This window comes from Lontra canadensis, unplaced genomic scaffold (assembly GCF_010015895.1).
Source record: "Lontra canadensis isolate GAN:19392208 unplaced genomic scaffold, GSC_riverotter_1.0 scaffold3, whole genome shotgun sequence".
Lineage (NCBI taxonomy): Eukaryota > Metazoa > Chordata > Mammalia > Carnivora > Mustelidae > Lontra > Lontra canadensis.
The window spans coordinates 2,352,866-2,424,954 of record NW_022630997.1 but is presented as its reverse complement, the minus strand read 5'-3'; the positions used below and the strand labels follow the sequence as shown (position 1 = coordinate 2,424,954).

At 39.6% G+C, this 72,089-nt stretch overlaps 1 protein-coding gene across 2 annotated transcripts; it reads right to left on the bottom strand.

The window, feature by feature from the left end:
- Positions 1 to 15,597: 15,597 nt before the first annotated feature.
- Positions 15,598 to 47,428, bottom strand: FAM204A (family with sequence similarity 204 member A). 2 transcript variants are annotated; one of them, XM_032878819.1, is made up of 8 exons: positions 47,340 to 47,428; positions 41,797 to 42,038; positions 41,181 to 41,268; positions 41,018 to 41,048; positions 40,733 to 40,832; positions 30,180 to 30,269; positions 16,135 to 16,241; positions 15,598 to 15,855 (listed from the first exon to the last, which is right to left on the bottom strand). In XM_032878819.1, the coding sequence occupies exons 1-8, from the start codon at positions 47,410 to 47,412 to the stop codon at positions 15,804 to 15,806; spliced, it is 783 nt and encodes a 260-aa protein (XP_032734710.1). In that variant the 5' UTR covers positions 47,413 to 47,428; the 3' UTR covers positions 15,598 to 15,803. The 2 variants fall into 2 exon arrangements, with proteins under 2 accessions (XP_032734710.1, XP_032734719.1); XM_032878828.1 differs by lacking the exon at positions 47,340 to 47,428 and adding an exon at positions 46,823 to 46,841.
- Between the last annotated feature and the right edge of the window lie 24,661 nt (positions 47,429 to 72,089).

Here is a 72,089-nt window from a genome sequence, read left to right as displayed (position 1 = left end):
TTTTGGATAATTTCCTACATCAGATTGTCTTTTACAAATATTTTCCACCAACTTGTGGCTTGTCTTCTAATTTTCTTGATACTGTCTTTCTCAGAGCAGAGGTTTTTAATTTTAGTAAAGTCCATCTTATCAATTATTTCTTTCATGGTTCATGCCTGGTGTAGTATTTAAAATGGCACCACCTGGAAATTTTATAGTTTTGGATTTTACATTTAAATCTATGATCCACTTTGAGTTCATTTTCATGAAGGGTGTAAGGTCTGTGCCCAGATTCACTTTTTTATTTTGGGTGGACATCCAGTTCTTCTAGCACCACTTGTTGAAGAGACAACCCTTGCTCCATTGTATTGCTTTTTGCTCCTTTTGTCAATATCAGTTGACTCTATTTCTATGGGTCTGTTTCTGGGCTCTCCATTCTGTTCCACTGATCTATCTGTTCTCTCACCAGTACCACACTTTCCTGATAGCTGTAGCTTTATCGTTAAGTCTTGAAGTCGGGTAGTGTCAGTCCTTCAACTTTGTTCTTCTCCTTCAATGTTGTGTTGCTTATTCTGGATCTTTTGTCTCTCCATATGAACTTGAGAGTCTGTGTGTCCATATCCGTAAATAACTTGCTAGGATTATTACAGTGCTTGGCATCAACTGGCACATAATAGTAAATACTTATTGAGTAAATAAATGAATTTATTTTCATTTTGCTGAATCTAGACACCAAATTCCTCTGATTCCAGTTTTCCTTTTTCTCCTAGTCACTACTCATTTCTATCCCCAGCCAATTACAGAGCTTAAATGCACATCTCATATAAATATCTCCTGTTTGCTGTTCTTTTTGAGCTAATACCCTGAACAAGGACATGCCTGTTGGCTGTATGGCAATTCAGGTTATATTTATGATTCTGCTGATAGCTGCCATTATTTGCACTGGTTGTGACCTCTGTGGTCCTGTACCTCCTAGAGCCATCAGAAGACAATAGAGAGGCTTAAAAATTCTGTGACGATGTGTGACTTGCACAAGGCCTTCTTTTCTCTTGTTGCCAGATGTCCCACATCGTCAAGACCTTGTCAAGACCCAGCCATTATGTCAATACAGCACTAGCAGGGCTTTGGGCTTTGGCTTTGCCCTTCACCATGGCTTGGTCTTGGCAAGTTCTAGAACTTCTCTGCACTTAAGCTTCCATATGTATAAAATAAGGATAATCGTATCTCTTTCACAGAGTTGCACAATTAAATGATATTGCCTATAAAGTGCTTAGCACCATGTCAAACTATGGTGGCTATATCTCAGCACGGGTGAGCATATACACTGACAGTCAGACCAACACCTGTCAAGCCAGGGCCCCACGGCTTGGCAGTCATCACATTCTGGGGCCACCTTTGCCCAAAGGTGTCAATTACTCCACAGGCCAGGTATCTGAGCAATATCATGTAGATATATTTATGTATTTATACATTCTTGCTATCCAGATGAAGCTGCCTTTGGAACACCAAAGGCAGCCTGGAGGAAGAGAAGATGTCTGAAACGGGCAACCTGAAACAGTGTTTCTCTACTCTAGAGTAACAGTACTAGTAGTGGAGGTGGATGGTAATAGCAACAGTAAAGTAATAATTACAATGGTAGCTGCCGTTTACCATCCTCCACATTTAGTTCTCGTAACAGCCCTGATAAATGGTTATACTACCTTCACCCATAGATAAAAAACACAGAGAAGTTGCCCAGGGTCTTCACAACTGGTGAGCAGAATCAGGCTTGGAACCTAGGTGCTCACATATTCCTTTCTCCCTGGCCACACACCCTCTCCCATCTCTTTATCTTGGCTGTCCGTGGGAGTGAGAGAGCTAACTTGATATGTGTGGCTCTAAGGGTTTGAGCCCAGTGCATGGAATCAACGTGTCTTTCTTCCCTGAATCCTTTCCCAGACAGGTCCTCTGAGGCAGACAGTGAACCCAGCAGAATTTAAAAACACGTTTGTGCATGGTGCACGACAGGCTAGCAGTAATTCTTTCCTAATCCTGATTTTACATCCTTTTGCTGGGCACTTCCTCATCCTCTTGGGAGAGTCCTAAATGTAGCTCTAAAACTTGAATGCAAATGGGTTTTGAGTAAAGACTCTTGTTTTCTCCTTCCAGGTACTTTTCATTTTTATGTCCCGGAAAGTGTTCCTTTCATAAACAGTTTGTTATTCCCACGTGTCCATGCTCGAGGACTGTGAATAATAGGATTTTAGCTGTCTGCAAAGCTGATCAGAGCTAGAACTTCATTTCAGCACCTCTGACCACCATTCTTCGCTGATGGACTTGCTTTAGGACAAGAACTAGCTTGGGGCAGGTCATAGCAGAGCACAAAGATCATTCAAACTGGATCGGTACAAACATTTCTGGCCTTAAGTTTCACAATGTTCAGAGATTATCATGATATCTCCAGTGTTATTATTCTTGGCATGAGGAAACATGAGGTCAAAGGGTGAAATTTTGGAGTGGAAGAGGTTTCACTGAACTGTCACTGTCTTTAACATCCTACCCAAGAGTGATCTAACATGTGCAAAGCCTTCACCTCAAATGCATTTTTATTGTTAGGTCGCACTGGTAATTCTCTTTTGCGTTACCTTTCCTGTTCAAAAAAATAAATTAAAACAATCTAAGAAGGCAGATAATGTTTAATGGAAAAGGGCAGCAATGGGCTAATGGTTGCCTAGCAACCACTAGACATTGTTTTGCTGCTTCACTCTAGAGAAGCCAAAATGGCGGCTATAATCCTTCTACAGCCCCCTGGACAGTATATATGTGAGTGACAGTTCCCTCTGGGCCCAAATCATTTTCTTCTTTGTCTTGGGCAGCAGATCATTCCTTTTTTAGCTTCTAAATGGGGAAAACTCACTGCCTAATTCTTGAATACACTAATGCCTACACTTTCATCTTCTCAGAAAATCTATGGCTAAACTTTATAGGTTCTTCCTTTGGGCAGTTCTACATAAGTGTTTTCATACATTCCCCATTTCCCCCCTTGAGTTCCCCTGTCAATCAATTACCAACCCTGGTTAAGTATTTTTCTGAGGTCAAGCAAAGCATTTGACATGATTTAGTTTTAGAAAGTCTTCCCTTGCCTTATCCTCTTTTCTACTTCCAGAAGGGTCTTGACTGCTCAGTTCCCTAGGGCCATGAGAAACTTGGTAATTCTCTGGCCATTGGGTTTTCTCACAACTAGGGAATGGAGGGGGAAGAGAAATATGGTTATAGAAAGTATGTTCAGAATTTTCAGGGTTATAAGCATGATCAGTAAGACTGAATTACTTATTTTTACAAATAACATTTCCATTAGCTTATCTCAAAAACCACAAGTCTATTGTAAGGAACCCAAAATATACCCGAATTGCTTTAACGCTTTGCTACCCCTAAATCATAAATAGATTGGAAGTAGGTTTTGTGTAGCCTTGAAGAGAGACAAGAAAATGTACTGTGTTGTAGATTTTCTATGACAGCTTGCTGATTTTGATAGATGGACAGGATGTGATTTTGTACCCACCTCAGTGGGCTGGGTTTCCTAGAACAGGAGTGTTTAAGCAGGGTTCTCAAGAGGGCTGGGGACAACTGGAATCACGTCAAAATGCAGTGTGTATGTTTACACGTGTCTCCTTTCATAGGCAGGGTCTGTCTGTAGCCTCCAGGAGGTTAAAAACCAGTGGCAGAGAAGATGAGGAAATGAGGCTTTGTCAAGATTTTTGTGTGTGTGTGTTCAGACAAATACAGTGATAATGCTTTAAAGCAGAAATGTTCTTAAAAAGAGACAAAAGAAAGTAAGAATTTGTTAACTAGTTAGTAGTTAGTAGGTACTTTTGAATATCATTCTCAACAAATATTTACTGAGCATCTACTCTGTACCTCTCAGTGTGAAATGTCCTACAGATACGGTCATGAAAAGGGGACAGTTCCTTAAATCATCATGTTGAGGCCTAAGGGACTGAAAAACATTAGTTGAATACATACTGTATGCTAAGGGTTTTACAAACACTAACATAATTTTTCACCAACAGCCATATAAACTTCAAATTATTATATTATCGTACTAAACCTCAAATTATGTATGAACTGAGTGCCTTTTGACTCTATGTCCTGTTCCTTATCCACCTCACCTATCAGCTTTGGGGAATTCTCTGGACAGAATCCAGGGATATACTGAGTTGAGGTTTGGGTAGTTCCATGTAAAACAGCTTTGACCTGCATTCTAGCACAGGACTGGGTCTTATTTCCCTAAAGATCCAGGGAGAAAACAGAAAATGCTCTGTTCTAGCCACAAAATTAATGCAGTAAAACCAGCTAATGGTAACTGTTTACTGCATGTCAGGTCTTCTGGTAAATTCTCTGCATGCATGATCTTAATGTTCGCAACTTTACAAGGTAAGCATTAACACCACTTTCCAAATAAGATACTGAGACTTCAGCAGTTCCCATAGCTAGAGTCCAGAGCCTAGATTCAAACCCAAGCTTTACTGTCTTTCATGTCAGCTTTACATAAATATTTAACCTCTTGGATCACTGGGAAACTCTCTGAAGGCTGGAGCTACCAGTTACATTTTTCTGTTTCTTCCAGAAAATCGGCACACCGTGGGGAGTAATAACAGTGATACCGACACACAGAGAAACACTTACACGGTATCACGAAGAACTGAGAACAAGCTGAGACACCCTACTTTGAGTTAGGAAGTGAGCCTGCCACAGTTTCGTGGCTGCTGGCGAAAGACATTAGATTCAGAGACAAAGGGACAGTTTCTATCTCATGAGCAGTAAGCCACTGTCCTGGCATTGTTCACGCCAATTCCTACAGTGTGATATGAAGAGGGCCAGATGCCACCTGCATGCCACATGGCTCTCATTAAAGGAGAGAAAGTCTGAGCTTAGAAAACTGAATCTTTTATAATGGGAGTTAAGCATGGCTGCCTGAGTTCCAGAGGGAGGCACTATATCAATCTTCCAAAGATTCATATACAAACATCCTTGAAAAGATAGGGTAGTTACTGCTTGCTTGCAAGATGTACAGAAACGCAAGAGACCCCGGAGAACTGTCTCCCCACAAGGATATTATTTGCTGTGTGTCAGGATCTCAGCACTCCACAGCCCTATCAGGTGGGTACTATTATGATTGCCCATTTTGCAGAAGGAGATTAAGTAACCTGCTTGAGGTTACGTGATTCATAGTGACAGAGCTGGAATTTGAATCTGGGTTTCTCCAGAGTCTGTGTGTAACCACTTCACTATTTGAACATTTGCAGCAACACCCCTCTGGACCCTCTCCTTTTCTTCATAGCTTCTCAGCATTACAGAGCCCAGCGGTTCTCAAATGTGAGTGTGCATCAGCGTCACCTGGAGGGTTTGTTACAAGAGTTTCTGGTTTGGGTCTGGCCTGGGACTTGAGAACGTGCAATTTCTACATTTCCCAGGTGCTCCTGGTCCAGCACCCCGTGCTGGGGACCACCGTGATGCCATATAATTAACTTATTATCTGTCTTCCCCACCAGAACAGGAGAGCCATGAGGTTCAGAATTTTTCTGCCCCCCGCCACCCCCCCCACCCACCCCATACTGCCATATCCTCAGAGCTTACAGGAGTGCCTGGCACATTCCAGGCCCTCAATACATATTTATTGAAAGAATCAGGAAAGAAAATGGGAGAAATACTCATGTCTTCCAAATTGTTAAGTGCCCTTAACTTTGGAGAATGTTCTAGTGCCACCAACCCTGAGTGGTCCTTATTGCCAGGAGGCTAGAGGTAAAGGAACCAGGACACTGAATCCTGACGGAAGGCAGCTTGTTCCTGATGGAGCCGCCCAATGTACACAGCTTCTGACCTCAAGAATTGTTGGAGCCACTTCTGGTAATTTGTGGATTTCATAAAAATGCCTTCCAAGGTGCAGAGAAACATCTGAGGACTTTAATTAAGCCCTCCACCATGGGGAACGGAACTTTTATGTGCAGGGACTTTTGATTTTCTTTTTCATTTTTGAGCACTTTTGGCAAGGACGCCAAGTACCAAGCAAGGATTCCAATTGAGCTCTTTGACATGGAACCTTTTTTTCCAGTTTTTATTTTTTTGTTTTTTTTAAATGAAAGTGGTTTGCTGAGTAGAGCCGGCCAGTTGGGGGATTTGACCTTTTACATTAATGAATTAGACTCAGAATTTATACTACATGGTACACCTCCCTCCCTACGTCTGTGCTAAGACGTGTGCAAGTTTCAATGGCTTGTTTTTCTTTCCCATTCCAGCTTTCCCGCTGGAGCCAAGAGGTGTTACTCAGGACAATGATTCTTCAATGTTAGTATGAGTTAACCACAGAGAGCTTATTAAAATGCAGAATTCCAGGCCCCACCCTCTGTAATTTACATATTTAACAAGTGATTCTTCTGCTTGTAGGTAGTGCCTGGCTCCCACTTTGAGAATCACTGGAATGGGTGGGGAGAAAGAGGAGAGGCCCCGCCCGGGTCTAATCCTGATGGCTTATGCTACATGGATGGCTTTCGAGTTCTCTCTTAAAGGTCCCAGCAGCTCAGTTTCCTCCTCTATAAAACAGGTGCAATGTGTGTTTGGCTTCCTAGAGCATCATATGGAAACAGTAAATGAGAACATATTAGCTTCTCAACCTGATAGACTTTTCTGTGATCTATGAGGAATTCAGGCATTTCTTTAAGGCAGAAGCACAGACAACACTGAATTCTGAGTTTTAAAAAAATATTCAGTAGAACAGCTCCTTGGAAAAATAGTCCCAAGGTTTCTGTTCTCAATCAGTCATGAGTATTTAGTGAGAACATCAAGACAGGATTTTAAATGGTTTAACAGGAAGGACCAAGTATGTATGTATTTACCCATCTACCCATCTACCCATCCAACCAACCAACCATCCATCCATCCATCCATCCTCTCATCCACATAAAATGATGGCCTGAGATTCTGTGCCCAGCTAGCTGCTGGGCATGAGAATCACCTGAGAGGTTTAAAACAAAAGTTCCAAACCACATAGTCATTCAGTAGGTCTGGGTCAGACTTGGAAACCTACATAATAGAGGAGTACCAAGGATGTGATTTCCATGCCTTGGAGGAAGACGTCAAGGAAAACCTGGGAATATAAGAATTTGAGGTGAGCCGCAAATAAAGGATGGGTTCCGCTTGATGGGGATGGGAGGAGCTCAGCACAAACACAGAGTGGGGAACGCATACAGGCTCTTCCGGAAGCTCCCAGAGCAAGAGAGCTGTTAGTCTAGAATGTTATCATTCCATTGGTATTATACGTTAGATTTGGATTTCTCGGGGTGCTGCAACTAAATATGTGGACTGTTAATAAATGGTTATGTGACAAAACAAAAACATGTTTTTAAACAAAAACTGATAAGCATCGTGATGAATATCAGCAGAGGTGTCCTGAGCTCTCAGAGCCCTTAATGTGCTGATGACATGCCCTGGGACAACAGCATGTGATATTTCCCGTAACTGGCCATAGAAATCTGTTTCCCCTTATGGGACAAGATTCCATGGAACTTATTTCAGAAGTTACTCTCTCTCTGTTTGTATCTGTATTTATGTATGTGTCTGTAGATATCTGTTTATCTACATATATAAGCACATACCCTGTTGTAGTAGGTTTATTTTTTACTCCTTTTCCACTGTCTGAACAGCACCTGCTGTATGCACAGTTATAGGTTAATCATGAGTTTAATTCTTTAAACAGCTCACTAGTTTTCATACTATCTCAAAGATGGTTATTAAAGTTAAAAGGCTTAATTTATTCTTGGAATCAATACTCCCAACACTTCGGATTTCAAGTCCCGCAGGCTTCCATGTAGCACCACAGGTCACATCAATTCACATTTACTCAGGACATTAGGCGAGCTGTGGATTATTTACACGCGCCAGGCTTCTGGTCCACCACCCCATGCTGCTTGGGGAGACCTGGGCCCAAGCCACAACTGGGACTGTCTGTGCACGTACCTGTATGAATTCATGCTCCCAGTATCTCCCCTTTACTGAGTTGGTGTACCCATCCCCCACCCCCAGCTGCTATATAGGCTGCTGGCAGGTCCCCCTTTCCAGAGGATTGCTCACCACAGAGGGAGGCCACCTTGCCCAGGGAAGCCATGACCCTCCGCCCCAGGGGCAGCCCACGGCCCCTAACTGACCCAGATGAGGGCAGGAGAGGCTGACTCTTTTGCTGCAAGGGTTTCGGGGGAGGGGTTTCACAGATCTAAGACTCCACTGGCTCTTTCCTTTCCACATCAGCTTCCCTCCCTCCCTTACAGGTTTTTCCAGAAGCACACACCTTTAAAAATAACTTCCACAAGGTATATGAGACATCCCTTCTAAGAAACTGGAACAAAGTCACCGTCTGTTGTGATCATGCCTCGATCCTGGATTTGGCCCAGATCCCCAGGGCTACCTGATGCTGTCTCTAAGGGCTGTCCCCCACGGTTATCTTGCCTGGCGGCTCAGCAACATTCGCAGGTACCTCAACACACTGGGATTCCGAGTCTACATCACCAAAGACGACTTACTACAAAATGTCGGGCTTGGCATGACTAAATGGGACTCAGCTGCAAAATAGGACCTACATGACCAGCTCTCCAACTGCCTCCCTCACGCCCTATCACCATCTAGAAGCACCCAACCCTCCCTGCACCCCTCCCACCCCGTGCAGTCACTGCGTCTTGTCAGGTCTGCTGCCTGAACACCTCCAGATTCCTGCTCTCGAGGCCCACCGCTCTGGTTTAGGTTCTCTTCACTTCTTCCCCGGGCTCTGGAACAACCTAACCGGCCTCTCTGGTTATGCCTTCCAACCGGCCATTCCTCATACACGAGCTTGCGCATTTCTCACTTAATATGTGTCAGTGTCCCCTTACTCCCTACACTCACTCCAACCTTCCCAGCGTGTCTCACAAGCTGTACAAGTGGGTTCCAGGCACCCTTTGCGGTGTCATCACTCAGTCAGCTGACTGACCTCCAAACTCCCATCCTGCCCCTCTGCCGGCTCCCACTGTGCCACACTGCTCCTGCCTGGGATCCTCAGGCTTCAACTGTGTCTCCGGGCGGAAGTCCCAATTATCCTTTCTGAACTCTACTTAGCATCGCCTCTGCCGTGAGCCTCGATCGACCTTCCGCGGGTCGCAACTACATTCTCCCTGGCGGCCTCGCTGAGCGTACAGTTCTATCTACTTCAGCACTTAACACACCATCCTAGATCCTCGCGACCCCTACCACGCACATTACCTGGAAACTGAGTGGCAATTTTGATCAGCTCTGTCAGCACGTGCAAGTGAGAAGGCCTACATCAAATCACAAAGAGCAGTCGCCACCACTCATCATGCCTCCGCAGAGCTTAGCTACGCCTCCAAGTCAAGGTCCTATGTGACTGAGGCAAGGTGCCAAACACGGCTAGGGATTTGCTAAAATGTATTTCCTCTTCTTCTTGGGGAACAGCCAACCTACACTTTACAGCCTCCGTTGCAGTTAGCTGTGGGGAACTAACGAAGTTCCAGCCAGAGCCAGTGCAGAGGGACAAGCAATGGGTTCCACTTCCAGGCCAGGCCCCAAACTTCCCATGAGTGCCCTCCCATGTTCTTTTCCCTTCCAGTTCCCTGAGATGGTGACACCAGTGTTACTAGGGAAAGAAGATGAGAGTTGCCATCAGCCTGGGTCTCTGTGTGACTATATGGGGCAGAGGCCATACTGACAGAACTTCCTTTGTTCCGTGACCAAGAAGTACACTTCTACTGTGTTGAGTCATCCTATTTTGGGGGCCTATTTGTTGCACTAGTTAACGTCACCCTCACATGGACAGACACTATGACACAGCCATTCTAACACAAGAGGACAGTCTGTGTTAGTCTAAGTCAAAGAAAAACATAAAGCCTAAAATTAGCAAGTATTGTGCAAAAAGAGCTGCATCCATTCCTGAATCCGACTCTGTCAAGACCCTCACCTCAGTAGCAAGTCCGGGAAATAAAGAGAAAATCAGGGTCAACCCCACTCAGTGAGGTGTGTATGTGTGTCAGTCACTAAGCTAGTGAGAGGCTGTGGCTAACTGCCCAGCTAGGAAACTCCATCCTGGAGAGAAGTCCTACCCATCCACGTGACTCAACTTTTTTAAGTTACTTAATTTATTACATGTACATGGTTCCTTTGTATTTGGCAAAGAGAAAAGTCACTGATTTTCTAATATCCCACCTAAAAATCAAGTTGTCCAAAACATGCGTTACCTCCGTCTCCCATCAGACGGTGCTGACTCAACTGTGCAACCACAAGAGTTAGGTGCTCAGTAAATGTTTCTCAGATGTTATGTAGGGAGGAATTCACAGCAATCCGAGGCTGCATTGTTTCACTCCTCCTTGTGACATTCTTAATTACTTCTTCTAGTATCACCACATTACAAATGAAAACTTTTTATTCTGGGCAGTCATAATTATACACTATCCATCACACAATAAAATGTTTATAGCTGAGGCACATTCAGCCTGAAGATGAAGTGATATATTAACTTCTTGATCAAATGCCAGAACGTAGAGATGAATATGAAACAGACACCAGTAATTACAGCTTGTACTGGAGCTGCTGGTTTCTAAACCTTTAAGTTCAATGAACAAGTAATAACTGGACAGACACACCCTTCAGAAATTAGAGGTGGGAAAAGATGACCTCATTCCATACCTATCACATAGCAGGCCCCCTGCAGCAATTCAGCAAGAGACATTCCATGGGCCCCAGAGGAGGTAAGGGCCGAGGCTTCTAGAACAATGCCAGGGACTAGGCACAAATGGAAACCTGGCAGAGGAGTACTCAGGAGCTAAGGCTTCTCTCTTGGGCACTACCCTCTTCTCTCCTTCCATTCCCTTTAATTCTGTGCCTCCTTAAGAAACCTGTTCTGGGCATAAAAGGCAGGTACCCAAATTCAATGTCTTAAAAATGCCATCTCACAGGGCACCACCTGGGTGGCTCAGTTGGCTCGGCCTGGGTCATGGTCCCAGAGTCCAGGGATCTAGCCCTGCATCAGGCTCCTTGCTCAGCAGGGGGCCTGCATCTCCCTCTCCCTCTGCTGCTCTCCCTGCTTGTTCTCTGTCAAATAGATAAATAAAATCTTTTAAAAAAATGCCATCTCACTAGGAATATTTTTATGCCTTTTCTATTTAAATCTAAAATTTGTTACTAATACTAATAAAAAAGAGAAATATCCCTCAGTTACTTGATTTTACAAGCCCATGTAAAAATATAGGACACTGCGTGGCATTTAATGGAGTATCCCCCCAACCCAAAGCCTGTCCTTGTGTTCCCGGGATCCAGATCACAAAAGCCGATGCTGCAGAAGCTACTCCGACGGCACCACTTTATTGAAGAAAGTCTAGCAAAGTGAACGCTTATTTCTAGAATACTCACAAGTGAATAGGAGGAGATACTGTTGAAGAAGCAACACACTTCATTTTAACACTAGAGCACAATGGTTTGGAAGCTCCCTTCTCAGTCTCTTTGTGGCCATCTTGATTGGCTACATACTACCATGTTCTTGACTGGAGTCACAAATCGCTTTCCCACTAAGTCTTGGGGCTGATGACAGCTCCAACACTGAGAGTGTGTAAGTGTGTGTGTGTTTCTTTCAAGGTGAGCAGTGTGGAAGGAGGATAAGATTATAGAGACTAAAAAAGGCAGTTCTGCTCATTTTATAAAAATCTACAGAGAGCATCCCAACCTCAAAATGGAAAATGGGTCCTATTGTCTCAGTATGCTATGGAGGTCATGAATAGATATACACTGATAAAATAATCTCTTGATAGTTCATTAAAATTTACTCTTACATATATTCCACTTCCTAGCAGAAAGTCTCTCACTAATTTAAACCTGAAAACCTAGAAAGATCCTCTGATTACTTCATAATAAAAATTAATTCCTTGAAATTCATTGCCCTGGGTTTCTAAATGCCTTAGACTTGCAAAGTACTTTTAGATCTATTACCATGTTAAAAGGCACTGATGCCACAAATACCAATCTACATTTGGTTTTGGAAAAAGATTCCCATGTACATATTTTGTCCAAATATTACTATTTGTTTCATGAAAGTCAGGACTAAGACTTTAGTAGAGTGTAAATTTTAAGCCAATGAATAAACAGTTGGCTTGAAAAAATATTAAATTGACATGCAAAGCATTTGTTGCTCTGCCAGATACTAAAAATAAAAGGAACTTCTGCCAACATGGAAAAACTTGAATTGTTTCAGTTGGTTCTGAATTTGACTACTGGGTTTCACACCAAGTTAATTTTCCAAAATGAGGTCTGACATAATATTACCTTGTTTCCCCAAAACCTTATCGCATAAAAAAACACATGCAATTGCATCTTATTTAAATATCTACCTCATACAATATGTTTTTAATAGTGTAGCCGGACATAACATTTCTAAAAAAGCAGTATCTTTACCTAGCAAATAAAAATCTGGACATTTTGGAAGTTAACCTTCATAGTTTAAGAATTAAATTCAAACTTGGCTTAGAGTAAACAGTAAGTGAGGTTATTAAAATACCGAAAAGAGAACATCTTCGACCAAAGGTGGCAGGGAAATCAGTAGATTTTAAAGGTGAAGTTCTAGGCTGTTACTCAAAGTTCAGATAACATTTTATTCCCATCCTTGGCCTGCCCCTCCCTTAGTTGTCTCTCTGAAAAAATAAATGGGCTTAAAATACAGAGTCTGAGATTTATGATCAGTTGCAGAAACCTGTTTAACTACTGATTTATAGTTTTGGCCAAGGTATTTAACTCTGTCATCAGAACTAATTATAGCAAACCTGAGATTATACATTCAAACTCTCCTTTCAGTGAAAGAAATAGATTGTTCTGCTGAAAATCAGAAACAACCTGAGGGCTCCCAACAAGAACGCACTACCAACCTTCCTTCTCAGAACCAGCACTATAAAGCTCAAAATTACTGTTCCTTAGTAAGTTGTTTTAGCCTGAAGGACTGAGACAGTAAATCACAGTTACGTTAATGCTACACCAATGGCCTGAAATGTATTAATCTCAGTTAACAGTAACTGACGTTTACATCCCTCGTCCACTTCAGGCATTCAAGCAGTAGTAAATGCACACGCCGAAGCTTCGCGAACTGAAGTTATGACTGATCCAAAAAGAATCCTCATTTTGCTGTGAGCAGATGGAGAAGACAAATGACTACAGTTTTTGGGCAACATGGGTGCTCTAAGAATAATGTTCCCATTTTATTGCTTTACTGAGCAAAATGTCTACTTCAAATTAAAGCTGGTAAAATAAACCCAGTCCCGACGACATGCCAGCCGGGTTCATGGCAGACAACCAGTCCCTTCCTCTCCCTCAATTTCCTCCCTTGCCCCCGCTTTCCTGCTATACCATATTTTGGAGCTTTTCGCAACCCAGGCCCCCCAAAAATGAAAACTTAGGAGATGCGGCCCCCTCATCAAATGAGTCCACAGCTACATTCAATCCCACTGGGATGCCTTCCACGGGCTTCAAACACTCCCATCTGCATGAGGGCCCCGAGGAGGGCAGGACAACTGCCGGCACCGGACAGGCTGTGAAGGGCATCTACGGCTGGACTTCTGCTCATGGGCTGCCAAATCAGCCCCTCAAGAGGCCTCGCTGGCAAGGCGTCAGCACGAGCAGAGAGGCGAAACATGCCTGCGGGGGTCACTAAGTGAAGGAAGTGGATACGGGACAGGCAAAACAGACAGAGCTTGCAGGGAACCGGCGGTGTGCAGGCCCTGGGCGTGCGAGTACCTACCCTGCCCGCCTGTGCCACGGTGACATATTAATGCTTCAGACAAAACCACCAGACTGCACAGTGGAGACTTCCCCAACAATGGGATTTTTAGGGAAAAGGTTTCCATACTGGAAGTTTGTATTCCCTTATGAGGAGTCTGAAATGAAATGTTGTAGGTAAACAAAACAGGGGATATTAAATCATAAAATAAAAGATTTTCTCATATTTGGTCTGGACACCTTTTTTATGATGAATTCTGTAAGTAGATACCTAATCTCCTAAAATCTTGCTTTTTTCTATAATGGTTCTTCTCACCGAAATGGAAGCAAGATATGATTTTTGTTCTCTTAAATAGCAACTAGTTATTTCCTTATTCCAGAACATAGGAAGAACATTAAATATGCTACCATAAATTAGTAGAATTTTGCTAATAATAAAACAATAATCAAACAATAATCATAACTTATTTTCTAATGTTCCCAAATTTACATCATCAACCCAGAGAAAGTTCATACCAGCCAGCAACCGAACCTTTGGGGCGCCCAGGTGGCTCAGTGGGTTAAAGCCTCTGCCTTCGGCTCAGGTCATGATCCCGGAGTCCTGGGATTGAGCCCCACATCAGACTCTCTGCTCAGAAGGGAGCCTGCTTCCTGCCCCCCCTCTCTGTCTGCCTCTCTGCCTGCTTGTGATCTCTCTGTCAAATAAATAAATAAAATGCTTAAAAAAAAATAAAAAAATAAAAAGAAGCTACCAAACCCCTGAGGAAGGCTGAGGAAGGGAGGTAAACGGAGCAAAGCAGCAGTAAGCAGTTCTCTACCTTTGCTGAGCACTTGCTGGGCACGAAGATGTCAAACCAGCAAACATCCAGTCTTATTTGCCTACTTCTTATAAGATTTCTCAAAGCCCCTTCTAGTTAGGTCTACGAAACACACATCTAATGAAAACTACTTCCTGTGGCACCAATCCACTTTATGCTCATTAATTCATTCAATCTTTTAAGAAGTAATGGGACGGGCGCCCAGGTGGCTCAGTCAGTTTAACATCAGACTCCTGATTTAGACTGAGGTCATGATCTCAGGGTCCTGGGATGGAGCCCCAGGTCAGGCTCCACCCTCAGCATGGAGTCTGCTTGCCATCTCTCTCCCTCTCCCTCTGCTCTTCCCCCAGGTCATGCTCTTACTCTCTCTCAAATAAAGTCTTAAAAAAAAAAAAAAGTAATGGGAAAGAGGACAAACAATCAAATCTGTTCTTAGAAGGTTCCAAGTTGTATCGCCTGGAGTTGTAACTGCCTAGTACAATTATACCCTCTTCTCTTCTAAGAACCATCTCATAATTTAAGGAATGATAAGGCTGAAAGAGATATTTAGGAAGGCATTTCCAGGCAGAGCTGAATTTAAATCATCATCCAAATACTACATTCTGACCTTTTAAAAATTATTAATATTTTATCTGAAGGTATATAAAAATTAATCAATTGCTTTCATTATTTGACTATGAAATATTAATTCTGCTTCCAATACAGAACCAGTAATTACTTTTATAACATTAATATAATTAAAGTCATTTATAAAGACAATATAAACTGAGACTCTTGCACTTATGACTAATCCATTATAAACAAATGCCAATCTTAAAAACACGATTCCAGAATAAGTGCAGTTACACTGGATACAGATAAGAAAGAAGAAGGAGCTCACTGGGTACGCTACACCAGATGAATGAAAAGTACAACTGATTTTATACTGGAGGGTTCAGTAAATAAATAAATAAATAAATAAAACAAAGTCCTATCCTTTTTCCTGCTACGTATGCTGAGATTTCTTGTACAAACAACAGAATGCTCCATCTCATTCACTTCAATCGAATCAACTCTTTAGAAAGACTTGAAAAGATTTAATAATCAACTCCCCAATTTTATGCTTATTTTTCCAATTTCTACCAGTTTCCTGACATAGTTAACATAAGCAGGAAAATCTTTTCAGTAAATTGAGCAGTTGAAGACTCAAGCAAAAACCCAAGTCAAGACTCAAATGTCTTGAGGAATTGTGGCAAGCTACATATATCCCATGTTGCTCTTGGTTTCCCATCTCTTCTTTGCTTCAAACCTAAAATAAAGAACATAGAAATCTCAATTTATTTTTGAAATACTTTCTTAAACATGCTTTCTAAGTGCCGCAGTAAAATAAAACATTTCCACGACAAAGTAAATATCAAAAAGGATAAAGAAATGCCTCCATATTTACAGTATGATAAATATGCAGCAAAGACACAAAGAATAAAATGAGTAACAATCACACACAAACTGGATTCATATGATGTATTCCAGGATTTCTGTAATTCCTATGAAGTTATTAGAATTACTACTAAGTCTTAAACAAACTTACCCCCATGCAAGTTTCTTCTTTTTTCGGGCAACCTGTGAATTTTCAGCATCCTTTTTGGCTTTTACAAAGTTGTGGCAGGCAACCGCCTTAGCAATTTTTACGCCAAGCTATGAATTACAAAGGAGAAAAACAAAAAAAGTGAAAAAACAAATTCCAGCTAATACAAGAATGACAGTCAGACAAATACTTGAGAACTTGTGGGTATGAAAGCCGTAGCTACAAATTTGAAATTCTTATGCTCAGGTTCCCTTGAAGAAGCAAAGTAAACGAATGTGCAGAGGAGGCCCGGATTCCCTTACCTCCCACAGACACTATACCCTGGTTATACCAGTTTCCTGGGTGGAAATCCTTCCCAAACCGAGGGCCCTCGAGGGTCCACAAGGATATGATGAAGATCTTCAAGCTATTCCAGCATTTCAGTGGGCCAAACAGGAATTTACCCCTGATAAGGCTGCGCAGGCTGACAGAGACATCAAGTTTCCTTGCTCTGGGCTAGAATTATAGCAACTCAGTATGGTCACATCAGTTATCTCATGCTGATCAGAAGCTCTGATTGGCAGTCATAGATGTGATTAATAAAACATGGGAAAGCTAATTACTGCTTCATAAACGCACTTGGTATGATGGGCGACAGCTTTTAATTCACTGACAGAAAACAGAATCTAGGGGGTGCTAAGAGGCGAGAAGGCCGGGCCCGAGGACCAGAGCACCTAAGGGTTCCCTTTGTGGGCCCCTCTGTTCCTACTCGGCCTGACACCCATCTGCACCAGTCCTGTAAGGTCCCATAAAAACAAAGCCTCCCACCCACCCAACCCCACCCCCCACCCCACCTCTCCGCATTCTTCTCTAAATCAACCTAAAACAGTCTTCCTTTCTGTACTTCTCCAGCCCTTTAGCCTCTATGCCATAACCTACACTTGCATACTCTACTCTACACAGCTCTCTGGCTGCTGAACTTGCTCAGCAAGTACCTCCGGGACAAGCAGGGCCATCTTCTTGTTGTAGTGGCTCTGATTTTCAAAATGCCTGCCTACATGGATAGCTCAAAAATAAAAATATCTGTTAAGCACCCAGGTTGAACAACAAAGGCTGAAGATCTCCCTTTTTGTCCCTGGACTCACTCAAATGCATATGAGTGGACAACAGATGGGAAGACAAGAAAGAAGCCACTGTCAGGCCCATGTGGTAAAGCCCGAGTTTTAGGGACCTGCTGGCCAACAGTGAGGCATCGTGGGTGGGTTAAGAGCACATGTATGAGAAGCCAATTTAGGAAAGTGAGGTTTGACACGCTTGACACTTCTTTCAGCTTATTCTGGAGACAGTTTCCTTTAGGATGAAACGAACAAGTAGGAATCGAGCACTGCTTAGGGTTTATGAAGGACAGCACACATTGATTTCATTTTCCAGTCCAGGTAAGAATATACATGAAGAATGGAAGCAACCCGACAACCAAATCAGAGTGCTGAACTGGTCAACACCCACAGGAAAACCACTGACCAGAGAAGGATCCACTGCGACTCAGGAGAGCACTCGAGAAAGACTAACTTCGGAGTCCCCAAATTCACACCAATATGACCAGCACCACCACCTTCGTCGTCTTTTTTTCACAAGACAACATTCATTCAACAACTATCATGAGGGCCCAAAGGCACTGTTCTGTTTGGCCAGGCATTGTTCTAGACGCTAGAGGTACAGCACTGAACAAAAAAAAGCTGATCTTCACACTGGGGGCTAGGCAGGAGGGGCTGCCAGTGACGTGAACTGTTTGACTCCTTCAGTACTGGTCTCCTTCCCCTGGTTGCCTTTTGTTTCCAGTTCTTCATCATAGAAAAGTTCAGATAAGTCAACTAAGAAAAGGCTACAAATCCAAGGGCTTGAAGCAGCACCACCTGAGGAGAAAATACAGCCAGAAAGACGCTGTGGCTATTTATCATGAAGATGGATTCCACCGGAAAAACTCTCCATTTGTCCCTTCTAGTCAGCCATGGCATGGCTGGCGCTCCTCCACCTTGTGACACCAGCGTCTCAATGTGTGACTTTCCAGTTTGGTGTGGAAGAAGAAGAGAAGGATGTGGAGGGTCTCATGTTGGTTCTTAAATGCTTTAGTCCAGAAGCGACACACATCGTTTCTGCCCACAGTCCTCGGCTCACAACTATTCACACGGTTCCACATAAAGTAAGGCGGCTGGGAACATGGGGACTGCGGGCTCCCAGTGGAGCAGCAGATGCACCTAATAAACTGTCCACCGTGCTAGAACCCAGCTTGCTACCTGTGTGAAGATGCACGCCATGTCTCTCCACATCCCTGCAAAATATTTAGCAACTTCCCTGCCCCTCACCCTCCAAAAGGTAAAATGTAGAACTCTGTGTTTTTCTATTTAGCTATATTCCTATGTATTATGTATCAAATGCAAATTTGATATATGATATAGTTTTGCCAAGTCTACCTCCCAACTAAAGTCCCATTTGGCAAGTTTATCTTCTATTTAAATTGAGAATATACTTAGAGGATAAAGCAAAAATGGTCTGAACCATATCTGCCATGTACCATTAAGCATGTGAAAAAATTATTTTCTAAAACTGTTGTAAATTAACATGTAGCTTATATTTTTGACTTATTGAAATTCCCCAACCCGGGTTTTTTGATTGGTGATCGATAAGCCAAAGAGTGATACCTCAGTGTGTTTGATTTAAATGGGACTCATCATCTCAACATGGTCACACACCCTAAGAAAGTAAAAGCTTTTAGTTTTCTGGCAACATTTAGGGCAGACCAGGACAATCAGCATCACAGTAAGGATTTAGAGCATACATTTCATAAGACATATATAAATTTATTAAAAATAATTCATTAAAATGTGTAAGACACATATTTACACAAGAGGGCTCCATCATTTCTGGGGACTAAGTAGATATAATAAATAGCCAGGACTATAGGTGATACTTTCAAACAGACCTGTCTGTATATAAGGTATATTTTCCAACTATATTTTGCCTTGGGTTAGGTTAAATGAAATGTTCTTCAACTGATAAACATTCAACAAGCCTCGCTTATGTATTTTACAGAAAGAATCTCTTAACTTGTAATGATGATGAAAAGTCCTATCAATTTTGTGTCCTTCACATGCTTAAAATGTGTTTCACTTATTCCTATGGAGAAAGAAAAAAGAACAGAAATATTTGGAAATATGAAAGGATAATAAGATCTTCTATGGAAGAGACAGTTGAGAAGAAACTCATTTTCCCAGGCAAGATGACTAAACCGAGTTCCCAAAGATAAAAGAATATCGCGCTATGTTTCAGTATTACAAATAATATAGGCCAACAAGAATCTCCCTTTCACTTCTATAAAAAGAAAAATGCATCTTCATGCCCAAAGTAAACATCACAAAAGCCTGGTCAATGGTATTCATATTTAAAAAAAAAAAATGTTTTTAGGTCATCAGATAACTACAGCAACCCAGTGTGGAAAGAAAATGTTTAAAATGAATACAAATATATACAGAATTTCTTGTATGTGTAGCCAAAGTATCAGCATTTTCCATATAGAACATCCAATATTTTGCTGCATTTTAATTAAGGTGTCTAAACATTATCACAAAGAACTGCAAATTGGTCAGAGCAAGCGGTAAGGAAAATTAAGCTCTAAAGGCTTTTTATCACCATATTTCAGGAACCAAGGGTGTAAAATGTTCTAATTTGGGATATATTAAAAGCCATAAAAGGTCTTTCAAAAAGATTAATGGTACTTTGCTTGGATTTAAGATAAGGGCTTTAGCTGGTTGGAAAAGCAGGGCCCTGGCTGGACCCTTGGGGCATTCATCTTTACAGCCACTTGGAAGATTTGTAAAAGCGTCTGCATAACCTCAAGCAAATGCACGGCGACATTTTTTTAATTCCTTTCAATTTTACAGGTTTAGCATGTGTAAATCATATTGGGTTGTAAAACAGATATAATGGAGCATCTTGTAACATAGTAGAGATTTTTAAAAGACAAACTTTCAAAATCAAGTTGGTTTTTCCGGCTAAACCTGTGCCATTCCAAAGTTTGCCGATAATCATTTGAGGCATCTGATTCAAACAGCTTCATCTAGCGTAACTGTAAACTTCTTATCCATTTCATAAAATATTTCACTCATCTCAAAATTACTGGCTTGTAACATATTTATGAAGTTTTCTTCCCTTTTGAACACTTTCAAGGCACTTATTTAAAAATACCAATTATCATACTTTAACTTTTTATGGAATAATAGGTCTCTATGAAAAATATTTATGCCATTCTCTTTTGTTCTTTAATTAAATGAAAACAGATGTTTTCTGAAGTAAAGCGGAACCATTACTGGAGTACTTAAAGTGTTAAGGTCTTTAATTTTTATATCAGTTTGGTCGACAATTCCTGATTGTCTTTACTCAAGCTCAACATTAATGTCAAGCAAGTTACCTAGGAGACGAAAGAGATCAAAGAGACAAAAACCCCTCCAATGTCTGATTAATCAAGCCTGCAAACAGCTTATTTCTTTTAGCCTGCATGCAAGTATGAAAATGAGATTCTGGGAGCCGAACATTGTGCAGATTTGTTCATTCTTATCAGAACAAAGCCAGCGGCAGCTTATTTCATGGATCATTGGCACTGTCATCAGTGCTACACAGAACGGGTGACAGCTCCTCATTTTGAGGCTTGAACAAAATTAGCAAAAAGTCGGCACAAATTAGCCTCTCATCTTTTTGGTAATATGACATTATTCATTTACTTTTTATCCAATTTTTAATTTTTTCCTTGTCAGCTATCCCTTTCTAGTGTCTCTTGCATGGCATCATAAAATGCCTTCATAAAAACAAGCACAGAAATAGCCAAAGTTGAAATAACATGGAAAGTTCAAAAAGCAAATAAGAAAAAGCTCTTCCAGTGACTGATGACGCTTCTTGTTTTTTACAACTTTCAAAACTCTGCACTAATATTGATAAATAGGTCAGAATACCACGCAGCTAAGGAGTTTTGGGAAATCAGTGGTAAATTTCAATGAAGAATATGATGTGGCTAATGTGTTTCACTCAAGCTACAAATGTAATGTGGCGATGTGCTGTAGTAAATCTGGGGTGTCTGCACTGGGACTGGGTCCTCTCCGTGATCACACCTGAGATGCCAAAGCTGTGATGTCTGCAAACAGGCCATGCGCTCTCCAGTCACCTTCTACATCAAGTCGTCTTCTGTTACAGAAACAGACTAATTCCGCTGTCATCTTAAAATGTGCACGCACAGGTTTACACGTTTGTGTGCTACACCTATCTGTATGTGTTCAACTGTAGAAACACCTATTACTTATTTTTATACCTCAACTGTCTAGGAGTTAAAGCCAAGTAGTTTTTATACTTCCAAGCATAACCCCACAAATTCTGTTTTTCAAACACATCACAAAGATATTTATATATAGCCATATCATATATACTGTGAGTGCATGTGTACACATATATATACTCATATATGATTCATCTGCAATTTATAGAAATAGTATATGTTTGGTCCACGAGGTGTAAAGAAGATATACTTTGCTTCCTATACTCAACTTTGATTTCACAGTGAAATAGTTTATATAACACCTGTTTTAATGATGACTATTAAGGCTTCAAATTATATGTAGATTACAGTAATCCAAAGGAGGGTGAAAAGACGTTATACTGTTGAAATTACTCCTGGATATAGACATTTATATTCAAGCAACTTATCCCATTCATAAGGGAAAAAAAGCATTAAAAAATTAACCATAAGCTGTTAGATGCTTTACACAGTCCCCATAAGAGAGACAGTTTTTTTTTTAAAGAACTGTAGTACTGTTTTCAGCAATTTCTTTATCTCTGTTCTTCTAAGTAAGAAAGCTTATTAACAAGCTTTGAACTTAAAATCACATTTACAATAATGTGCCATCAACAGTTTTATAAGCTAATTAGAAAAAGATTAATTAATGACTGGCTGCTAATAAAATGGCAATCATGAAGAAAGAAACCAAGGGTGCTAAGCTTCAACTACCACCAATTAAGAGCTAATTACAAACAAATTATATATGTGTTTTGCTGTGGGCTTTAATTTACTAAAATGGTTTTAATTAAAAGAGAAAACATGCTGATTAATTGAACTGCAGAAAAAATCTACAGTATAAACTGTGCTTTGTCTGTCTCTTTAATTAGACTTGTAACATCTGAAATCTTTTCTTAAGGTTTGTTAAAGCACAGATAAACATAATTAAAAGAGAGCATAAGGAACACCATTCTAGGTGATCACCCAATCATACAGAAAAGGTTAAAAGAAGACATCCTCAACGCAAGGAGATCTAAGCAGGCACACCTAAAAACCTGAGAGGAAAACCTATCACTCAGCCCCATTTTTATTTTTCTTATATTAATACGCTCCAACTTCAAGGATATACACAATTTTTTATGGGAATGAATATATCTTTAAACTCAATGTAAAGGAATTCAAACAGCTAGACCTTCCCTTACCAGGATAGGCACAGCTTATTTCCCACACAGTCTGCTAACTGTTCATCTATATGAAATTACTGAAATTACTTCTAAGAACTAAGAAGAACAAGGCTTCAAAGAATTAAAATCACCATTTAAAAAGCCCCCCGGACCATGCTCAGAGTATGCAATGATAGACAGAAGAACACTTAAATTACGAAACCGCTGAGAAATGACCAAAGTTAATGAAAGTAAGTCAGTAAGTCCTTAACAGACACACAGCCCCCCACACAGAAGGCCTAACCTCCCCAGGTGGCTGAGCACACACCACTGCCAGCAGAAGGCTGCTCCGAAAAGGCTTTTCTCTCCCCAGTGTCCTGGATTCCTTTCTGCTGCGTATCAGGGAAACACACCACAAAGAAAATGGTCCTGAACTCTCCTAACTGGAAGTAGGAAACAAACAAACAAAAAGAAACCCAAAGAAAAAGTAAAGGACAGAAGGCAGGGCAGTAACATTTCACACACTTGGCAGACATTAGATGATTTTGTATGAAATAATGTATTCTTCACCTACACCTTCTGGTACTAGCAACAAAAATAATATCCTTCCTAGAAAATGAAATGTTGAAAGGGATATTTTAGTCTCTCTCTCTATATATATATAATATTTAACGCATTATATTTTGTATACCCAATCTTTAGGGGTAAGAGATTGCAATAATTAAGAAAACAGAGTATGTACCATCTTTCTTAGAGTCACATTCCAATGATAAATTCTTACAATAGCTAATTGTAATGTACATTCAGTTTCATATCTGAATGAACTGTTTTACCTTCGGAAACATGGTTGTTAAGATATTTCTACCCCAAAAAAGTATTCATGAAAATGAAAAGAAAATAATTTTGCTCTCTGGATTATAGCCTAAAAGATCTCAGAATGACAAGATTTGCTTCATTGTAATATATTTTTTAATTCAGCTTTTTTTTTTATGTAATGCAAACAATTAGAGCTTTGAAAATAGCACTGACAAAAAGTACCTTAAACTTACCAAGTTTGACAGGATCTTTATTTCTTTATTTAAACAAATACATCAATTCTGAACCCTACGCATGATAATGTTCCAGGTACTCTGACAGGTAAATCTGCCCAAACCGCATTATCTGGGGAGAGTGGGGTGATTCAAGTTCTTATCCCATTAAGACAGCACCACATGTACGTCAACATAAAACTAAAACCCAAGATGAAAAGAGTGAGCTGTAGCCAGAGTCCTCTCAGAGAAACTAAAGCCAAACAATGCAGCGCGCTGGAAAAATTCTGAACGCGACAGCAAGTGCAGGAGCGCTCACGGCATTCCTGAGAAAGGACCCCTTCTTAGACGGGAACCTAAAATGCAGCAACGATCACCTCCAATGTATATCTGCCCCTCTTCGATGAGAATGCCTTCAGATTTTTTAGGAAATTGCTCTAGAAACAGAGCTCAGGCTACAAATTAATAATCTCCCCAAATTAGAGAGCATTCTGTTTATTTAACTAGGAAAGAACACGACTCAATCAATTCAAACATTAGTGTTTTTCTTTTTTTAAAGGCCATTCCCATCTTTGTTATTTAATATTAACAAACTACCCATATTTCAACATTATTAACTTCACCTATGTTTTGGAGTCCAAAAATTTAAGTCGTCTTATTTAATTTCACAAAATTAAAATTTATTTCTCCGTTTAATTCATACTGCCAATGTAATGAATGCTCTTTTCAGGTTACACAAAATAATGACCATGTTACAACGTGAAGTACTGATGTTTTCAAAGAATGAAGTTTAGCTGGTGCTGCCGAAGACTACCCTACTGGAGTCATTTACGGAAAAAGTAATTTTTAAGGACTTTTAGCTATACAAAATTGACAGACAACCTCTCTTTCTCATTCATTTCTACTCTGACAATGTGCAGTTATAAATGAAGTCAACCTGAGCAATAGATCCTGATAATAGAGACGAGATCCATTCCATGGCAGAAACTCACCACTGCCAAACCAAGGGGGTCTCATTTGCCTACAGCGGGCTAATGCCAGTGAAGGTGCCCAGAGAAAATTCTCTTTGCAAAATGTGACATTCAACCTAAGTGTTGCCTACTTAATTAAATCTAGGCTTTAGCACTTAATTTTAAAATATATGTTTCTACTCACTTCTATTAACTGGTATAATTTGGATTATAAAAAAGAAAATATGTCATGAAAGACCAGTACCAAAGGATGGAATTTTTAAGGATCAGTATCAATGAATGCAATGTACTTCCAACCCAGGCCTTAGGTTAACAAGCCACAAATAGAACAGTTTCATCAATATGACACAAACCCAAGTATATTATTCCACTATCTCTCCTTCAAGACTGTTAATGACAAAGAAGTTTTAATCAACAGGAGGGACAGTCCCAAGGCAACTATGTTACTACATGGCAAAAACCAAAGATGTCAGCAGAATCGAGGCTTCAAACATACGAATTTGAGCTGTCCCCTCAAACCAGAAAATATGCATCCTTGATGTGATCATTAATTTAAGGGAATGTGATTCTGGAAAATATGTATTTGCTATGCCACAATGATAGTGCATGGACAAATGGCATACCGTTGTTTTTGTTTTTGTTTTTTGAGGAACAATTTTCAAGGCCCATTCGCAGGCACGGTCCTACTTTTGGCTTCCTTTTTTTCAATACTGATGCTGCCCTATTGGTTTCACAGGCTTAAAAATGTTAAACATCAAAAATTAGCTTCACTTATTATGGTTGGAAAAGGCTTTAAGAACTCTGGGATCTGTGCCTCTGAGCAAGGGCTTTATCAGCAGGTCCCAGTCACTGCTTCTTGAAAAAAGAAAACGGAACTGATTAAAAACCAATATACCTGATTTCCAAAAGGACACCTACCATGCACTTACACAGTTAATTCATAAAGGGTTTCTGCCCCAAACTCACAATTACCTACTTCTCAAAATCCCATCTCTCATATCCACGGTGATTGGCACCAAGGGGATAAATACAAAAAATTAAATCTCAAACTAAACTCTTTATTCAAGAATTCCATCTTGATTACTTTAGTTATTCTTCACGGGTGTTTAATGAACATAGCATCGGTGTCTTTCCAAAGTCTGTGTCTGAACAGCAAACACTTTCCAAATGTTTTGCCATTTACATAAGGAAAAGAATAGAATACATTTTGTTTTTTCTCCTAAACAGAATTCTTTAAGCCCACACTAAATAAGTTTAATTTATTTTACTAGAATCAGGCATTATATTTATATGGAAGTTAAAAAAACAAAACACTTGAGAAAAAGGTTTACTATCCTTGCAAGTGATGGAAATATCCTTTATTTCTGAAGCAACCTCATTTATCACAAAGGTAATAGGAAATAACACTCTTAAAATGGAAAATACCTAGTCAGTGCCATGCAATTCTCATTTCTACAACAGCAATATAACAAAACCAAACACAAAAAAAGAAACCTAATATCCTGAAAGAAAACATGCATCTCTGAGGCTGGTAAGGAGCTACTTCTGTACAGTCTGACATGCAGCTTCCAACGGCAGAGGAAGGAAAGCTCATGAGTGATCTCTGACGAAGCAGCTAAGGAGGGAGTTACATGCAGCTGCTAGTGAGCACAAGGCCACGGTGACCCCATCCCCTCCCAGTGCATCATTTAAAAAAAACTATATCCAGTTCTCAACTGTCCAGGTTTTACTGCAAGATTTAATAAATACGTAAAAGATTATATAATTCAATATCTCATTTAAGACAAATTTTAGGTCTGCTTTGCCAGGTAAAGATGAAAAGTACAATCCAATAATGTTTTAAAAATCTAGTTTGGCAACTACCACCACAATAACTGTCCCAAACAGGAAAAGAATCAGCAGTCGATGCTAAAACTAGTAGGTAAAGTATAATGACAGAAGATTTACATAGTCTCAAATTATCTCCCATCTCTCCATGAGATACTTATTAACTACATATGGGAAAACAGTAACATTATAATGTGGAGAAACCTGGCCTTAATCAAAAGCTCAAAGTAACATCATCAGTAAATGGGGCAAACAGAAATCATGTGCCTCCTGATATCTTGCATTGAGAAGAACACGGCATCATTTCTGTGATATTCCTGCCAAAAATGCATGAGGAAATAGCAGACAAACCAAAACTGAAGGGCATTCTACAAAATAATTAGCCTCTATTGCTCAAAAATGCTACCGTGCTGAGAAATAAAGACAGACTGAAGAACTTCCCAGATTAAAGAATAAAGAGACGTGACAACAAAATGAAATGTCCTAGACCTGGAAAAAGAAACTATCCTTTCCTCTATAAAGGAAATCAGTGAGACATTTGGCAAATCTAAATGAGGTATATAAGTCAGAACGAATGACAAAGTAAATATTAAATGTTAACATCTTGGGTACCTAGGTGAAGGTAAAAAGAAAATCTTTGCAACTTTCTGAAAATCCAAAATTATTTCAATATAAAACTTTTTTTTAAAAAAGTCAAATGTAAGCAACTCTTAAAATTTCAGCATTACTAACTTTACCTAGAAAACACACAGAGCCTGCAGTAAAGTAAATGCTTCTCTCTGAATTCCCCTTGCCTCAGATGGGGGTGAGAACCAACAGAAAAAGACAAAAAGAAAAACAGCCAGCCATGGATGGGTCATGGGGAGCCCACATTTTAATGCTGCAGACTAGGCCTTGCTTTATTCCTTCTTGTTACTAAGCCAAGATCTGAGAAAACTTAGAGACCTCGAGCCTCTGGCTGAGTCACAGTCAGCCTGTTATTTGGTAGAGATTACAAAATACACAACTCTCAGGTCTTACAAAAGGAAGAATGGACAATGACATGGGGACATCAGTTTGTTGAGTCCTATGATCCATGAGGGAGAGGTAAAGACGAAGAAGTCTACAGTGTTTCTGAAAACAATCAGTAGGCCAAACCCTAAGGCCTTGCTGGTTTCACTCTGCTTCTATCCTTAGCTTTACTGGAACTACACAGTCATCTCAGAGATCAGCTACATGCTAATGGTACAGCATTTGCTGGAGAGCAGTCACAAATACCCACAATTTTTAAAGGAATTCAAGAGACACCTGCTCAAACATGTGGCACAACATGGACCTAAGTGGTGCCTTTAAGGACCGGTTCTCCAGAAAGTTTTGCTTCTCACCCAAATAAGGTGGATATCCAGAGAAAGCTGCCAACAGCTTCCACACCTGCCTATTTAGATGTGACCAAGACTAATGACTGGTGTTGCTGCCCTAGGTGCCTTTCAGATTCTGAAAGCCTACTTATGCCTTCAGCCACTCCCTCCATCATTCATCCCACTGTGCGCACTCCTCCCCATCCCTGCAGCCATATCTACCCTACCCACTGGACTCTCTTCCAAGCTCCAAAGCATGTCCCTCCCCGTCCTTCTCGGACATTTCAGGGTCAACTCCCCAAAATTTGAAGATGAGATCTAATGATACAATTTGCTATACTGTATATACTTGCAGGCTACCCAAGAAACTTAACTACTACCTCTAACAACAGTTCTATGGAAAAATAATTTCCAGGTACCAAAATAGTACCAACAAACATTAAGTGCTCTACTGTTGAACAGAACTTTAAAGATGGTCTTTAACACAAAGCTGATGTTTAGAGGTAAATGCCAGGTATATACCGAGCTAAAGAAGCCACTATAGTAACTGCCAAATGACACTTAAATCCTATGGGGGTTGTGGTACCACTCAACATACTATCAAATTCATTTTATCAAAATGTAACAGGGGTGCATGGATAGCACAGTCATTAAGTGTCCAACTCAGTTAAGGCTCAGGTCATGATCTTAGGGTCTGCTTAAGATTCTCTCTCCCTCTTCCTCTGCCCCCTCCCCCAATCGGTGTTTGCACATTTGAACACGTGCGCTCTTTCTCGCTAAAATAAATAAATCTTTAAAAACATGTAATGCCTAAATCATTCTATTTGAAAACAGAGTGATAAAATGCTATTATATCCAATGAATGTTATAATCAATAAAATCAAAATATGGCTCCTTTAAAAAAGAAAGAGAACAAATATCGAAGCACAAGAAATATCATAAGCTGGAAAAGGAAGAATGACTCTTAAAAGGAAAAAGTAAACATTAATTTTTTTAAATATCACTTTTTGAAAGGTCCCCTAACTGCCATTTATGCTGCTGCTTGCCTAAGTCCTAAACTCAAGCTCCAAGCTTCATAATTTCCTGAAGATTAGCCATTTAATAAGTAAGCCCAAATACACAGACATGTTACAAACAGAAGTATGTACTGTGTCAACTGATCTTAAAGGTTTGTGGGAAAAAAGAGGACTGCAGAATCCTTGAAGCCCCACTTCTGAACTTGTTTATTTCCCTACATAAAAACATATACCTTACAAGATACTTATGGCCAGCACCCAAAAATAGGAAACAAACCAATAAACAGCAATCAACAGTGGTTTTTGTCACCAGCAGATGGAAGAGCAAAACGGTTCTTCCACAGAAGAATTTACTAAAATAGTTAAGTTTGTTATTAGTCTCCGTTTAAAACAAATGCTCACCTGGAGGTGAGTAAGAAAGAACAGGGCACGTGGCCAGCCGTTTGCACAGGTGACTGATGGTGCTCTCCAGGTAATTAAACCCCAAGGAGCGTAGTTTAAGAGTAAGGTGAAGAACATAGGGATACACTAAAAAAGAAAGCTATGGTAGAACTTTTCCCCTAAAAAGGACAAAAAAGAATCACAAAACACAGTAACAACAACACAACATATGCTGATATGAGCTCTTTACTCAATGTGTGACTTTGCCTAGCGACATCCCAGCAGCGAATGTAGAAATAAATATCTCCCATGAAAGGTGCAAGTGAGAACTTTCTGGAAGGTTCTTTGTACTTAGAAAAAGAATATTCAATATATCTATTAGTTTTATAATATATATCTATTAGTTTTATATTCTAGACTATAAGTTTTAAAAAGCTGAAAATTATTTAGGGTTGGGGAAAAGTTTAGAATGTGCAGCAAGAAGGCACTTGGGGAAGTGAGGGCGAGGAAAACTTTGAGATATGACATTAGAACACACAGCTGCCTTCAGGGAGAGTTGAAGTGAATTAAAGATGCAAATGGAAAAAGAAAGCTAGTCTTTTAATCGTAACTGGCAAAAACTCTCTGAACTAGGTGAAATCTAGAGTTGAATATCAATCACGGATTATTTCCACCATAAGTTTTAGACCAGAATAATTTTAAAACATTAAAGACAAAAATAAAAACCCAGCACTTCAAAATAAATGGCAGCATGAGAGGAAAGAAAATGGACAGAAAGGGAAATCTAAAATCAAATATTTGAGGGGCACCTAGGTGGTTCATTTGGTTAAGCGTCCGACTCTTGATCTCAGCTCGGGTATTTTCTCAGAGTCATGAGGTTCAAGCCCGACACTGGGCTCCACACCCACTACTTAAAAAACAAACAAACAAACAAAGCTAAGAGAGTATCTGAATATGAAACTTAATTCATGGTCACAAAAAGAATGTACATTCATTTTAGAAAATTTGGAAATACTACAGTTGACTCACCTCTCGAGTAGCTAGCTGGTTGCTGAGCTCCTCAGCCTTCTCAATGTCCCACTCTTCCACAGCCTGGTCTATGCTCTTTTCAAGGCCCGACTAGAAAGTAAAGAAACCTAAAGCTTAAAAGCAGGAAAAAAGGCAAATATTTGCTGGCAAAAGACTATGTCACAGGGCTACACCGAACACATTACATACTTTGATCATTTAATTTTCATGATGACCCCTGCGGTAGTTGGTACCATTCCCATTTGCTGATGAGAAGGCCACGCAGAGATATCAAATGACTTATTCAAAGCCAGATAACTTCCTGAACTAAGAAAAAGGAGATGCCTAAACAGACTTTTGTGACTTCAAGGACTACGCTTTCCCTTAATAACAATATAACGTTAATGATAACAACAGTTAAAATGACAGCACGCTTATTATGTAATAGACCCTGACTTATAACTATAAGAAAGCTCATTTATCCTCCTAACAACTTCACAAAATACTGTTACCGTATTTTTGAACATGAAGAAACTGAGGCCTCAGACTCACTAACGTGGCCAAGGTCAGAACCTGTAAGCGGTAAGGCCATTGCATGAATATGGGTCTGCCCAGAGCCTGCGCTTTCAACCACCGTTTTCCTCGGACTCTTCTCTCTACTGCCCCTTCCTGTAGCTTGAGGCCTTCCTTCAATAGCCCCTCTAGTCTTTGACGATGGGTATCAAGTTAGATATTAAATAGGGGAATAATGTTACATAAGAGAACAAGTTTTATTTTCCTATGGAAATGTTTTTATTTACTAGATGAAGATGCTTTAGGAAACCATAATTAATATTTTCATGTGATTACCAAACACACCAGGTAGGATTCATCATATATTTATGGAAAGAAGCTTAGACTTAAATAATTGAGGTTAGCCTGTGGAAATAGTTACCATATAAAATAAAAAAATATTTAAAATAGTCTAATTTATGGTTCCGACAAGAAAATTCTGCCCTAACAATGGCTTAGCCAGTGTGTCCTCCATGTTTTTAGTTCCCAATTTCTCTCTCATCTAGTAAAAGGGACCCCAGGAATGCCTCTGCCTGTCAGTGTACTGCTTGATTACACCCACCAACTAAGTGAAATTTTGTTCCTGTGCAGCCTCTGTGTAAACAAGACTTAAAAATGCCAATTTACACACACACACACACACACACACACACACACACACGGAACACTAGTCAGCCATCAAAAAGAATGAAATTTTGCGGTTTGCAATGATGTGGATGGAGCCACAGTGTATTATGCTGAGGGAAATAAGTCAGAGAAAGACAAATACCGTAAGATTTCATTCGTATGTGGAATTTAAGAAACAAAACACAGGAGGAGCACCTGGGTGGTGCAGTCAGTTGAGCATCCAAGTCTGGATTTCCACTCAGGTCATGATCTTGGGGGTCTTGAGATCAAGCCCCATGTCAGGCTCCTCGCTGGGCAGGGAATTTGTTTAGGATTCTCTCCCACCACCCTCTGCTCACTCACACCCTCCCCCTCCCCAAGTAAATAAATCTTTAAAAAAACAAACCAGATGAACATATGGGGCAGGGGGTGGGGAGAAAGAGGGAAACAAACCATAAAAGACTCTTAATGGTAGAGAACCAACTGAGAGTTGATGAGGGGAGGAAGATGGGGGAGGGGATAGATGGGGAATGGGTCTTAAGGAGGGCACTTGTTATGATGAGCACTGGGTGTTATACGTAAGTGATGGATCACTAAATTCTACTTCTGAAATCAATACTACACTCTATGTTAACTAATTAGAATTTAAATGAAAATTTGAAAAGAAAAAAAAAATGCCCACACATAATCTGCTTAAAAAGATGATGGAACACAGACCAGTAAGGTTATCACTAGTTGAATGAAAATCATCCCTTCTCACAATCCCTCACCCCACCTAAGGTCTTGATAGGATGACACACTTATAATCCTTGCTCCCAACTGTAGCTTAAGACCATCACTCAGTAGGCCTTAGTCTCTGATCCTTGGCCATGATCCTAGGCCAGGTGGCTCTCCTGTCCTTTTCCCATTCTGGCCCTATGATCACCAGTGTCCAGAAATTCTTTTTGGGGGGCACCCGCATCGGCCTTCTGGTCAGGTCATGATCCCGGGGTCCTGGGATCGAGCCCCAGGTTAGGCTCCCCACTAAGCAGGGAGTCTGCTTCTCCCTCTCCCACTGCCCCACCCCCAGTTTGTGCTTTCTCTCTTGCTTACTCTCTCTCAAATAAATAAAATCTTAAAAAAAAACAAAACACAGAAATTCTTTTTTGTATTTCTGAAGAACTCTTCTCACCATCCAAAAAACATCCTGGACTCACTTTTCCAACATCCTTCATCCTCAGGGACCTCTAACTAATACCCCACCCCAGAGTCCATACTCCAGGCCAGTGACACTCCAAGTGTGGTCTGTGCACCTCTTCAGGTCTGTGAATGGTGCCAGTCTATGAACTGAGCTTGTGCCAGAATGCAAATCAACTACAAGACTATACTCAGCTTGGACTCTTTTTTTTTTTTTAAGGGAGAAGGACAGCAAGACTTTCTCAAATCAGAAAGTAGTACACTGAACTATATTCAGATACAAGCTCTGTATCTCTTGGAAGACCAATTCTTTGAAAAGGCTTGCTCTGGACCAGGCAATAGACATCACCTGAAAGCTCTAATTCCAAAGCTTTACAATCTGGAGTTCTCTCTGAACTCAAGATTCTGTCCTTTGACTTATCCCAAGTTCCAAAGCCAGAGAACCTGCATTGTCTTCATTTGTAACCCTGTCCTGGGACCACCGTATTCATTCTCAGAGTCCTTCAGTCCCTCCCTGGATTCTCCTAACCTCCTTCTCTGGCCTGCCGCCCATGATTAATCTTTTCTAACTCTAAGCCAGGAGTTCTCCAAGTTGAAGTCTGGACCAGCAGCATCAGCACTACTGGGGCACTTGTCAGAAATACAAATGCTCTGAATCAGAAACTGGGTTTGGGGCCCAGCAACTCACTGACGATAACCAGGCCAAAGTTTGAGAACCACTGACTTAAGCAATACCTTCAACTTCCTCCCACATGTTACCTTGTTTTGGCTACTCCCAGCCACTTGTTTCTACTACTTTAACATCTTCCTCTTCCTTCTTCTCAGTAATGTACGCAGTCCTAGGGCTTCAATTACTTCTTATAAGCTGCTTTACAGATCTCTGACTAGTTCAAAACATCCGACCTCTCAGCTATTCCAAGATCTATATCTCCAGCTACTTGCTAGTTATCTTCATATTGAAGCCTTGCGAAGACAGGGTCTCTAACTTGTTATGCCTAAAACAAGCTCATCACTTACTGCCCCGCTGCTTCCCCTTCAGAGCTGACAACCCACTTAGTCACCCCAGACAGAATCCTTAGTGGTCTTCAATGCCTCCAATACTTTGCTCCTATTTTAACTCTTTTCATAGGGTTTCTCATGTTTCCTTTCTGGGCTTCTTCAAGGTCTCATCATCTCCTGTTGGGAAGATGATAGCCTTCTCCAAATTAGTTTTCTGTCTTTCTAAAGTAGAGATACCATGTCACTAGCCAGCTTGAAAACATGATCACTTCTTTATTCCTTTTGAATTGCACCAGAATGCCTTCACAATAGGTTCCCACAATGCTTTCTCAGTCTCATCTTGGGTAATGCTGTACTTGCCAATCTCTGGTCACATCTACCATTCTCTTACTGTCCCCTATGCACCTGATTTGTTTCTACTGGAAAAATCTTAACCATCTTTGCACGTCCCATGTCAAATGTTACCTTCCTACCTCTGCAGTACACACCCACGGACCCTGCTTTATTCTGCCCCATGCCCAGTACCTAAGTGCCGTGCGCACTGCTCTCCCCATGCTGTGCTGTCACTGCACTCCAAGACTCTCGTTAGCACCCATGGGTCTCTCTCCCCTCCCAGGTTCTAGGCTCACCAAGCACAGACCTGTTCAAGCACCTAACCTGACTGAGAGGCACTCAGTCAGCTTCTGTTACTGAGTTAACGGTCACAGTGCAGTAATCCATGGTTGCATTAATACTGAAAGGATCCCACCCAAATGAGGACCATTCGTGACCTAGCCACTGCTTTGACAAGTTCCCAGGAGAATTCTACAACAGTAATATTGGGGTAATAGTACCCCTATGACTAAACAAGAGCAACATTTTCTTATACTTCTTGATGTATAAATCTTTCCCACTACTGGCATATGCACTTCTTTGAGGGCATGGAGAATATCTTCTTCATCTTGGACTCCCAGAGCCCTAGCACAGTCCCTGTCTCTAGAATTTTATTATTTGTTTTTACAATAGAAATAAAATATCTTATTTAAGAAATGAGAATAAATGGCTCTCCTTCCTGCACAGAATATTAGTTATCTCCTCAAATATATATGAAAACAAAATACTAACAGCAAACTTCAATTTTCCCTGCACCACAAATTCTGGGGGAGCCAGTTAAATCAAACCAGACTTCATCTATCCCAACCTCTCATTTCAGCAACCTGGTCCCTAATGTCATCCATTCTTGGGCCTGTCCAGCCGATTCCACATAATAGCTTTGTATGTTTCCCTCCAATTATGTAAGTTCCCTAAGATTAGTTAGACCTGGGTGCTGTACTCCTTTAGTCTAGGACCTAGAGTAATCAGATGAATGAGTAAAAAGGAACCCACTCTATTTTTACCACCAATACCCTGAATAAACCAGGGGTCTGCTTATCAAGCCATTTTGCTGCATCAACTTGCTAACTTCCCTTTGGTTATCATGGAGCCACTGCTTATAGTTAATGTCACAAAGACAGAAACCAAAAATACTCCCCTCTTCTAGAAACTTATATGAACTGCTGAGCTTGTATAAGTATAAATTTTCACTTAAAAAGAAGTCAGCTAAAATTACACATCTATCTCTTCACCATCAACCAACTCCCATTCCCCCAGCCATTCAGAGCACTGGCACAATATAGCAGAAAGAGCTGGAACAGAAGTGGTGGTCAGGAGCGGTGGTCATGGCTCCCGGCAAATGAGATTTCCTCGAAGGAAGAGCAAAGCCTCAGTTTCCTTCAAGAAAAATGACATGACTGGCATGATAACCAAAATTCTCTCCTAGAAATAAAATTGTACTTACATGTTCAATTTTGGTTTTAGCTCTTTTGAAAGTTTTTTTAAATTCAACAAAATTTCAATAGATAAAACTTTATTTTTTCTCTCCCTTTTCCCCTTTTTCTTTCTTACTTTCTTTTTTTTTCTTTTTTTGGACAATATATTTAAGTAAAATATAATACTTCCTTTTGGCTCTGAAAAATTTCTGATTCCATCTAAAATGATACTAACATTGTAAATACACTCAAAATGCTAACATTAGTAAAAAAAAAATCTTAAGGTAAAACATTTCCATCATCTTAAGACCATAATAACGGTTTACAAAGAATATAGCTGGTAAGGTCAGATCCAGAGGTTCAAAATCCAGCTCCTCTACTTAATGGCCGAGAAACTAGGTGATTCCTAGACCTCTACAGCTTATAGTTACCTCACCTGCGAAGAGAGAGTAATACCACATCCTCTGCAAGTTTATGGTAAGGGTCAAAGGAAATAGATGTAAAATGCTGAGCAAAACTTTAGAATATAGCATCACTCGATAAATAAGCTGTTCATATTATTTTATCTAAATATCAGGATACCATTAAAACCAACAGGCGGTCTAGCTCCATACAGCTACAGATCTCCTCATAACTCATCAAGTCCTGAGCCCCAAGCATAAGACCCAAGAATTCAACTCTGAGTCAGAAAGTAGTCTCATGAAGTAAGGTCCGATTATTAAGTCTTAAAAAATATTAAGTTGAACCCAAGAGTACCTTTACTGGAATTATCTCTGATGTCTCTCATAGCACAGACGTGGGACTGATGATACTCTGCGGGGCCTCGGTATGCTTCTCAGGTTTCTTTTGTCAGGAATCAGAACTTAGCTTAAGATATATGCACTTCAATACAGGCAAACAAATTTAGAGATGGCACTTCGGCCACAGGTGCAAAAACATCCTAGGCCAGTATCTAACAGGTTCCCACAAGGCCATAAATAACCTCTAATTAACAGTTTTGCTGCAGATCTCAAGAAGACAAATATCAAAGAAATGTATGGGTACGAGGTCTAACATGAATGACCGATCACCCATATGTGCATTAGCAGAATCTGTTTTAACATACGATTAGAGCGCCTCCTGGCAAACTGTACAATATATTTCTTTTCTTTTTTTTTAAGATTTTATTTATTTATTTGACAGTGCAAGTAGGCAGAGAGGCAGTCAGAAAAAGAGGAGGAAGCAGGCTCCCCACTGAGCAGAGAGCCCGATGCGGGGCTCGATCCCAGGACCCTGGGATCATGACCTGAGCTGAAGGCAGAGGCTTTAACCCACTGAGCCACCCAGGTGCCCCATGTACTATATATTTCTATAGAAATGTTGCTACTAGATATTTGGATAATACATTCAATGTTTAAAGCTTAATACAAGTGAACTATCCACTGAAGTTTGCTGTATCTAATTAAAACTAATATCTAAGGGAGAAAAAAAATTAGGCAATCTCTCCAAAAAGAAGGAAGGAAAATAAAGAACTAAGAATTAGTGGTGTTACCTTTATGTATAAATCATACCTACTTAAATTATCTGAATCACCACCTGGGGATCAAAAGATAATGCTTTGGGGGCACCTTTTTATCAGCCTTTTATCTCATCTGTGTTTTGGAGTTTCAAGTAAAATTTTTGTTAGAAAAAGCATCCTACTAAAAAAAAAAAAATTTGAAAAAAGCTACACTATACAATTCAAGTTTCTTCTCATAAACAACTAAAAAAATTATCAAAGACATTGTGCAATCACTCTTAAAATTATTAAAATTTAAGTCTGGTTTTTCATGCCAAAAAGTATACATTAAGTATATATAAAACTACTTCAATAGTGACTGCTGATGAATCAAACTGATTCAACTAAAGAATACTTGAGATATTAATGATGAAATTAATGAGTTAAATTTGTTCTAAAGATATTCCTATGTAGATTCATAATAATAATTATTATTATAGAATTATTAATAAGTCCCAGTACTACAGAAACAGTATTAAAGCTGTAATTAATACAAAGAACACTTTAGAACAGCTTTGGATGTTAAGAAAATTACATTAAAAAAAAAAATCCTCTCTGTATTGTGAGGAAAGCAGGTGACAGCGCTGTTGTAAATACACATCCTTGGTTGAGCAACAGTTTTAGCTTGGCAGGGTTCCAAAGAAAGGAAGAAAGGAAGCAAGCAAAGCAAGCAAGAAAGAAAACATGGTGGGGGGAGGACTGCACAATAGACACAAGATTAAGAAGTTTTGTTTTTCCATTCCAGAGGAGTGAGTGAGATACAGAATAAAAGGGCTCTTTCAGATATGGTAAGAGACGAGCCTCTGCTCCTGAGAAATAAAATAATGGGCTAGAAATCCATGTGAGCTTTGTCCAAACTGCACCACAGATTTTCATGATCCTCTCTGTACTTCTTCAGCAGCAGCTATTATCGGCTAGACTTACATTTATTCTTCGCTTTTATCTTGGTGCCTCCAATGTGGACATTCCTTAATGTCTATTTACTCTGTTGGATTCACAGTAGATTTTAGCATGACAGCAAAAGGGGCGCAAGTAAAACAGGGAGACAGTGATCCCAACCCAAAGGAGGGGCACAAACCTGCGGGCGCACACTCACGCTGAACTATCAAGAGAATGGGACATCATTTGGCCCATTAAATCCTTCTCTTCCTTTCATGCTTGCATTTTTTAACAGAATAGTACGTGCTGGCAAAATCTTGGGCAGAGGCAAGCCTGGCCAATGCCAGTTTCCTTGTTTAGAAAAATGCTGTGACTTTCTTAGTCAGCTGTCATTCGTACAGAGGAATGTCTACCGTTCAGAAAATCCAACTCAGGGTGGCTCAGTCATTAAGAAAATCCACACTCATCAAATAGATTAACGAGTGATCACAAAAGGATTTAGAGGGGACTTCCCTGAAACAGAAATCTTGTTTTTTAAAAGGATGTTTGACTTAAATTTCTTTTCCTAGAGTCCATCTAACATATAATGTGAAACAGAACATTAGTTCGTAAAACCAAGTTGCTTAAAAGAATTCACCCAAGTCATTCTAGCCTTTATTAAGATTACTCTAGCAAATCTCAAATTCTAGACAATGAGTAAGAGCCGTATCTAGCCAGGATCAAGAAGGTACAATTTCCTATATGTAGGATAACAATAAAATTCTAATTTGGAGAAATTTTTTAAAAATCATTAACTTTTTACTTTTTGGAATGGTTAACAGCTTCACTAAGAAATAGTTTAGACATTCTGAAGCCAAGAGTTCTGAGAAAATATAACAAATACTATAAATAAGGGAAGATCAAAAACCACCTAATTCATGAGTAAAACGTAAAAAAACTTTCCTATTAGAACCAATACTTAGCATTCCTTCCCTCAGAACAACAACGTAGTTAGCAGTGGGGACTGTAGAGCAGGATGGCTGGACACCAGCCCACTCCCATCAGCCAGGGCCCTCCTCCCTCACGCTTTAGAACAGGCTTATGCAGTCCAGAGTATCCTTCTCACAAGATCCCTCCTCCCCGCCCACCAGACTCACAGGGGTCAAGAGCAGAGTAACTGCATTTTGAAGCGCTGACCAGTTCTTCTGCAGTGAAGCTAGAGAACGGAGCATGGGGTCATAAAGCCCGGGTTTTACTGTCACCTCTACCAGCGATCTTTCTTTGTAAGAATGTAAGCATTTTTGCACCTGCTTGAACATTTGTAAAACAGACATTGCTCAGTCAGTTAAGGGTCTGTCTTGATTTCCAACTCAGGTCATGATCTCAGAGTCCTGGGATCTAACCTGACATCGGGCTCCTGACTCAGTGGGGAGTCAGCTTGAGATTCTCTCCCTCTACCCCTCCCCTCACACGCATGCATGCACTCTCTCTCTTTCTCTCTAATGAATAAAGAAATCTTTAAAAAAAAAAAAGAAAGAAAGAAAAAAGAAAGAAAAGAAAAGAAAAGAAAAGAAAAGAAAAGAAAAGAAAAGAAAAAGAAAGAAAAGGAAGTGGTGTTGGTTCCAATTCCCCAGGGTTCTGGGGACTAAATGACAAAAATTCTTAGCAAAACTGGAATCAAAAGGTTCACATGCAAAATTCTACTGTCAGTTCCTTCATGCACACACCCTCAATGATGCAGTACCACCCGATGATGGGTTTAACATGTGAGGTTTGTTTCACAAGAAATATTGATCAGAATGATCTCTACGTGCTCACAGTAGTCTACAGGTCTACAGAAATGATCCATGAAGAAGGAATCTGTCTACACAGGCAGGATACAATATACTTGGGCTTCAACAAGGCAGGCCCCTGAACCTCTAGCCCTATCATTCAGTGCTCAATTTTCATGCTCCTGGAGTCCACACTCCCTGATGTGAATATGTAAGTCACTCATGCATTTAAGACTCTACTAAGTGTTCACATCGATAGACTGATGACGTCCAAATGTGGATCTCCAGCTCAGATTCTCCTGAGTTCCTGCCTCATTTTTACCAACCATCTCTCTACTCCTGCCCACTGATATCACTCATGCCCCAGTGAACTTTGGGCAGGCCCTATCCACCCCTCTCCACACCCAGCCTTCCTATTTCGTACCTAGCATCACTATTCACAACGCTGCTGAAGGTAAAAACTGGAACGGCTCTCTTCCTCTCCTTACGCCCCACTTCCTCTCCACCACTTCACAAAGCATCAGAGGTAAATATTGTCCATGCTCCTCCCAGAGGAGACCCCAAATCCACCCGCTTTTCTCCATCTTCAGGAGCACCATTCCTGCTCAAGCCACCATCCTCTCGTGCCTAGAAGAGTCTCTTCTCGTCTACTTTTGCTGCTCCTGTTTTTTGGCCCTTTCTCTACACAACAGCAATCTTTACAAACATAACTTCGATCATATCACTCCATTAACTTAAAACCCTCCAATGACTCTCAGCTACATTGTAACTAAAACCCAGTTCCTTATTCTGCCCCTTTAGGGCCTTCACAGTTTGTTCCCTGGCTGCCTGCCTCTCCGAACCCGTGCTGGGCCACTCTCCTTGTTGACCTCATCCAACCAAGTTGATATTCTTACAGTTACTCAAATGTCCCATGATGACTCATTTTCCCCAGGACCTTTACCCAGGTTAGTACCTCTACATGAGCGTTCTGTATATAGATGCTTTCTTCCCATCTTTCAGGTCTCACTGAAGTGGCATCTTCCAAGAAAGGTCCTCCCTGACCACCTAAACTAAAGTGGAACCTCCATTTTAATGTCTTCACAACATCCTGTTTATTTCCTTAACACCATTTTTTTTTAATGATTTGTAACTATATATTTACTTTATTACCTAACATCTTGTTTCATGTACAGTAGGCATTTTAACTTTTTCACTGAATTAATTAATGAGGAAAATACCTTAGGCAAGGCTAACCACAAACATTTTCTACAGGCTAATATAAGATGCGATAAAAAAAGTTCTTACCTTGTCAACTTTTTTCTTTTTAACAGGGGGGTCAAACCTATCATTGATTCCAAAATACTGAGTAAGCTCCTTCCACTGGGTTTCACTTGAGGTCTGTTCACTGCAAGACAGACAATAACTTATTTTTAGTGTTTTTAATTGGTTACTACAATTATAAATCACAAAAACTAGTTCTTATGTTTAAGAGGTAAGAAACTCAATTATTGGTACAAGTTTTACAATATTATCTAGAATAGATAATAATAGAATAAATAGATATTTTACCTATTCATTCATAGAACCTACCTATGAGTCTCTTCCTCATTCTTCAATTTACCTGAAAAGATTTCACAAAGTGTCAATACCTGAATATTCATTTATTTCCAAATTAATGTTATTAAAAACTGTTGAGCTCAATCATTCACAATTTAACATTAGCAATACTGAAAATTAAATTAAAACAAAACACCTTTCCTGGAGCGTTTCCTTTTCTTCCTTCTGAATCCTGAAGGTGAGGTTTTCTGTTCAGCATGTTTTTTATGCAATTCTTGAAATTTCTATATAAAAGTTTAAAAAAAAAGAGAAAAAGTAGTAAATATATTTTGAAGTAAAGCATATATTCAAAAATTACAAACATGTTGTGATAAAAATATATTCTAGCATTTATAAAAATACAAATTTAACAAAAGTAGTTCAGTTCTTCTCGAGATACCCTATTTTCCAAGATTCTTTGACAACCTGATTTTTTATCTTCATTTATTTCGACATAAGTCAATCTGATTGGCTGAGAGTAAATTTCGATGATTCATACAGATGACAAAGAGATCAAAATAAAACAGAAGCTCATGTATTATGTTGAGCAAAGTAGCTAATCCTACTAAATGTTTTACTTCCTCTTTTTATAAAACACACCACCAAGATGAGAGTAAGTATCTGAGTGCCCAGTGAGCTGACCACAAACCCAGAGTATTCTGAGTCAATCTTCCCTACCTCCCAAGTACAGGCCCTCTGACCCTGGCAGAGACAGGAGCGTGCACAAACACACATGCACAGGCTTTAATAAGAACACATCAGAGAAAACCTACATGCCACATATTTAAGGGAATTCCAGAGGGGCACTCTTTGTATGCATTTACATTTGCCTCTGCCCCAGGTTTTGGTCCATCAGTTTGGAAATCTGAGATCTCTGTTTTTGTAATGGCCCCATCTTCTTTATCTTCCTGTAAGTTAAGTCCAGAGTTCTCTAATGGGGCTTCATCTTCAGAATTCAACTCAACATCACTTTCATTTAGGCCAGGAGGTAGTAGCCCACTCCACATCTTTTCTTCTGAAGAGAAAAAAGATGAATTTAGACATACAAAGTGGACATGGAAAGGAATTTAAAACCCCAAGAGTTTAGTAATTATCCCAGTGGTTTGGGAACAATCGATCTAGATTTTTTTCTTTTAATCTAAAATCACATATACCTTCCATATTAAAAGAATTAAAATATTTGCTTGTACAAAATAAGTCAATCAGAGAAAGACAATGATCATATGATCTCTCTGATATGAAGAATTTGGAAGGCAGGGTGGGATGTCTGAGGGATAGGGAAGGAAAAAATGAAACAAGATAGTATCAGGAGGGAGACAAACCATAAGAGACTCTTAATCTCACAAAACAAACTGAGGGTTGCTGGGGGGTGGGGGGGTAGGGAGATGGTGGTAGGGTTATGGACATTGGGGAGGGTATGTGCTATGGTGAGTGCAAAATGTGTAAGCCTGATGATTCACAGACCTGTACCCCTGGGGCCAAACAATACATTATATGTCAATAAAAATAATTAAATAAAAAAATTTGCTTGTATAAGATGTTTTAAAGAGTACAAAGTAGTTAATTTGTTATAAGACAAACTTACAGATGAGTGACTTAAAGAAAATAGGACCTGGATTATCTAATATACATAGATAATTTTGTCTAAAAAAAATAAACTCAGTAAAAGCATTCATTGCTCTAAGAACCTAACAATATATACATCACACAATTTAAGATTTATAATATTATATCTCAAGCTATCATAATTAAAAAAGAAAACAAAGTCAGATGTTTCACTGGTATTGAAATGAACTTTCAGGGGACTTACTGCCAAAGGAGTACGAAAACAGTTATTCAAAGGAAAATTTTTAGGCTGTGCAAGTAGTTTGAGGAAAGCATGGTGGTAAAAAGAATGTCCTAGTTTTAAATTTTACGAGTGACAGCTAAAATACCAAATGGAGAATTAAATGTTAATCCTAACAATTTAACAAAAACATACAGCTTTTTTGAGTAACAATATCGTGTTTAGGAAACTACGGTTCAAGTTCAGGATAATATTTATCATTAGGTATCTGGCCCATTGGTAGACGGAATATTAACTACTGTTAAGCTTATCAAAAATGACCTTTAAAATTGGGAGTTATAATCATTTGCTAAAATAATAACGGAGGACATTTTCAATATTAATCACATGGCATATGTATCGACTCAAAACCACTTCATTCAAAAGATGCGTAAATAAGAGAAGTCAGAGTTATACTGCCTGCTCATGATTTACCTGAAGGAATAAAACGCAAGGATGGAAATTTTTGCCCACTTTTCTGCCCCCTATTGTGGTTAACCTAATGAGAAAACCACCACCATTGTCTCTGAGACAAAGGCATCACTGGATTTTGCATTAATCTGAATAATGGATTCCAGATAACGTTTAAGGATCTCCTCCCAGGTCCAAAGAATCAGATCTTATTTTTGGCAGTATGGATCCCAGCCTCCTGAGTTGTTAGCCCTCTAAAACCACCTTACCAAAATACTCTTTTAGCTTTTTAAGAAGAAGGGCTCTGACATCTAACTGCTTCAGTTGTAATCCTGACCCTATCATATACTAGCAGTATGAGGAAATCATTTTTACCACCTCTGACCCTCAGTTTTTTTCTGCTGTAATAATACAAGGATAATTATATTGCGTACAGGGCTATTCTGAGAATTAAATGAGATAAGCTATGAAAACACTCACCACAATGTTTAGGAGGTTCTAGGGGCTTGATCAATGCCGAGCTCTTTTTGCTATTAGTATTTCTGTGGCCATGTATTACATTTTTATAATTTCTGTTATGGGTGGCAGCATTCACAAGGTAGTTTTGAAGTTTCTAAGGTTGAGGTGCATTCACTTAGCAATTGATCCAAATCATTTACCTCCCTGATTTCCAAAGTCTAACATAAGTTTCTATAAAAAAATATTGGAGTCTGGTTTTCTGAATGGAGCAATAAAACCAGATTCAGGAAGACAATGGAGCCTAAGTGTCAAGGCTCCTCTTTTGCACAGGTCTTTCCAAAGCATTATACCCAATTTCTATTTAGAATTTGTATTCCTTTTCTTAAAGAGGAGACCCAAAATAATATAAGCTCCAAGCCCCATAAAACCTGGATCCATGCCTAAACCTAGACTGAGGATTTTAATAGTTGGAATGGGTAAACTTTAGATACTTTGTTAGCACAAAAGACATCATGTGAAATATGCCAATATTGAAAAACGAATGTTATGCTATCAATAAAAATATTTTTACTGTTCTGAGGAGTAGATGGAGGGGGAATGATAAGCTTCAACATGACTTTGCCACTGACAAATAAACCTTTAGGCTCATTTTCTATTTCAGAACTTAAGGATAGTAACACATTTCAGATTCAGCGTTCTTAGCAAAATTGGGGTTCTATGTTTGAAACCAGTTTCTTTTCCCTGTCCATAGCAGCCTGTGCATGGCCACTGTGTACCAGGCTCTCTTTAAGACATGAAGACAGGCAAAAATATCTAAGGGAACCGGCATTCTACACACATGGCAAGTGTCTGTCCATCAGCAGCCAAGTACCACTCAGCCCAGACTTCAGTTGTGGCTGCTAGTGAAAGGCGTGTGCCTCTCTGATGCGCACAGTTCTACTGGAGCACACTGTTCCAGCATCCCTACAGGGTGTGTCTGTGCTCTGGGCACCCACATGAGCTTCACCCTGAGGAGCACTCTCGGGTGCCTTGGAGTCACCTGTCCCTATCAGCTTTCAAGCATTTTTTATCACATTTTGGACCTTCTCAAAATCATCTATTTTTAGCTCGTTGCTGTGGCATGAAGTAGTGTTTTCAGTATGACACTGGCTAGTATGATAATTTCTTGTGTGTGCCCATGGAAGAAGGAAGAACTAAAATAAATTTTAGAAAGTAGATTCTACATCCAAATCCATAAATTAAGGCAAAATTCAAATAACACGTCTGAACTCAATCCCTGAACATCGTTCAAGTGGCGTGCCATTCTCCTGTGACTGCAAACACACACACACACATATACACACAAGGGCAACCCCATGGTCACTGATAAACACAGATAACTCACCGAGAAGACTGCAAAATGGAGCTGTCCACGTGAGCAGCAGTTCAACTGTAAATCAGCCAATATAAAGTGGCTGCTTTGTGACTTGCTTTGGGCTCACGTTTGAAAACACTTTGAAAATTCACAGTATATTCATGTCACTCATACATTTCCAACTGTACTATGGTACCAACTGGTACCAACTGGTACTAGGTTAGGCCTCGTGTTCACTTGTTTTGGCTGCTCTTAAAGATGACTCTCTAATTCTCTGAAATGTCTCTTACCCTATGCCTTTATTCTAAAGCAAATCATTCCAAATTACCCTTTAAATGTGAAAATTATTCGGCCATTCTCAAGAGATGTGATGTACCAGTCAGATGCAATACTGGTTAAACCCCCAGAGGATAAGGGTTCTCTCCTCAACCCCAATACCACAGCCAAGTTTTCTAGTTTTCAGTAAGACTGCATGTCAGACAAAACACCTGAAAGATGCGGGCGCCTGGGTGGCTCAGTGGGTTAAAGCCTCTGCCTTCGGCTCAGGTTATGATCCCAGGGTCCTGGGATAGAGCCCTACATCGGACTCTGCTCCGCAGGGAGCCTGCTTCCCCCTCTCTCTGCCTGCCTCTCTGCCTACTTGTGATCCCTCTCTCTCTGTCAAATAAATAAAATCTTAAAAAAAAAAAAAAAAAAACACCTGAAAGATGCTCTAGAGAAAGCCAAGGAGACCCCAGCAGTTACACAGAAGCAGAACCAGAAAGAAAAACAAAGCAAGTCAATGATGTATCTGGCATATACACAATGTCATATATAAACAAGATGACAGAAATTCTTTTACCATTAATCCCTACAACCACCCTTCCACTAGAAATTACTATCTAAACCCCTTTTACAGGTGGGGAAACTGACTTGCCTAAGGCATTGTGATCTGCTTATTTTACAAAAACAGAACTCTAGGGCTTCAACTTACTAACTTTTAGAGGATGCAATTTAAGTAGTAATATATTCTTGGAGACAAAGATTTGAGAGTGCGTCTAAAGAATGACTCTAGCCTGTAATTTTGTTAAAATTTTGCTTCAGAAAAAAACTGTCTTACTCTTTAAAAGGAGAAACTTATGTAAGATCCTATACTAAATGTATACATAAAAATGACATTGGGTAATAATGTCACATTTTCTGGAAGATCAGGCGACTGCTTACAACGAAAACCCAATCTGAGCAGTTTAATGGGTAAATGCCTCCTGTCACTACTATTCCAGAATTTCAACTCCATTTTCACCATACGAAGCTGTCTTCCCATATTTTGTATCCAATTAGAATAATCCCAGAAACCTGAATTTTGTCTGATCTGAATTTAATCCCAACCAGTATAATAATCATAAACCACCACCCACCCACCATCATGTTAAATAATTCACACAATAATCAGTTTCCATGACGCGGAATTACCTAACTAAAATACTTTTAAGCAGGTATCAACATTAATGTAAAAGTCCCATTCATGAAATATGCTGTCTTTTCTCAAAAAGATAAACTAAATCAGAGGACTGACTTCGAATTAAGCTCCCAGTCTGATTACCCAAACTATTTACTTGGCAGGAGATTGTATGTACGCATATGTTCCACTAAAAAGTGTTTAGTCAGGGCCTGGAAAACACGTCCCAAGACCCTGCACGGAAAGATTTCCGGTTAACCAATAACATTTCGAGGCTCACTTTAAGGCGGATGCCGCCGCGAGAATACTTACAAGGTTCAAGGCTGCAAGAGGGTGGCTCTAGAAAGGAAGACCGCTTCCCGCTCGGCGGCACGACCCGGAACTCGGCAGGCTCGCCGGCGGCAGGGCCACACTCCGATCCCCCAGCGGGAAGCATCCCGTCCCGGGCACAGAACTAAGCGCCGCAGATTGGGGTGCAGGACGTCTAACCCGCTGACACTCCCCTTAACTGCAGCTCTTCCCCGGGCTACAGCACTTGTAAACCGGAGGCTGCTTCCCCAGTCGAAAGCCTCTTCACCTTCTCACTTTGGCCGGGGTGGGACGGAGAACCCCTCTCCCACCAACAGGCTTCGGGAAGGCGCTACGTCCCTTCCAAGCGAAGCAGAGACCAGCCCTACGAATGCTTCCGTGGGCCTAACCGGGGGCTCTGCCGGCTCGGCCGTAAGGCCGCCCACACCTGCTCACTGGCTCCCCGCACCCGGCCCTCCAGAGCCCGTCAAGTCGGAGGTCGGGGCGGCCGGGAAGCAGCCCGGCTATCAACGGTACTCACCCGTCAGGAGCCGGCCGCCTGGCCGCCATCTTAAGACCCCGCCAACACCGCGCCTTCCCATTGGCTCCGGCATCTCAGCCAATGGGCTGGGGCCGTTCTGGCCCCGGGGTCGTCATGGCAACCGACCGCGCTTAGCTCTGCTTTCAGATCTGTCCGTGGCGCCTGATTCGTTCTTTCTGCTTCCGTTCTCTCACTGTTTCCCCCTTTCTTCTGGACGTTTTTAAAGGCTTTGTTCTTTTCCCCATTCCCCGCTTCTCGCTGGTTTTGGGAATGAGGAAACTGCTGGCTTAGACCTTGAACTGAGTTCATTCCTCCAAAGCGGGAGGTTCGATGTAGATGCTCTTTAGGCTCTTAAAGGAATATTTCCATTCCTTCAGCCTTTTACCCCTCACTCCCTCTCCCCTCCCTCCCTTTCCTTCCCTTTTCCCTTCTGTACATATTTATGGAGCAGGCACCCTGCCAGCCTCTGCTTAGCGGAGAACAGTCCCGACTCCTGCTCTCCTGGTGCTTACCATCTGCTACACTGATCAGATGTGTGGCCTTGACTAAAAGCTTATTGAGCCCCTTTTCCGTGACAGCCACTGGTTCAGGCCCCGAGGAGGGGTTTGGAGGAGCATAGAAAATAAGTAAGGAAAAAAAAGAGAAAAAAAGTGCTATGAAGAATACAAAGCAGAATAATGTAATAGTGATGAGAGCGCGGACGATTTTAGAAATGCTTCCACTTTCCGAAATAGTGCTCTGTAATAATGATAAGACCACTTTCCTATCCTCGTGAGGATGATAAAAGAAAATACACATAGAGTCCTTAACACATCATCTTGCCTATAGTAATTTTAGTCTTAGCTACTTGTTACTGTTGTTAACATTATAATGCCTTTCTTTGAAGCATTCTGAAAATGTATAAGAATTTTTGCACTGCACTTTAATATATCATGATTTAGTGTAAACAGATGTTTAAGCTTATTAGGTAACTATCCATTATCTCACCCCCAGGGTCTCCCAGAGGGATATGCCAGGTTTATGACATAGATTTCTGTAATCTCAGAATCATAATAAAACCCGAACTGACAAGATCAGGTCACACACACACACAAATCCTTCTCCTGCTGACCTTCTCTGATTCTAGAATAGAAGCAGATCGAGTGACTTCAGGATCTGTGTGAAAGTCTCCAGGCCAATTGTGTCCAGGTCTCAATAGCATTTTTCCCCAATCCAAATCTTTAACAAGTCAGGCAGTTAAAGAAAGGATGTGAGTAAAAGTGCTGCTATGGTTAATACATTTGGGCCTCTTCATTACTGTCTTAGTCTGCTCACGCTACCAGAACAAAATACTGGGTGGCTTAAACAATAGAAATTAATTTCACACAGTTCTAAAGATTGGAAACTCTAAGATCAAGGTGCGGACAGGTTTCATTCAGGACCCTGTTCTCTTGGCTTGTAGGCAGCTGTCCTGCTGTGCGCTCACAGGATCCCTTCCTGATGTGTTTGCAGAGAAAGAACGTGTGCACAGGAGAAAGCTATGTGGTGCCTCGTCTTATAAGGACACTAATCCTAGAGGATCAGGGCCCCACCCTTATGACCTCATATAACTTTAATTAATTCCTCACAGGGCCCGTGTCCAAATGTAGCCGCACTGGGGGTTAGAGTTTTAACAAAGCAATTTGGGGGTACAAGAAACATTTGGTTCATAACAAATGCTATTGGTGGAAGTGTGACAAGAGTGGAGGAAGAGAGCACAGAGGGGCGAAGAATTGAGACACAGGGTAGGAGGGAAGGGATGTTGACCTGTTTAAGAACTGTTTCTGCACATAGTCTGTCAGAGTACTCATTATTCAGCACATATAAATATACAAAGGACAGAGGAGAAATATAATTAATCCCAAGACCCATAAACACCAGGTTTCATATTAAAAGTTTTGGAAAGGGCACCTGGGTGGCTCAGTGGGTTAAAGCCTCTGCCTTTGGCTCAGGTCATGATCCCAGGGTCCTGGGATCGAGTCCCGCATCAGGCTCTCTGCTTCGCAGGGATCCTGCTTCTCCATCCCTCTCTGCCTGCATCTCTGACTAATTGTGATCTCTGTCAAATAAATAAATAAAATCTTAAAAAAAATGTTTGGAAAGTCCTACTCCAAAAATATGTATTTTAAAATTTGAGAATTCTCAAATGTCTGATTGTTTACTCTATCATATTATTGGATTCCTGTAATAAATGTAAATAAATGTAAATAGCTCAAACTTTTCTTCTGGTTCTGGTTGAAAGACTTCCAGTCTCTGAATACCATTGTTTTGCCAGTTTTCTGGGGAAATGTCAGTTATTTGATTTATTTTAATCAATAAATTTACCTCTCCTCCAGCAAATTCTTGCCCTGGAAACCTGCCAAACCATGCATTTTGTGAATGAAATACTTGTATTTGTGAGATTTCTATGAAACATAGAATTATTGAATCCCTTTTACTAAATCACAGTAAATGTGATGTAGCTAGTGAATTGGGCTTGAATTGTGTTGCATCTGGCACTAATTTCAAACATGTACATTTCATTTAAATTCTCAAACATATCTTAAAAATCATAAAGCAGTTTTTCTTTGCCAAGAAATGTTATAGTTTATGAAGAGTTTTCCCCTATATTCAGTAATTTTTTTCTTAGTGTGGAGATTACAAGTCACACTCATGTTATAAAAGATTAATTGTGGAGGCCTTTCTTGGTAGCTGTTAAGTCTCTGATTGATGAAAATTTCCCCCAATATAATGAAATCCCTTAAATATTTCTCAGTTTGGAAAACTGAATATGACTTTGTGGAACATATAATAAATGTCCTTCTTGCTGAAACTGAGAAAGAGAATAATTAATTTCCGCCTGTACAAAATGCTTCGTGTTCTGCATTGAAGAAAATGTAGTCTAGTGACTTAATGCAAAAGGATAGAAAAAAAGGAGTTCTGAATTTCTGGAAATGTGTGACAATTTCTCCCCCTGGATTTGCTTTCTAAGTTTACAAACTGAACCATCTATAAACAGTGCTGGCCTTCCAAGGGTAAGTTGAACAACTAACACTATGACATCAGCAAGAGTTGACATTTGAGGAAACAAAATTTCTGTAATAAAGGATGTTGCCAAAGAAAAGGACTTTTTATTTATTGTCATGTCTGGCACTTTCAACTTCTTCAGTTCCAATAGGTTGTACATAGGAAGAGAGGGAGGGCCAGAGAAGAAGGCTTTTAGAGCACTTCTGTATGCTGTGTATTTTGCAATAGATATCATTTCATGAGGTAGTTACTATTGTATCCATTTTACAGACAAGGAAATTAAGTCTTCAAGGATTTAAGAAACTTACCTAGTGTGACACAGCTCATAACATGGAAAACCAGGTGGGAAGTTTCACCGGACTCTGAAGCTCATGCTCTTTTCATGGTCAACACCGCTCCTTTTAAGGTGAAGTTCCCAATGAAGCCCAGCTTAGCATAGTCAGAAAAGTACAGACATCGTTGCTACCAAGTAGGATGCGTACTTGGTGAGAGTTTATGAAAAGAGAGGCTTCAGGAGCAAAATGTGTCTCCACTTTTCATCCCCCTTAGTACATAGCAATTGATCAAATCCCATTAGAGGAATCCTCTTCAATCACTTCTGGTTTGTTACATTGAGGTCTATCTATGTTCATCTGTCTTTCCAGAACACCTTCATCTTCCAAAACAGCCCACTGCATGATTCATGTAAATGAAGGAATATGTGTAAAGCTTTTAACACAGAATCAGCATGTAGTCAGCAGTTTGCTACAATAAATACTAGTTTCCTTCCTTTACACATAAAAACTAAGGAGTGAGTGTGTCTGTGTGTGTGTGTGCATGTGCGTGTGTGTGTGTGTTGGGGGGAGGAGGACTGAACAGGAAGAGCACAGAGGATTTTTAGGGCAATGAAAATTTACTGTATGATGCCATAATAATAGGTACATATCACTATGCATTTGTGCAAACTCTTGGAGTATGCAACACCGAGTGAACTGTAATGTAAAGTATGGACTTTGGACGATGATGAAGTGTCAATGTAGGTTTATCAGCTGTGACAAATGTACCACTCGATATGGATCGTGGGGAGGCTGTGCAGGTGTGGGGACAATTAACATGTGAAAGAATCTCTGTACCTTCCCTCAGTTTTGCTGTGAACCTAAAACTGCTCTAAAAAAATAATTATTTTAAAAATCAAAAGAAAAATAGTTCATTACTGATGAAATCCAAATTTTAGTGCCTTAATAAAGTTCTGTTGGAACATATGCACAAAAAAATATAAGGAGTCCATAAATGTTGACAGATTACCAGATTAACCTGACACCATCTTTGTGGGCCATACTATGTGCCCAGTGATAACCTTGAATCTTGCTAGGGTTCAAGGAGAATGCAAATGAAGTATACGAACTGGCTGGTCAAGAAGTTTGTAGTCTGAGACAGCTAATGTGATTATAAATTGTACATCTTACACCATAAGTACTAAAATTGTGAGGTGCATGATATAAGTAGAAACTATAGAAATCCTATAGAATGGAAACGTAAGCTAGGTGGGATTCAACACAGGCTATTTCCTCCGACTGGGATAGCTTTCTTTTTAAAGATTTATTTATTTGTTTGTTTGAGACAGAGAGAGAGAGAGAGAGAGAGAGAGACCATAGTGGGGAGGGGGAGAGGGAGACGGAGAGAGTCTTAATCAGACTCTGTGCTAAGCGTGGAACCTGACGTGGGGCTTGATTTCATGACCCTGGGATCATGACCTGAGCCAAAACCAAGAGTTGGACGCTTAACCAACTGTACCACTCACGTGCTGCTGTTTCTCTTTTGTACATGTGGAACATCTTCTGATCCTTCAAAAACAAGATCAGATGTTACCTCCTAAGTTAAACCTTCCCTGACTCGTAAAGTTCATGCTTTTCTTCTCTGTCTTCGTAATACTTGATACATAGCACAACGAGGGCTTTATTCCATCAAGATACAATTCGTTGTCATAGGTCAGTCCATACAGACAGATTGTGAGCTCCTTTGAAGGCACAATCCTTGTCAAGTAGTAAGTGGTCAGTAAATGTTTGTGGAGAGGATGGATGGATGACAAACGAAAATGTCAATACATGCAATGAAGAGAAATGGGGAGGGTGACATAGGAAAATCACGTGAACCAATGCAGAGAGGCAAGAAAGCTATGGTTTAGGTAAAACATAACACCAGGTTGGGTCAGACTACGGGAGCGTTCTGTCATGCAAATAGACAGGTTCTGCCTGAATACAGTGAGGGAATTAGAGAATTCGGGCCAAGGATATGATGATACAGATTCCCCAGGGAAATTAATATGACAGTCTTGTGAATAGGAAAGATGATTTTGGAGGCAGTTGAGCCAACATGAAAGGCACGCAGCTGGAAGGCAATGATGGAATAAGTGGTCAGAGTCTGGATAAAGGCAATGGTCATGGAGGCTGGGGGCATATCAAGCATCAAGTCTAATATTTTCCTCATTCATTCATTCATTCATTCATTTCCTTTCATTCTTACTTGCATGCTTTTGACCTTATTTTGGCTCCCTGCTTTCCAAAATTTATATTCTGCATTCAGTTTTATAAATTTAACCCAACCTTCAGGGACACCTCCTTTACTATGAATTATGAACTCCCATAAAACAATTTAAATTAAATCAGTCTTTCAAATAACCCCCACAAACAACCTGTTGTATGCCACTTTGCTTCTTTTCCACCTTCAGCACCACATCCTCGACTCATTCTTAAGAATAACTCTAAAAATAAATAAATAAAATCTTAAAAAAAAAAAAAAAAAAGAATAACAAAGCTGTTCCAGGAACATACTGGTCGTTTAGGTGGCCTCCTAGTGGTCTGCTTCCAGAGCGACCCAACACATTTTCTGCTTGGCGCAGAGAGAATGTAAAAAGTGATCTCTGCTTCTCCTTTGATCCTTACAGTTCAGAGTCTGGAAATTCCACGTCAACTAATCTCCTCTTCACAGATACAGGTGCATCACCTAGAAATCTCTTTCCAGTTTTAGCCCAGTAACGTTAGTGTCTTGCTCTCCATCATCTTTTTGGTGACCTATTAAACACCATTTCCCACCATACCAATCCCAGCCGCCAAGCACGAGATGATGCTGTGCTTGCAAAGAAAAAGAAAGCTGTAAGTTTAAAGTGAAATAACTAAATAAAGAACTAGCATCTCACCTGAATGTGTTCAAAAGAACTCTTTAGAATGCCTTCCAAAGTTTCCACCAGAGTAAGGGAGAGTCATTTCTTATTTAGCATTATAATTTAAATATTTTGTCTGATTTTATTGCAATGTGGCGTTACTAAGGCCTGGGAATCTAATCGGCATTTAGGATACTGTCTCCAATGAAATAACGATTCTGAGTTTCCTATAATTCTTTAGAAATAACTACTTGCAACTATGTATTTGCTAAACGGAGGTCATCCTGAATGATCTGCCTCATACAATCTTGCAAGGTTCTATCTTGGAAATTGTTTGGAAGCGTTTTCTATTTTTAAACTTTGGTTTAAGATTTGAGTGTACCTAGCTTATTCCAGTTAGGAAAAGCACATTCCACTCCATAGTCTCGAATAATAGGCATGTTCTCAGTGATCCAACCAAATCTGGTACTCAGCCCCACAGACCTTGCCATACTGCCCCTAGGCTTGTGCATCCCTAGAGGACCGTCTTCCCTCTCCCCAGCTCACTTCCTACATCCTTTCTAGAATTTCACTTTCATTTATATATTGGCTTTTTATATTTACCTCTTTGTCTTATATTTTAGTGGTTACTATATGAGTTACAGTATCTACCCTTAACATTTCACAGATTAATTAAGGTTAATATTTTAACAGTTCATGTAAATTGGAGGAACCTTGAAACTGGAAAAGCTCATTTACTGTTCTTGACATATCTTTAACGTTGTCACATTCATTAAATCTACATGTGTTGTAAATCCCGCAATACAATGTTTTGTTTTGCTTTGAACAACACATGTATTTTAAAAGAATAAAAGCAGGGGCGCCTGGGTGGCTCAGTTGGTTAAGCCTCTGCCTTTGGCTCAGGTCATGATCTCAGGGTCCTGGGATTGAGCTCCGTGTCGGGCTCTCTGCTCAGCAGGGAGCCTGCTTCTCCCTCTCCCTCCGCCTGCTGCTCCCCCTGCTTTTGCTCTCTGTCAAATAAATAAAAACTGTTTAAAAATTTTAAAAAATAGGGGTGCCTGGGTGGCTCAGTGGGTTAAGCCTCTGCCTTCGGCTCAGGTCATGATCCCAGGGTCGTGGGATCGAGCCCCGCATCCCCGCATTGGGCTCTCTGCTTGGCAGGGAGCCTGCTTCCCGCCACCCCGCCTGCCTCTCTGCCTACTTGTGATCTCTGTCTGTTAAATAAATAAATAAAATCTTTAAAAAATTTTTTTAAATAAAAGAAGAAAGAGCAAAATATAGTCATTTACATTTTCCCACATATTTACTATTTCCAATGTTCTTCATCTCATCCTGTGGTCCTGAGTTTAATCTGCTTTCCTTTACCTTTATTCCAAAGAATTTCCTTCAGAATATCTTATAGTGTAGTTTTGCTGGCACTGGATTGTCTTAGTTTTCTTTTTCCTGAAAATATCTTTATTTCACCTCCATTACATTTTAAGATTTATTTATTTTAGAGAAAGACTGCACTCAGTGGGGAGGGGCAGGGGCGAGGAAGAGAGAATCTCAAGTAGACTCCCCATTGAGCACGGAGCAGTACTTGGAGCTCTATCTCATGACTCTGAGACCAAAGTCGAGCCAAAACCAAGAGCTGGATGCTTAATTGACTGCGGAACCCAGGTGCCCTGTCCATTCCTTTTTTTTTTTTTAATGTCAGATTCATGGAGGTAGAATTTACATACAATAATATTCACCCCTGATAGTGCACGATCTGTGAGACTACATATAATCGTGTAACCACTGCCACAGTCAATATACAGAATATTGCCATCACCCCAAGTTCCCTTACTTCCCTTACGCCCTTTAGCAGGAAACCACCCTTACACCCTCGCTTCTGGAACCACTGAGATGTTTTCTGTCCTCATAGTTTTGCCTTTTCTGGAATGAAGTCATGTACGTGAAATCAAATAGCATGGAGTCTTTTGTCTGGCCTATTTCATGTACCATTATGAATTTGAGGATCATTCATTTTGAATGCATCAGCACGTGTTCCTTTGTACTGCTGAGTAGTGTTCCATTGGGTAGCTATAACGTACTTTTAAAAATCCATTCACCAGATGAGGGATATTTAGATTGTTTTTCATCCTTAGCAATTATGAAGTATAAACAAAGATGCTACAATACTCGCATATAGGTTCTTGTGTGAACAAAGCTTTTTTTTTTTTAAAGATTTATTTATTTATTTGACAGACAGAGATCACAAGTAGGCAAAGAGACGGGCGGAGAGAGAGGAGGAAGCAGTCTCCCTGCTGAGCAGAGAGCCCGATGTGGGGCTCGATCCCAGGACCCTGGGATCATGACCTGAACCTAAGGCAGAGGCTTTAACCCACTGAATGACCCAGGTGCCCCAACAAAGCTTTTTGTTTTTCATGAGTCAATACCTGGGAATGGGATTGCTGGGTTGTACAGTAAGATTAAGTTTAACTATATAAGAAATGGCCAATTGTTTTCCATAGTGGTTGTACCATTGCTTATTCCCATCAGTGACATATAGAAGCTCTTCCACATTCTTATTAGGGACAGTAAACAGAATTAGCCACTCTAATAGGTGTATAGTGGATTCTCATTGTGCTATTAATTTTAATTTTCCTAATAATAGTGATGACTGTGACTTTTTATTTTCTTTTAAAGAGCAAAAGTTTTCAATTTTAATATAGTTCATTCTGTTGATATTTTCTTTCATGGTTTGTGCTTCTTGTGTTATGTCTAAGAAATATTTCCCTTACCCAAGGTCACGAAGATATTTTCCCTCTGTTTTATTCTACAGATTTGTACAGTTTTAGATTTTACACCTGTGATCTATTTTAAGTTAATTATGTACATGGTCCAAAATATAAATTAAGGTTGATTTTGGGGCAATTCACTGAAACTATTTCATCCACTGAATTTCTTTTTCACTTTTTTTGAAAATCAAATTGACCACCTTTATGTACATCTATGTTCTGGACCCTCAATTCTGTCCCTTTGGTCTATGTGTATATACTTTTTCTAATAACACACTCTCTTAATAACAGTAGTTTTACAGTGAGTTTTGAAATTGGGTAATGTGAGTCTTCCAACCATATTCTTTTTTTCCCCAAAATTGTTTTGGCTATTCTAGTCCCTTGCTTTTTCATACAGATCTTAGAATTAGTTTTTCAGTTGCTATTAAATATATATATATACTGCTGAGGTTTTGATCAGGAATGCATTGAATCTCTAGATCAATTTTGAGAGAACTGACATCCTAACATTACTGAGTCTTCAAACCCATGAGCAATTTATCTCCGACTTCTTTACATTTTCTTTAATTTCTCTCATATTTTGTTATTTTCAGCCTGTAAGTCATGTACATATTTCTGATTTTGCCCAAGTATTTCACAGTGTTTGTGCTATATTGTACATGGTGCTGTTTCTAATTGCAATTTCCAACTGTTAATTTCTATTAAATAGAAATGCAATTTTAAATTTTGATCATACACTTGAAAAGAATGTGGATTTTACCATTGTGTGGACTGTTGCATAAATGTTAATTAGATCAAGTTAGTAGATAGTGATATTTAGGTTTTCTGCTTCTTTACTGATTTTCTGTCTACTTGTTCAATTGCTTATCAAAGAGGAATGCTGACTTCTCCAGCTATTAATTTGGATATGTCTATATCTCCTTTCATTTATATCAATTTGCTTGTAGTATTTGAAGCTAGTTTTAGGTGTATATATATGTTTGAGTTTTTCTGACTTCTTTGTCACTTGATCTCTTTGTCATTATGTAACAGCTATCTTTATTCTTGGCAAAATTCTTCATTATGAAGTCTACGTTCTTATCTATACAACCCCTCTTTTTTTTAGTAGTATTTTCATGGCATCCTTTACCACTATTTTATTCTTAAAACACTGAGGCATTTACGTTTAAAGTCTGCTTCTTGTAGACAATATATACTTGGGTCTTTCATCTTTATCCTATCAATCTTTCTTTTCACTGCAATTGGAGTATTTATATTTAATATAATTATCCACATGGTCAGATTTAAATCTACTATCTTTTTAGTTATGTTCTATTTGTTCCACATTTCCTTTGTCCCTTATGTCAGTGCTTTTCTCTGTTCCTTATTCAAGTGAGCTTGTGCTCACCTCTCCTTAATGGGTTCTGTCATTCCTTGGATCTCCAGCTATTTGTTTGCCCTGAAAACTTAGTCTCCTGAGCACTTTTTTTTTTTTTTATGGTATGAATGATGCTCTTTCCAAAGTTTTCTACATGCTAGGTGGATGTAGAATTCATTTTCAGTTTTAAAGGCTACTTTTTGCTGATTTTTTTTCATTATTTTTTTAAAAAATGTTGTTCCACTGCTTTTAACTTCTTTTTTTAAAATAAGATCTTATTTATTTGATACACAAAGAGAGATCACAAGTAGGCAGAGAGAGAGGAGGAAGCAGGCTCCCCACTGAGCAGAGAGCCTGATGCGGGCCTCAATCCCAGGACCCTGAGATCATGACCTGAGCCAAAGGCAGAGGCTTAGCCCACTGAGCCACCCAGGCACCCTAGTTTCTGTTGTTTCTGATGAGAGGTTAGACATCCATCAACTTGCCCCATATGAAATGTGTCACTCTTCTCAGCTGCTTGCAAGATTGTCTCTCTATCTTTGGTTTTCAACAGTTTGACTATAATATTTCCAGACCTGCAGTTTATGTTTTGCATATTTTGCTTGGAGCTGTCTGAACTTCTTGAACCAGAAAATTTATATCTTTAACCAAATTTGGAGGGTTTTTAGCCATTATTTCTTCAAATAGTCTTTTCTCATCCATTCTCTCATTGCACTCCTCCTTTTTTTATTGGCTTACAGGGTACTGAGGCTCTGATCATTTATTACAATTTTTTTCCTTTTTCTTCAGATTATATCATTTGTAATGGTTTATCTTCAGGTCATCTGATTCTCTTGTAAGTCGTATCCGTGCTGTTGTTAAGACACACAGCACATTTTTTATTTTGTGTATTTTATTTTTCAGTTCCAAAATTTTTATTTATCTCTTGACTGATGCTTCCCATGTTTTCATTCACTATATTTTCCTTTTCAACCTTCAGCATAACTATTTTAAACTTCTTATATCTTTATTCAAACATGGGTCATCCCAGGATTAGTTTCCACTGATGTTCTTTTCTCTTGAAATGGCTCTTGTTTTCCTGTTTCTTTTTATAATAAGGAATTTCGGATTTCATTGTGGAAATTATGAATGATAGAAACTTTGTAGGAACTCTAGATTATATTACGTGTCTCCAAAGAACACCATTTTTTTTTTAAACAGGCAGTTTCCTGGCTTAGCTCAGAGTAAAAGCTCTGTCTCCCCGTGCTATGTGGTAGCCCAAATACAAGCTCACTTATTTTAGGTTAGCTGGGCTGCTTAGAGTCTGAACTTTCACTTGCATAGTTCAAGGTCATCCAGAGATTTCGGTATAGGTTTTAAGTAGAATTTAGTCTCACCTTCTCTATCTCTTTTCAAGATTCCCTTTTACTTTCTAGTAGCTGTCATCAACCCAAATCCTTTCCTCAGTAAGATCAGATTTCTGTTCAATATCTAAACTTCCTACACAGTGTTGACTATGGCTTGCCCTCAGGATAAGAGCTGTAAAACAAACTTAAACTTCTCCTGAAATCTTTTTCTTCCAAGTAACCAACCTCTCCAGTATGACTGCTTTCATTCACTCTCTAATGTCTTCAAGAAGTTATCTTGCTTCTTCCAGAGTCTCAAGTTATTATCAGTGGATGGATTGGTCCGACAGAGCTTACTTGGCCATGACTGGATGTGGGAGCATTTCTGATTCAGATAAATGCAAGTGTTCTTAAACATCCTTGCCTTTTTCATGGACTCTTCCTGTTGTTGTTAGAGTTTATTCATTTCAGGTTATAGTCTTTAAGATCAAGGACTAATACTATTTACTTGGCACCACTCACCTGTTGCATGCCCTACAGTTCTATACCCTGGGCCCTTGGTAAATATTTAGAAGATGAATAATGAGTAAACATAGCGTACGTTTTTCCTTACCTATACAGAATACATTCAAAACGTATACAAAATATATTCTTGTTGAGAAAAATTCTTCTATATAGGAACACTTAGTTAATAATTGCTATTTTTTCATAAAAATTGCCATTGGAACTGAAAGAAAACACTGAAATTTCTTTCAAAAACACAGAACCCCACTTTCTTCTATTTTAAAATGGAGTTTTAATTTAATTTATCCAACACTGATTTAATATCTATTAGATGTAAAGCACTGTGGGAAATACTGACTGTTTTAGGATAAAAGGGAAGGATAATTGCATAAGACAGATAAGACATGGTCCCTGCCATCCAAGAATCCAAAAGCTAGTGGGGAGACAGACAGATGTTAAATAACCTTAATATAAAGCAGACAATGGTAAATGCTATTTTGAGATTAGAACAAAGTATTGTATTGTAATAAGTAGGAGACATTGAAATCAGATAGGTATGGCAGGTGAGTTTCTTGGTAAAGGAAGGCTACCAGCTCATCTTAGGAGGGTGTCAAGAATTTAATAGGTGTATCTCATAGGGAAATTAACTTTAGGGAAATGTGGGTCATGCTCAGGGAAGAGTAACATGGTTTAAAAGTAAGACTTGGGATTTTGCAGTCACAAAGACACAAGTGACTAGCTTCAATGTCTTAAAGTTCTTAAACCTCAGCCTGTTTCATCATCACTGGAAAAAAAAATGGGAAAGTTGAGTAAAGATCAAACCGTGGAGATGGGCTGGCGGAGGTGTTCAGGCTGTCACAGGGAAGCCAGTGACCAGGCTGCACAATGACCTAGGTGGCAAGTACTGGCAACAGCTGAACCTGGAAACAAAAAACCATGTTTTCTGTTTTAAGAAAAATATGAAAAAAGACGTTACAAGCATACAGGATTTGGCAACAGATTTTATGCAAGAAAGAAGTGAAACTCAGGGAGTTTAATGGAAACAGCCAGAACCAGATTGTAGATGACGGTTATTATGTCAGCACGGTACATGCTTTGGGTTCTTTATTGCTGATATAAAAGCAATTATCTGACATATTATATTTTAACATAATTATAAGTGGTAATGGAACTTTAAAGATGCCGAAACAAAAAATAATTTTTGAAGTCTTCTAATTTTTCCCCCAACAGGGGGAAATAAAATAATCTTTTAAATTTAATTATTTATTTATTTATTTATTTATTTATCTACTATTATTCTTATATATGTGGGAATTGGTGAAGTGGGGTTGTTTAGATTTTTATATGAAAGCAATCAGTTATAAACTGGTCAATTTCAACCTGGGACCTTTTCCTCTTTACACTTGCACTCGATGCTCAAGAGAGAAGCCCTCTCTCTGCTCCTTCTAATTGTTTTATTCTGATCCTGTCACTACTTTTATATTTTTATCCTTGCACTGCAATTATGTGTAGCATTGTAAAAATTTGTCATATAAAATTTAAATTGATTTTCCTTTGAATATAGCTGTTTCAGTATCCCTTTGATTTTTGAAGAATGTGTCCTGAGAGGCATAGAAAAACTGGCATAACAAGTTATAGGAGGCAGGAATTCCCTCACAGGGAAAGTAGTGGGCCTTTCTTTGGCAGGAGTTTCAGCAAGTGATATCAGCTGCTTAGAAGTGACCATTGGATGCAAAGTTTTCTAATGTTTTAGTTAAGAAGTAACTCAAGGAACTTTCTCCACAATTTTGCTTCAGACAAAATTTCTATATTTTCTTTTTTCTACTTTTTTGTTCGTTGAAGTCTTGTTAACATAGACTTCATACTTTCCCATATATTAAAGCTTTCTTCATAATAACAACCTACTCACTTAGCACCTGCTTAGTATTTCATTGGAATGTTTTCCCCAAATAATACTAGTGAGATTTTTTTTTTTTTGCTATTGTTTATTTGTTTTGGATAGTGGGAAAACATTCACATAAAGGAGATAGTATTTATGGTTCATAAACCTGGAAACTCTTACTATTTAAGTGCAAACAAGCTGCCACCATATTTACTGAAGAGACTATAAGAGGCAATTTAATACTTAGAAAACTGTGCTGTTGACTTCAAATATATGGATGTCTTTTGCCTTTACTAGCATCAACAACAATAATTCATTAACGCGTGTCAACAGAGCACCTTGTTAAGCACCGCATATGCATTCTCTAACTTAATATAACAAGATGAGATACTTGTATAATCCCTATTTTATACGAAAGGAAATTTAGCTTCCGAAACATAGTGGGCCCACTATCACATAGCAGAATCCAGATCTGAGCCCAGGATCGTCTCATTTCCAACCTCTTCTCTGTGTTTTCTTTTCTGCCTCCACCAGGAAGACAAGGAGGAGGAAGAGAAAGGGGTGAAGAGTATCTACAAAATGAACAGAGTATTTCCTACATGCTGGCGCCATGCCAACCACTTTTACTCATACCAACTAATTAAGTCATCACAGTGATCGTATGAGAGAGATTTGTTACCCTGGTTTTGTGTATGAGTACACTATTCCCCAAAAAGAGAGTAAACTGTCACATGGGCCCGGAAAGGAAGCAGATCTTCCACGTGGCATTCAACCAGTCTATGAGTAAAATATCCCTAATCACCAAGAACTTTGATCTAAGTCACATTATTTGATGGTCTCTGGGAATGTTTACCTGGTCTCTAAATATTTTTGCCAGGATTTGTCCCCCTCAAGATGAAGATAATCTTGGAAGTGAAAATACAGGAAGTTTTATTAATTAACCGCACTGCTTTGTGACTGAAGGATGAGCTGGTGTCAGGACAGATGGCTTCGGCAGGGAAAAGGAGACTAGGCCACAGGAGGAAAGGGTAGGGCCAGGGGGATGGGGATGGGAGGAGACGATCTTGGGAAAGGTGGAGGCACAGGACACCAACCTTGCCTACTTCCCGTTTTCCCGGGGCTTGGTCTTGCTAAAGCCAGACTCACCTTTGTGATTCACAAATGGGATGAGACAACCAGGTGAGTACACTGTTCCAAAGAAGATGCTGAGTTAAAGTGCATTTGTTTTTTTGTTGTTGTTGTTGTTTGGTTTTTTGTTTTTGGGGTTTTGTTGTTGTTATTGTTGTTTGGGGGTTTTTTTGTTTTTTTAGTGCATTTGGGTTTTATTAACTAAAGAACATATGACGCTGAGTGTGAGATGAGATGTTAGGATCAGTCCATCTGGCTCAGCCAAACACTAACTCAGGTCAGCGGCAGGCTGCCCAATCTAGCATTCATGTGACGGTTTCACAATTTTAAGTGACACGTCACATTGTTCTTCTAGGTGGACGCTCCTCCCACACGGAATGTCACATGTGATACGCCATCTTAACTGCTTGGGTGCGTCATGCTATGAGAGACCCAGTGGCAAAAAGAGAAGAGCAAACAGAATGAGGAAGGTTCAGATCTAACTATGCTACATCCAGGTGTGATATTGAATTAAGTTAACCTGTGAGTATTTTCTTGACCATGGACTAAAAAATCTCATCCTCAAGCAGTTGTTTTGACTTTTAAGCAGAGGATACTATAAAAGGGCAACTCATAAACTCCCCTGAAGCAAAACACTGCATTTGCTTTATGTAAATAGTCCTCTCGAGGTAATCAATAATTAAGGAACCTCAAAATAAAGCAATGTATGAAGCTCTGAATTTCTAACCAAAAAGACTTCCAAAGACTTACCTTTGGAAATGATCTGTCTTTAGGAAGAGATACTGAAAACACACCAGGCACCCTAAGTCCCAGGGCCACTGGGGACAATTAAGGGCAAGAATGGAAAGGAAGCACGCTTTGCTCTGACGTCACATAGACCTGGGCACTAATTGTTTTCTCACAGGCAGGTTGCTTCACCTCTTGGACCTTAGATACTCTCATCTGTGAAACAGGAATAACAGTATCAGTTTCCTCAACCGCCATGAGGCTCAAGCGCAAAGGCAGCCATGAATGAGGGACAGTACCCATACCAATGGGACACTCATGTGTACAAAATATGGTGCCATCTGGCACAAGAACCAACTTCAGAAGGTGCCTGACACCCCTGTGCCTTGTTGTACAGCTCATGTACGGCTCTTTTGGAAGGTGGTAATCACCAACCGCACCTGGGAGCTAAAGCCGGATGAGAACCTTGCTTGAAGGTTTGTTGAGGGAAAGGGGTGGAGGAGGCAGAGGGCTCAGCACCTGAAACTATAGGAACCACTCAACTTCACAGGAAGACAGCAAATAACGTTCTTAAAATGGGTTAAGTCAGAGACAGAGGCAAATGTCCTAGAACCTCTGATTGGAATGGGTTGAAGAGAAAACGCGAAGAGACTAGTGGTTTTGTTGCCAACTTGAGGGTACGTAAGTATTAAACTCATCTATAAAAATAGACACGGACTCTAGCTGTGGTTGGCACCAGGTGGTGGGACCATGGGTAGGTGCATGGGCAATTTTTATGCTTTTTGTTTACACTTTCTAATTCTTCCATAATAAAAATGTGTTATTTCTGCAACAAAAATGTTGTTTATATAAAAAGGAAATACAGATTTTAAACTTCATATTATCTGTCCAGAAAAACGAGATTTTTTTTCCCTGATTACCGGACACAGGAGTTTATAGGTGTCATCTGTGAACAGAGGAAATGTGCTTCTTGACCATCAGCAACTGTTGATGGTAGGCAACCAGTGCCATGACTCTCTTTTGGTAGTTAGACGGCCCTACTGCTTCACTTGGGGCGTGTTCTGCTAAGAAGGGATTGGTTGTGTGGAGGGGTGTGGCACAAAGAGCCCTCAGGAATGTAGGCCTCAGAGCTAATGAAGTGCCCTGAGGAAAGAAAGTCTTACCTATCAGCTATGAATTCTCTCCCCCTCCCACCAAGGCCAGAGACCTGAGGGCACGTGACCTAGGAATGTGCATCCCAAGATAATACTACCTTCAGAGAACTCTACTTATAGGTAAGTAACTCTCCTTTATAGGAGGTATCTTTGTGTGGCAGACTGTTTATGGGAGCAATTTGAATTGAACTTTAAATGAAAAAGGCATATCTCTGTAAGTGGTAATAATTTTAGTCATCTCGCTGTGGCTAGGGGTTGTGGAATTCATTAGCACAGATTAACATATAAAGTGGGTGAGATATCTAATAGCAAACGGAGAGGTTTAGGGGCCTTAATTCATCACTGAATGAACAGCGTGTACAGTATTAGGGACTATGAAATTTTTAATTTACACAAAGTGTCCAAGAATATAGGGAATAAATTTAAACCCAAAACAGATAATGGAGCTATGCCCTGCCTGGCTGGCAAGTTGAATTGTTTTTACACTGAGTGAAGAAAGCTAATTATCCCAAGCACAAGGAGACTGCTAAAAATAATAAGATTATAAGGAATAATTTGCTGATATAATTACAACAAAATTGGGTACACACAATCGTCAGATACATGTATTGCTTGACCTGGGTGAGAAAGTGAAATAAATCCTTCTTCTATAGCCTTCGTAAATTTGTTTTTATCATCTCCAAGTGCTGTTTGCACAGGCAGCACAATTTGCATGTGTAATGTGGCTGTACAAATTGACAACAAGTAAATTATTCAAGGAAATAGGCTGGTCGCGGGTCTGAACTATCTCGCAAAGCCTATTCATTTTGAAGAATCACTGAGACGTGAAGCTCATACATCAACCGTTTTCTGACAATCCTCAGACTTATTGTCTCCTAAAATGTCATTATGGCTATTATTTATGAAGCTAATTCATTTATTAATATATATTTAACTCTGACTTGTCATGCACCTTAGCAGACATTCTGTGCACTGCATATTTTTGAATAGATGAAAGACTTTTGCATGCTTTAATGATTACTGTAAGCTGCTACAGATTTATAGAATGCAGCTTTATTATCTCCTTGCATTAATACCTTTTTATAACTTTTTTTTGCTTAAGGCCATCAAATATAAAAGGCAAATGACGTATTCAAAAGATTGTATGGAATAAGATTTTCCAAGAGTTTGTTGAATTTTAGAACAAAATGGGTTATCTGTCAGTTAAGGCCTAATTCACCTAAAAAGATGGGTATACACCAATTATGTTGAATTTTCCTGAAAAATATAGGCAGCAATTTTTCAAGAAAAAAGGAAGAGATGCATGATTCTTTGAGCTCTTTCCTTCTGAGAAGACAGCTCCCCCTTTTATGTGCTGAGGTTGGGCAACACTTCCCAAGAAAGCTGATTTTTAGGCATCCCTTATTACCTGGGGCCCTGCCTATGCACTTTACATTGTCTTTAGTCAATAAATATGTGTTGCAAGAATGAGTGAGTAGATGAATGACCTCCAGGTTTCCTGATAATGCCATGAATAAAATCAGTAGAAACAAGCATCGACCTAGAATTGTATTTTATACATTTCTGCTTTCTGTGTTAGCACTTCCAACCTCTAGAGAATGTGACTCCCACTATGATTTGGAAATGGACCATATGTATATGCAGTCAAAATACACCTGTTATTTTTATAGCATGCGTAAGAATATATCAATACTGGATGTGTATTACTACTTCGGGTTGTCACTGAATAAAGTCACTAGTGTCTTCCACCATATGTGACCATGGCTACTCATGTGTGTGTGTGTGTGTTGGGGAGGGACTGAAGAATGGAAAGGAAGAAAAATACAGTAGATTGAGATATATTCTTCTCTGATTGTGCTTCGTGCTGACCATTTAACTATTTACCATTTTTTTCTAACTTAGCATTTCTACATTGGTGTAGACAGAGACATGGAGGTCTACAGCACCAGCCTAGAGGAAGGGCAGTGCAGGTAAACTTAATAATACCAGCAGATCTGAAGTCACCTCAAACCAGACAGATGCTTCATTTTAAGATAAAGATGATAAGAAGACAAAGAAAAATGCCATTAGCTGAGGATTGCGTTGACTGTACGATCTTTAATAACATCTCAAAATCACCAACATTTTTAGATAATTACAAGTTGTTATAAAAAGTGCTACATAATCTACGGAGAGAGAAAATAGATTAGTGGTTGCCTAGAGTTCAGGTGAGGTGGAGGAAAGAAGGAGTGACTGGCAGTGAACACAGGATTTCTTTTTGGGGTGAGGAAAATGTTTTAAAATTGCACAAGTCTGTGAATTGACTAAAAACCAGTGGGTTGTGCACTTTAGATGGGCAAACTGTGTGGCATATAAATCAAATTTCACTAAAAGTATTTAAAAACTACTGTTTGACATATGCCCAAATTAAATATTTTACCATATATAAACAACATCATGAACTATAAGTAAGAGGAAGTATCTACTTAGGAGAGTCGCTCACAAATGAAACTAAATGGAAATAAAATCGGTAATCTATCCACAAAAGTGTGGGAGAGAGGTCTGCCTTTCAGAACTGTAGCCTTCAACAAGAATGGTATTTATGTCAAGTCATCTGACCGGAGGGAAATATTCCCTGCATCTCACATGCTGACATAAGCTGCCGAATGGAGTCAGGAAAAATCTTTAGTAAATGCATAGGGAGATGCTATATGACATTTGGAATTATTGTATAAGACCAACAAAGCATCAAGGACCTACTTTTAAAAGTAATTTTCTTATCTTAAGCATTCTCTTAAAATATCCTGTTAGATATGGAAACCAAACCACACTCATATATACAAAATATCTTTCTAACTGTGTGACCCTGGCAGGGAAAGTTGATGACATTTTTATTAGTCATATTAATCACATGCTTAAAAGAAAAAAGTCTCACTTTTCCAGCAACCATAATATTTACCTATTTATACCTTTTAAAATTTCAGTAACTCCAACTTAGAACTCATAACCCCCATAACCTTCAAAAAACAAGGAAAATGAAAATTAATAAATGTTCCCTAGTGTGCTATGAACCATTAATTGTACAGACTGAAAAGCTTTAGCCTAATAAGAAACATGCCTTCAGCAGAAATGTGAAAGTCATCTGTGATGCTCATGATTTAATGATAAAAATGTGCAGTCAATTTTCAATGAAGTTAAGACCTATAACCCAAGAATATTTTCACTCACAAATTCTCACAGATACCTGAGGAACTTTGAAAGGTGAACAACCCAAAGTACTGAAATGTTCTCAGCATGAATTAAATAATTCATCTCAAAAGTGGTCTGAAGATAGAGGCAATAGAATTTCTAGCAATAACAGATGATCAGAGATGGATTTGGCCCATGCTCCAAGAAAGCACAGACATATCGTGAATCTAGCAGCAAAATTATTTTATTAGCAAATTTTTGAAGAAGTATTGTAATATTAGGAATAAAGACATGTTAATAACATCATTGACCATAAATCTCACCTAAGTTTTGAAAATCAGCTCTTGGTTTAGCTATTAAAGTCCTAAGCATAGGAGTAATCGCTCAAATAAACACATACTTTGTTCTTACTATGAATCAAGCCTGGGGTAGGCATTCTGAAAGATTCTGGGGAAATATAAAGATGACTAAAACACAGTCCTTGTCCCTAAGGAACTTAAAACCATAAGAAGATTGTAATGTGTTTATTAAAAAATTTGCCATTATTCTTTGAGTTATTTACAATGAGCTATGTCTTATTTTTGTAATCAGAACCAAGAACATTAATATGGGGTTTTTATTTTTATTTTTTTTCTTCTATTCTTTTATATATATATATATTTTTTTTAATTTTATTTTTTATAAACATATATTTTTTCCCCAGGGAATATGGGGTTTTTAAAGGCATTTAAATGCTATTGAATGAGGGACAAAGTTTCGTTGGTGTTTATAAGAGAGATCCTTCCCAAAGAAAATTTTCAAGGAAGGGTTAACATGAAAGCTAGGCCTGGAAGGATGGCCAGCATTCTGATAGACTGAGCTGGAAAAGGCAATCCAGGTGGAAAAGATTATGCGAGGTAAAGCTGGAAATAAAAGCCATATAAAGTAATGTGTTATGGCTTCAGATAAGGGTGCATGGAAAGGAGAAAAAAATGGAACCTTATGTTGGGGCTGCATCATGAGAAGCCTCTACCATGCACTTGGGAATTCAGATTTGGTTGTAAGGTCATGTGTGTAAGGTACTTAGCACACAGTACCAGGTGCATTGTGAGTGCTCAGTATATATGAGCTGCTATTATTATCGTCCAAGGTCTCCAAAGGAGCTGCGGCTGAGCAAGGGTTGATGGTCTCCTAGGTAATCAGTTTAGGGTCCTTTCCATCCTATACATAGACTCTAGATGAGTGTTCTTCAAAGGGTAGGTCCATATTGGGTCCAACCCACTTTCAGATGGCCCTTGACCCATCTCCACCCCACACTCCTCACATCCTTGAGAGGCATGCGTGACCAGTCAGAAAATTCATTTAGGCAAAAGCCAGGTCCTCTTTCCTACCTCTGTTCCTGAGGCTTTGCCCATGTTGGGTATTTAAGAAGTGATTGTTGAATCAACTTTTCTCCCCATTGAGTACAGATACTCCCAGATAAGTGAATAAATTGACAGCTCAGCCTATGCATCAAGCAAATGGCCTATTCATTTAGTGGCTGACTTTGTCATCCCTGGACGTACTAATGATATCATGTTTCTAGACCTCCCAGGTTCCCAGGCAAGGTATTGTCCTGAGAGACCCTTGCCTGTAACCATCTGTGTTTTAACAACCAAGTGTTCTTCTCCTCCACCTCAGAATACCACACTTACCTACAAATGGGTATTGTTAGTGAAAGAAGCCTTTCCAAGTGCCTAACATCTCACCTGATACACACTAACATTTAGAATTCCCCAAATGTCAGAATTTCTGACTTCTCCACCCATTGGCTCTGGGTGGCTCTAGCCACTTCTTGTAGCTGAGCTCAATTCTTGAAAACCCAGAATATAGATTTCAGAGCCACATCATCAGTCAAATTTTTCTCTTTCTGCAAAGAACCAAGGGATTGAGGCCCAGAGTCGTCAAGCAACATGACTTTGATGAACACCATAGTGAAGAAGGAGAGAGGAAGAACTTCCGGTTTTCATCTAAATCTTTGCCATCACAAAGGCAGTGAAGCCTGGTAATTAAGAGTAGGGACAGGTCAACTATGGCCTGTAGGCCAAATCCTGCCCAAATCCCAATTTTATTAAGTTTATCAGAAGAGAGTCATACCCATATGTTTATTTCTTGTGTCTAACTGCTTTCACACTGCAATAGCAGAGTTGAGCAGTAGCAACACAGGCTGTATGGCCCACAAAGCCTAAAATATTTGCTACGTGGCCCTTTTCAGAGAAAGTTTAATGACTCTGGTTAGAAAAAATGGCTTTGTCAGTCAAAACTGATAAAATCCTTATTCCTGGGACAACTGGGTGGCTCAGTCAGTTAAGTGTCTGATTCTTGGTTTCCATTTAAGTCATGATCTCAGGCTTGGGAGATCGATCCCCACGTTGGGCTCTGTGCTCAGCAAGGAGTCTGCTTGAGATTCTCACTCTCTCTCCCCCTCCCCCGGCTTGCATGAACACATGTGCACGCACTCTTTCAAATAAATAAATCTTTAAAAAAAAAATCCTATTCCCAACTTGGGTGAGTTAACCTCTTTACACCTCAGCTTCCTTATCTATAAAATGGGAATAATGAAAGCATCTACTTTATAGGGTTAATTCATTACATATCCAAATATAATGTAGGACCTGTAACACGGTAAGCTTATTAAATGTGAGCAACGATGATAGTGATGGTGAATATATGGGTAAAATCACCATTCATGGAGCATGATATCCCAAAAAGATTTTAAAAGTGGCTTATTGAAGGCCTATGACATAATATGATGTAATATATATATTATATACTATATATACTATTACACATTATATATAATATATAGATTATGTATGTATAAAATGCACATATGATGAATATATAATATATATACATTTAGGTACTAGTGCAAGTAGAACACATATGCACATGTACATGTATCTATTACATATAATATATGTAAAAATGAAAAATAGGTATTAATGAAAATAAAATACATATACATACATACACATACACACACATATAAAATCCAGTGCTAAAAAAACCCAACTCTTTCTCAGTTTCTAGACACCAAACAACCATCCTCTGATAAAACTATTTCACCTGATTGTGTGACCTTTGCCTAAAGGTAAAAGAGCCATCTCATGGAGAGTGAGATTAGGTGGAATTTAGCAATTATTGAACAATTGTTCTTCCTTTGCCATCTGTCCCTTTGCAATCACTCCCGGGCTCCTTTCCTTTTTTCCCACCCAGTGGTGAAAGGGAATCATTGCAGGAGCTGGCTCCCAGTGCTTTCCCTTCAGGGCTCACCGCCTAATTCTGAGTTCTGGGCAAACAGCTCAAACAAGTCCATGAAGTTAAGGGAAATGAAGATGTTGAAATGATTGTGATTCCCAAGAGCCAAAACTACTTAAGGATGAGAAGTAGGGTGGCCACTTACCACCTGCTAACATACTATCCTGCTTATTTATTACATCTACTGCTTATTGTCTGTGTCCCTGTTCATAATCTTACTCCCCCAAGGGTAAGGCTATTTGACTGTTTTGTTTATCAATGTATCCAAAAGGTCAAAAACAGAACCCTGCACCTTACAGACACTCAGTAAATATTTGCTGAGTTGAATAAACAGCTCTAGGTTTATAGTCTATGCTGAAGTATGGTCTAAGACAAGGTCATTGATAGCTTATCCTCATCCCCTGCCTGGCCCTTGAATTGGATTTGAGCCTCTGGAACTCAAAAGATGAGTCCTTTTGGAACCGTTTCAGGAAAGACTGTGAGACTTTGGGCACCAGAAGAGCTGCCCTGGGGCCCAGAGGGAAAAGTGATAAATAATAATAAAAAGAAATAACCCATGAAATACAAGCAAACTCAAAGAAACGGAATGGGCTTCTGGTTTCTGGTAATCCTCCTGCACATAACAGCTATAAATCTGAACAAAATATAAAAGCAGCTGTCTAAAGGCACTAGAGAGCAACCAAGCATGGAAATACAGGAGTACAGTCTGCATTCGGAAGATGGCAAGACAATGGGCAAGTTTCCCATTGTTCCTTTTTTGTTTGTTTAGTCTGTTTGTTTTTGCCAGAAAGCAAGACTCAAACTGTGCCAAATAGAAGTGACTAAAATTTGGATAGAAACCCTGTTGTCTCACTGGCATGATCAGCCAGGAGATAGAGTTCAAGGTAATTCTAGTAACTGGAAAGTGAGGGGGAATAGTGCATAGAAGAGATCCAAAGAAGGGAGACAATGTGTTGTGAGTATAAACTCTACACAAATCATTGCTGACACCCCGACCATGAGTGCAAGCAGCCAGCCCTGCTAAGGCAAAAGGAACAGAGATTTCTGTTGCTGCTAAATACAAGGGAGACAATTTGGAATGTGAGGTCAGTTAAGACAGCTGATTCCTTTAAAACAAAACAAAACAAAACAAAAAAATTGGTGCTCTTCAGAGGAACACAACAGAATCCAGAGGCTCTGCAATGTATCATTCACAATTTCTTGGATATCATCCAAAACATTTGAGCTCAGGTCATGATCTCAGGATTCTGAGATCAAGCCCTGCATCAGGCTCTGCACTTAGCGGGGTACTTGCTTGAGATT

Bases quoted from the DNA above. Each gene is read 5' to 3' on its own strand.
- FAM204A (XM_032878819.1), bottom strand. From the start codon at position 47,412: ATGCCGGAGCCAATGGGAAGGCGCGGTGTTGGCGGGGTCTTAAGATGG. The intron at 40,833-41,017 runs GTAGGTTCTATG...TCTGTCTTGCAG, and splicing joins AATGAGGAAGAGACTCATAG to TGAACAGACCTCAAGTGAAA. The intron at 15,856-16,134 runs GTAAGTTTGTTT...TCTTTATTTTAG, and splicing joins AAGAAGAAACTTGCATGGGG to GTTTGAAGCAAAGAAGAGAT.